The 59,567-nt window shown below is 41.5% G+C and overlaps 3 protein-coding genes across 3 annotated transcripts; 2 read left to right on the forward strand and 1 right to left on the reverse strand.

The window, feature by feature from the left end:
- Positions 1–839: 839 nt before the first annotated feature.
- On the reverse strand, positions 840–20,286 carry LOC120044682 (Usher syndrome type-1G protein homolog). The gene is made up of 3 exons (XM_038989357.1): positions 20,123–20,286; positions 4,552–5,008; positions 840–1,673 (listed from the first exon to the last, which is right to left on the reverse strand). Exons 1-3 carry the CDS (start codon positions 20,284–20,286, stop codon positions 840–842), a joined length of 1,455 nt encoding a protein of 484 aa, XP_038845285.1.
- A 4,263-nt stretch (positions 20,287–24,549) lies between these two features.
- On the forward strand, positions 24,550–27,682 carry LOC120044088 (proton channel OTOP2-like). Its single transcript, XM_038988677.1, has 6 exons — positions 24,550–24,940; positions 25,269–25,405; positions 25,531–25,589; positions 25,829–25,956; positions 26,225–27,087; positions 27,512–27,682. The coding sequence occupies exons 1-6, from the start codon at positions 24,550–24,552 to the stop codon at positions 27,680–27,682; spliced, it is 1,749 nt and encodes a 582-aa protein (XP_038844605.1).
- Positions 27,683–50,667: 22,985 nt separating this feature from the next.
- Positions 50,668–54,905, forward strand: LOC120044089 (proton channel OTOP2-like). The gene is made up of 6 exons (XM_038988678.1): positions 50,668–51,052; positions 51,734–51,870; positions 51,996–52,054; positions 52,260–52,387; positions 52,683–53,554; positions 54,735–54,905. The coding sequence occupies exons 1-6, from the start codon at positions 50,668–50,670 to the stop codon at positions 54,903–54,905; spliced, it is 1,752 nt and encodes a 583-aa protein (XP_038844606.1).
- Positions 54,906–59,567: the final 4,662 nt, after the last annotated feature.

Raw genomic sequence — 59,567 nt, forward strand, 5'->3', positions numbered from 1 at the left:
TTTACTCTGTAGGTTAGGTTTACTCTGTAGGTTAGGTTTACTCTGTAGGTTAGGTTTACTCTGTAGTGTAGGTTTACTCTGTAGTGTAGGTTTACTCTGTAGTGTAGGTTTAGTCTGTAGTGTAGGTTTACTCTGTAGTGTAGGTTTACTCTGTAGGTTAGGTTGACTCTGTAGTGTAGGTTTACTCTGTAGTGTAGGTTTACTCTGTAGGTTAGGTTTACTCTGTAGTGTAGGTTTACTCTGTAGTGTAGGTTTACTCTGTAGTGTAGGTTTAGTCTGTAGTGTAGGTTTACTCTGTAGTGTAGGTTTACTCTGTAGGTTAGGTTTACTCTGTAGTGTAGGTTTACTCTGTAGTGTAGGTTTACTCTGTAGTGTAGGTTTAGTCTGTAGTGTAGGTTTACTCTGTAGTACAGGTTTACTCTGTAGTACAGGTTTACTCTGTAGGTTAGGTTTAGTCTGTAGTGTAGGTTTACTCTGTAGTACAGGTTTACTCTGTAGTACAGGTTTACTCTGTAGTACAGGTTTACTCTGTAGGTTAGGTTTAGTCTGTAGTGTAGGTTTACTCTGTAGTACAGGTTTACTCTGTAGTACAGGTTTACTCTGTAGGTTAGGTTTAGTCTGTAGTGTAGGTTTACTCTGTAGTACAGGTTTACTCTGTAGTACAGGTTTACTCTGTAGTGTAGGTTTACTCTGTAGTGTAGGTTTACTCTGTAGTGTAGGTTTACTCTGTAGGTTAGGTTTACTCTGTAGTGTAGGTTTACTCTGTAGGTGAACATCACAGTAGTATAGGCATACAGTATCTACACAGCATCTTCAGATCCAAAAGTGTCAGTCACCATTCACAGCAGGGTGTCCTCGATGTAGTCAGGGTCCTCAAGGGTCTCCAGACGTCTCTTGCAGGCATCCAGGATTTTCTTCCTGGGCCCCAGGGGGATGTGGATGCTCTTGAGGTCCTGGTCCGAGCACAGCAGCAGCGCCTCCAGGTCAATCTTCTCCCGCCTGAAGACAGTGAGGAACTCGCCCATGGTCTGCGCAGCCAAGAACACCTCCAACGGGCTGGTGACGGCCTCGCAGTCATCATCCAGCCCCAGCTCCACCTCGTCCCAGGGAAGATCCTGGCGGTTCCTTTCCTGGAGGCTGCGGGCACTGCCGATGCTGTCCCCCCCATCGTCCAGGCTGGGCGAACGCCGCAGCCGGCTGCGCAGCCGCACGTTGGCGCTGCCAGCCCGTTCGGTTCCTCCGCTGAGGCTCCCCTCGTCGCGCCCGCCGATGCCGAACAGGCCGCCGCTGATATAGTTGCGTCGGAACACCATGGTTCCCAGACCGGGCCGGTTGAAGAGAGAGTCGTGGCCCGAGTCGGTGCTGACCTCAGAGTATTCCATGTTGGGCCGGTAAGACAAGTCCGGCTCGCTGATGGCACGAGAGATGGCGTCGTCGTTGGCGTCTCCGTGGAATATGTCTCGGAGGTTTCCGCGGCGCCCTGCGCGGTCCCGAGGGCCGACATAGGTTCCCTGTTTAAGGAACATGACATCGTTGCCCAGCTGGAGGCCCGAGAGGGAGCGCACGCTCTTCCTGCCGTCCTCGTAGATCTTGAAGGTCCCGTCCCCTTGCTTCCTCTTCTCCAACCTCTTCTGGATCTTGGTCTTGCCTCGGGTTGTGGCGTGAAGAGTAGCCTGCAGGGACAAAGAGCAACACAGGCTTCAACCACTAATTATAGCGGAGCACACATCTCAAATTTAACAGATGAAAAATGATTAATGTTGGAGTGTAATGTCCCTTTCATTTTCAACATGGTGTACATAATTATAGACTACAAATAACTGTCATTGTATCCTCTCCTTTCTCCACTGATGGGAGATGTTGCTGTTCCAACTGTTGTGCATGTGAAACTCCCCATCTGTTATGTCTGCTGCTGTATCATTTCACATGCACAACAGTTGGAACAGCAACATCTCCCATCAGTGGAGAAAGGAGAGGATACAATGACAGTTATTTGCAGTCTATAATTATGTACACCATGTTGAAAATGAAAGGGACATTACACTCCAACATGAATCATTTGTCATCTGTTAAACTTGAGATAAGTCCACATCCCAGGTCATTCATTTTATAGATGCAGCTTTGTACTACAATCCTAAATGAAGGAAAAGAGAAGCACCATATTATCTCCAGATGTGCTGTGTTCATCTTTCCCATGTTTTCATTTAGCTTGAGGCATCATATAGCTGGAGCTACACAACCACTCATCTTGACATTGGACTATTTTTACGGTCTGAAAACATCTGACAAACGTTGGTTTTGGAGTGGAATGTCCCTTTAAATAAATATTCAAAAGGCATACATGGCTGGATGAGGCTGTACTGTACTGACCTAAGAGTATGGCACACTGTCACACCCTGATCTGTTTCTCCTGTCTTGTGCTTGTCTCCACCCCCCTCCAGGTGTCTCCCATTTTCCCCATTATCCCCTGTGCATTTATACCTGAGTTTTCTGTTTGTCTGTTGCCCGTTTGTCTTGTCCCGTTAAGTCCTACCAGAGTGTTCCTGTGGTCTAGTTTGTCTTAGCCTTCCCAGTTCTGACCTTTCTGCCTGTCCTGAGCCTGCCTGCCTCTGATTTGGGAGAAAATGGGAGACATCTGGAGGGGAGTGGAGACAAGCACAAGACAGGTGAAATTGATCAGGGTGTGACACACACTGACAGTGGTGTTTAGGTGGGGCAGCTTGTACTGACCTGAGAGTATGGCACACTGACAGTGTTTAGGTGGGGCAGCTTGTACTGACCTGAGAGTATGGCACACTGACAGTGGTGGTGTTTAGGTGGTGCAGCTTGTACTGACCTGAGAGTATGGCACACTGACAGTGTTTAGGTGAGGCAGCTTGTACTGACCTGAGAGTATGACACACTGACAGTGGTGGTGTTTAGGTGGGGCAGCTTGTACTGACCTGAGAGTATGGCACACTGACAGTGTTTAGGTAGGGCAGCTTGTACTGACCTGAGAGTATGGCACACTGACAGTGTTTAGGTAGGGCAGCTTGTACTGACCTGAGAGTATGGCACACTGACAGTGTTTAGGTGAGGCAGCTTGTACTGACCTGAGAGTATGGCACACTGACAGTGGTGGTGTTTAGGTGGGGCAACTTGTACTGACCTGAGAGTATGGCACACTGACAGTGTTTAGGTGGGGCAGCTTGTACTGACCAGAGAGTATGGCACACTGACAGTGGTGTTTAGGTGGTGCAGCTTGTACTGACCTGAGAGTATGACACACTGACAGTGTTTAGGTGGGGCAGCTTGTACTGACCTGAGAGTATGGCACACTGACAGTGTTTAGGTGAGGCAGCTTGTACTGACCTGAGAGTATGGCACACTGACAGTGTTTAGGTGGGGCAGCTTGTACTGACCTGAGAGTATGGCACACTGACAGTGTTTAGGTGGGGCAGCTTGTACTGACCTGAGAGTATGACACACTGACAGTGTTTAGGTGGGGCAGCTTGTACTGACCTGAGAGTATGGCACACTGACAGTGTTTAGGTGGGGCAGCTTGTACTGACCTGAGAGTATGGCACACTGACAGTGTTTAGGTGGGGCAGCTTGTACTGACCTGAGAGTATGGCACACTGACAGTGTTTAGGTGGGGCAGCTTGTACTGACCTGAGAGTATGGCACACTGACAGTGTTTAGGTGGGGCAGCTTGTACTGACCTGAGAGTATGGCACACTGACAGTGTTTAGGTGAGGCAGCTTGTACTGACCTGAGAGTATGGCACACTGACAGTGTTTAGGTGAGGCAGCTTGTACTGACCTGAGAGTATGGCACACTGACAGTGTTTAGGTGAGGCAGCTTGTACTGACCTGAGAGTATGGCACACTGACAGTGTTTAGGTGGGGCAGCTTGTACTGACCTGAGAGTATGGCACACTGACAGTGTTTAGGTGAGGCAGCTTGTAATGACCTGAGAGTATGGCACACTGACAGTGTTTAGGTGGGGCAGCTTGTACTGACTTGAGAGTATGGCACACTGACAGTGTTTAGGTGAGGCAGCTTGTACTGACCTGAGAGTATGGCACACTGACAGTGTTTAGGTGGGGCAGCTTGTACTGACCTGAGAGTATGGCACACTGACAGTGTTTAGGTGAGGCAGCTTGTACTGACCTGAGAGTATGGCACACTGACAGTGTTTAGGTGAGGCAGCTTGTACTGACCTGAGAGTATGGCACACTGACAGTGTTTAGGTGAGGCAGCTTGTACTGACCTGAGAGTATGGCACACTGACAGTGTTTAGGTGAGGCAGCTTGTAATGACCTGAGAGTATGGCACACTGACAGTGTTTAGGTGAGGCAGCTTGTACTGACCTGAGAGTATGGCACACTGACAGTGTTTAGGTGGGGCAGCTTGTACTGACCTGAGAGTATGGCACACTGACAGTGTTTAGGTGGGGCAGCTTGTACTGACCTGAGAGTATGGCACACTGACAGTGTTTAGGTGAGGCAGCTTGTACTGACCTGAGAGTATGGCACACTGACAGTGTTTAGGTGAGGCAGCTTGTACTGACCTGAGAGTATGGCACACTGACAGTGGTGGTGTTTAGGTGGTGCAGCTTGCGGCTCACTGAGCTGCTTGTGTAGCTGGAGAAGCTCATGGCGTCTGACATGGACTGCTCCGACGCCGCCTCTTTGTGGAACTTGCGCTCCATGCGCTTGTGGTGTTTCCGCTGCAGCTTCACACACTCCTTAATCCTCCTCTCGGCCTCGCGGAAAGCCCGCTCCTTCAGCTTCCCCACCAGCTTGGGGTTAAGGGCCGACTGCTTGGCGGCAATCGAGTCCAGGTAGCGGACACAGTCCATGTGGCTTTTGGTGGCGGCCATGTCCAGGGGCGTGTGGTAGTCGTTGTCCAGGCACCACATGTTGGCACCGAAGGACACCAGGAAGGACAGGCAGTTGTGGTGGCCGTTGGCGGCTGCCAGGTGGAGAGGTGTGTTCCCCCATATGTCACACTTATCAGGGTTGCCTCTGCAGAACAAGAGGAAGTACAGACATCAGCTAGAGTTTTGATCCAGAGAGGCTGTAGGAAGCAACGGGCATATAGCACACACATGGCGCCCATATTAGGAAGTCTTCATCCTACTATGGATGTTGTACACATAGACCTGGGACGAACATAGGACTATGTAAAAGTATTTCAAATACTTGAACTGTGCCTGATTTCGTTTTTTCCCCCCAGAACCAATGGAGTAGTCCCAAATGTGAAAATATCAAGCTGAATCTAATGCACCACAAATACGTGCTCTTAGTAAACAAGATACTTTCTTTTTTTCACTCTTACCTGAACTTGAAACATACATTTTGCAACGATGTCAAGATCATCCCCAACTATTTACAGTGCCAACGAAGACCCGTGCCAAGACAGAGGTGATGATGCTGTTAGAACAGCATGACTTGTTGTGTTCCAAAGGCATTCAGTAAGTGCTATCTGTGAGTAATATGAACCAGGAGAAGGATAACCCACTCTCAGATACTCCTAAACATAGCAGGTACCTTGTGATAAAGCCCAAGATCTTTTAAATCATGATTTCAGCACTGAGATCTCATCCATGGGCTGTTCATCGAATCTTCATAAATCATGTTTAACCTTACATCACAGTACCCTTTAGCACTGGTAAATCTCCGCACCAACAACAACACAGTAAAGTAATTCTTAATGACACCAAACAGATGGCAGATACACAAGTTATGAGATGAACAATACCACTGTTTGGACCTGCTGTCATTACGTGTAGAGGATTTCTCTGTCTTCTCCATGCTTTCCATTCCCCTACCATCAGCCTACCATGACCCCATGGGCACCTCAGCCTCCACTAGGACCAACACCTCTACACTACAGTCGGCCTGTAACACAACACACCGGCTTGTCAACACCACTACACTAACCAGTGTCTTGTTTCACGGGAGGCCCGGGCCGGTCGGGCTGCCCCTGACTCAGGAGCGTACTACCGGGGCGTGCATACCTGGTGACGTCATGCTCAATTCCTTCAGTCGCGCAGCATTGGCGCTGAATTTTCCCAATGTAGTGACAGTGCAGATGACTTAACATCACTAATATTTGTTTAGGGTGGAGGGCAGATTTGAGTTCTAATGGGTTCCATAAAACATTGATAACATATCACAACGTGATTCGTATTTCAGTTCTATTCCCAGGAAAAGGGAATTCTTTACAGGAATTACATCAAAGGTGAACTCCTGTTTACCGCCAGATTGTACTTCAATTTATCCTTTCAGAGGTTTAAATATTAACAGGAAGTTCCTCTTTATTTAGAGGCAGTGTATAAACAGCTGTCAGATTTGGAATGGTTCCGGATGGTGGTACACTAACCCTATTGCTGATCTTAAAGGGGAAGTTCAGGATTTTACAACTTGATGTTAGATGGTTCCTCACCCTGAAAGTAGTCTATGGGCCTGGAGAAACTGTAATCCATGGTTCTTTTTTAAATGTATATATTTTATTTAACCTTTTATTTATCCAGGTGAGTCAGTTAAAATCCCTTACACTGGTGGGCATTGGCCTATAGGGCTAAATGAAATGTTTTCCTCTGAGGAAATATGGAAAGCATATACATAATCATGGTAGCAATTAAAAGGGAACAGTTTGGAGATTTATGGGACAATTATTAGACTAAAGGTGAGGACAACAGTTCACCTGACACACTTGATTTAATGTGACTTTTCTTTTTACATTTACAGCACTTTTTACTGCATTTGTTGATAACTAAATCAGAAAATACTCTGGATACATTCAGTAACATGATAAGAATATTCTTGGAAAATGTGGGCTAGGTGCAACATAAGACAAAAGAATGACAAGGGTTTGAGTGAGAGGTCTAACTGGTGTTTCCAAGTGGCCACACACCTCTCCAAAGTGTGCACAGTTCCTAAGTCATTTCAATGCACTTTTATGACTCAAAGAAGAGTCTTCAACTATAAGGTGTTTTTGTATGTTCTATAGCCAACATGAGAAGCTCAATTATAAAATATGACATTACAGTGTTAAGGCTTTAACAGGGCAATTCAGAGCAGCAGATGGTAATTATTTTGCACATAGAATGGAGTCATGAGTGCGTTCAGATGCGTGGTCCACGGCACATCTTTATCCCAATACAACAAACACTGTCTGATTGTGTTCAGAACAAACCCAAGGTATGACACCATGCCATCTTGTAACTGTACATCAGTGTTCATAAACGTTGACACTGTATATTACATGAGTTTTATGATATGGAAATGTGAAGTGCACATGTATACAGCCCCTGCCTTACAATATAGGCCCTTATCAGAGTTCAAAGCTGCCTGTAAAGGACTACAAACAAATTCTTATTTACAATGACGGCCTGGCCAGTGACGACTAGGAAGTGCGGTGCAATAAATCAAATAACAACAAAACATTGAAATCACAGGACAAGACAGACATGACAACACAGAAGGACAGGGACATGTGACAACACAGAAGGACAGGGGCATGTGACAACACAGAACAGGTTCACAGTCTAAATCTTCTAGGAACTGAGGGGTCACAGTCTCAATCTTCTAGGAACTGAGGGGTCACTGATGTACACAGAATAATAGAGAACAATGAAACAAATATACTTTATATTGGTTAGGGTCTGGTAGGGTTTTATTTATTATTGAACCTTAATTTAACTAGGCAAATCAGTTAAGAACAAATTCTTATTTTATAATGACGGCCTACCAAGCGCCGTCCTATGGGACTCCTGATCATGGCCGGTTGTGATACAGCCCGGGATCAAACCAGGGTATGTAGTGATGCCTCTAGCACTGAGATGCAGTGCCTTAGACCGCTGTGCCACTCGGTAGCCCATAAGGGGGTCAGGTTAGGGTCAGATAGGGTTAGGTAGAGTGTATTCTACTTGTACAGTAGAGGTTAGGTATTATTCAGCACTGTTCTATTGCTTGAGGATACGTTGACAGGCTGATTGGTGGAAATGTGAATGTGTGCTGTTTATCATAATCAGTGAGAGAGAGGTACAGTGCACATTTAGTGTAGTAAATGTTTTATAAGCTGTATACCGTGGGAATTCCTAGAACTAGGGTTGTTATCAGTTACTTTATCACCACACTGTCTAAGTGGACACGCCACTGTGTTACCTTGTGTACATTTACCCTGAACAAAATGGTGGAATGATGAAGCCCATCTTGCTTCTCTGGGGATCCCTTGCATGTTGAACTGTAGATGACATCCCCATAGTCAAGCATGGAAGATCATCTGTATTAGTGTCAACCGGGCAGAGGGGGTGAAAGAGGTCCTGTTACGACAGGGTCAATCCATTTGAATTCAATCACTTTTTGACAACTCCCCTTTTGATTTGAAGTAAACCTTCCATACATATTTTCCCATTGTAGAAGTGATCAGAAAGTGACTCTTTTGACTTGAATACCAAAACATTCAAGAGATAAAGGTGCTCAAAGTTGACCCATGTTGCATACCTACCATACCATGAGACATCATGTCTTCATCACTGGAAAAGATAAACGCTTGAGATTGATATCTTTTAAAAGCTTACAAACAGGGTTGTCAAACTATTTGATCATTTCTTGAAAAGAATCATGTTTTTTATAAAGTATAATTTTTAAACCTTAATGCATGTTGTGTCTCAACCGATGGCGGGCACAACACAACCTCAGATGATGTAAAGTAGGGTCTAAGTTACAACATATACGAATATAAAAAGAAACTTTTTATTTTTTACATTTAACGTTAAATTAAGACAAAAAAAATGACAACTGTTTGACAACTGCATTTCTCCATCCACTTCATCATTTCAGCCAATCACTTTTCCTGGCATGTTTTCCATCTGATCCTTTAGATTGCTGCTGCCTATTACTATGATAAATCACATGGCGAGGACGTTTGCTCTCAAGCTATTAATGTGCATAATATCTAACAAGTGGGGCAAGGCTAGTAGGGCTGACCCCAATTAGTCGATGGTTGATTGTTTGGTTGATAGGCTGTTGGTCAACCAAGATTATTTTAGTCGAGCAGTAGCAAATATATATACACACACTACCATTCAAAAGTTTTGGTCACTTAGAAATGTCCTTGTTTTTGAAGGAAAAGCAAAGAAATGTGTCCATTAAAATAACATCAATTGATCAGAAATACAGTGTAGACATTGTTAATGTTGTAAATGACTATTGTAGCTGGAAACGGCAGATTTTTATGGAATATCTACATAGGCGAACAGAGGCCCACTATCAGCAACCATCACTCCTGTGTTCCAATGGCACGTTGTGTTAGGTAATCCAAGTTTACCATTTTAAAAGGCTAATTGATCACTAGAAAACCCTTTTGCAATTATGTTAGCACAGAAAATTGTTAGCTAGCTAACCCTCTTTCCACAGCTAGCGAAATATTTCTTTCTCATATGATTTGAGAAACGAATCATCAGGAGTAGGCAGCGCCATAAGTGAGTAAACTGAGATGACTAAGTTAATCAGGGCAATTTGTCCATAAATAGACAGGTATTTACCTCCTTGGTTGCAGGATCTTGTCTATTTTTACAAGTTTTCTATTGAAATTCACTGTGGCGAGCTCATTTATATATTTTGTGATATGAATACCAAGTATGTCTACTTCATCGTAAGCCCATTTTAAAGGTAAACTGCAGGTTAATGTAAAAGTTTTGTTTTAAAGATCCAATACGTAATATTGTACACTTATCATAATTAGGTTTTAGTCCAGAGAGTCCAGAAGAGTTATCTAGATCTTCAATGAGACATTGCAGGGATCTAGCTTGTGGACTTAATATAAAACGTGAGTCATCGGCATACATGGACACCTTTGTTTTTAAGCCTTGGATTTCTAATGTATGGAAAGTGTTGTATAAATCTAAAGGGATGCTGTCAAAAAGTGGTTGAATTCAAATGGATTTACCTGATATAAAAACCCAAGTCTGTCATTTTCCAGTTTTCTTTGAAAATCCATTAGGACCTTCACTAACAATAGCCACAGCTAGCTAGCTAACAATCAATGGAAGTGATAGGGGCAACCGTAAACTGTTTTTAAAAAAAGTTCCAGATGACCTTAAAGCAATAATTGAGTTGATTTCAGTTGACTTTCCAACATAAATACTTGAACAGACAGGATTTGACCTCAGTCGTAGTATCCCTATATACTGTAGCATTAGTCCTCCAACAGGCTTGATCAATATTTGATGAGCTGCAGGTGCAGCTAGCATTGCACTGGTCACAGAGGCTAGGGATACATTATTGATGGACAAAGCTGCAAGGTTTTCACAGACAGCGGCGAAGCTGTGTGCTTGCCACGCTAGTCCCAACCAGAGCCAGGATTAGCACCTTTCACCAGCCTGACCTTGATTTCTTGTGTGACCGACCCGGGTCTCGCGCGCAACACAACAGTTTTAGCCCAGTGGAAAGGGTTTTACATGGAACCCAAAAGGGTTATAACTGGAACCAAAAGGGTTCTACCTGGAATCAAAAGGGGTTCTTCAGAGGGTTCCCCTATGGGGACAGCTGAAGAACCCTTTTTGGTCCTGCATAGCACCTTTTTTCTCAGAGTGCAGGGTTCTAACACATTACTGTGTTACTTAGCCTTCTGAGCTAAAGCCTCTGCATTAGCTCGGGGAGCCAAATTTATTACAATATCACCTGCCCAACCCTGGTTTCTCACTGTCTAGTGTTACCTACAAGGGTTCAAACTGGGTCTCCGGAATTTATTTGCTGTCTCCTCTCTAGTCTGCCAATTTTAGGGTCTTGTTTTGCATGTGTCGTCTTGTCTGGGACATAAGACAACGGTGGTCTGGGAAGTCTAAATCTTCTAAGAACTGAGGGGTCACGGTCTAAATCTTCTAGGAACTGAGGGGTCACGGTCTAAATCTTCTAGGGACTGAGGGGTCACACTCTAAATCTTCTAGGGACTGAGGGGTCACAGTCTAAATCTTCTAGGGACTGAGGGGTCACAGTCTAAATCTTCTAGGAACTGAGGGGTCACAGTCTAAATCTTCTAGGAACTGAGGGGTCACAGTCTAAATCTTCTAGGAACTGAGGGGTCACAGTCTAAATCTTCTAGGAACTGAGGGGTCACAGTCTAAATCTTCTAGGAACTGAGGGGTCACAGTCTAAATCTTCTAGGAACTGAGGGGTCACAGTCTAAATCTTCTAGGAACTGAGGGGTCACAGTCTAAATCTTCTAGGAACTGAGGGGTCACAGTCTAAATCTTCTAGGAACTGAGGGGTCACGGTCTAAATCTTTTAGGAACTGAGGGGTCACGGTCTAAATCTTCTAGGAACTGAGGGGTCACAGTCTAAATCTTCTAGGAACTGAGGGGTCACAGTCTAAATCTTCTAGGAACTGAGGGGTCACAGTCTAAATCTTCTAGGAACTGAGGGGTCACAGTCTAAATCTTTTAGGAACTGAGGGGTCACAGTCTAAATCTTCTAGGAACTGAGGGGTCACAGTCTAAATCTTCTAGGAACTGAGGGGTCACAGTCTAAATCTTCTAGGAACTGAGGGGTCACAGTCTAAATCTTCTAGGAACTGAGGGGTCACAGTCTAAATCTTCTAGGAACTGAGGGGTCAGTCTAAATCTTCTAGGAACTGAGGGGTCAGTCTAAATCTTCTAGGAACTGAGGGGTCACAGTCTAAATCTTCTAGGAACTGAGGGGTCACAGTCTAAATCTTCTAGGAACTGAGGGGTCACAGTCTAAATCTTCTAGGAACTGAGGGGTCACAGTCTAAATCTTCTAGGAACTGAGGGGTCACAGTCTAAATCTTCTAGGAACTGAGGGGTCACAGTCTAAATCTTCTAGGAACTGAGGGGTCACAGTCTAAATCTTCTAGGAACTGAGGGGTCACAGTCTAAATCTTCTAGGAACTGAGGGGTCACAGTCTAAATCTTCTAGGAACTGAGGGGTCACAGTCTAAATCTTCTAGGAACTGAGGGGTCACAGTCTAAATCTTCTAGGAACTGAGGGGTCACAGTCTAAATCTTCTAGGAACTGAGGGGTCACAGTCTAAATCTTCTAGGAACTGAGGGGTCACAGTCTAAATCTTCTAGGAACTGAGGGGTCACAGACGCATACAAAATAACAGAACAATTAAAAAGTATACTTTATATTGGTCTCTACTATTCTGTATACATGAAACATCCTTTGAATTCATCTGACCTGCTTATTCTACTGTACAGGTATGGTCAGGTTAGGTAGGGCGTATTGTCCGGTAGGGTTAGGTAGGGTTAGGGTCAGGTAGGGCTAGGTTTAGGATCAGGTAGGGCTAGGTTTAGGATCAGGTAGGGCTAGGTTTAGGATCAGGTAAGGCTAGGTTTAGGATCAGGTAAGGCTAGGTTTAGGATCAGGTAGGGCTAGGTTTAGGATCAGGTAGGGCTAGGTTCAGGTAGGGTTAGGGTCTGGTAGGGTTAGGTTTAGGATCAGGTAGGGTTAGTGTCAGTTAGGGCTAGAGGTAGGGTTAGGGTCAGTTAGGGCTAGAGGTAGGGTTAGGGCTAGGTTTAGGGTCAGTTAGGGCTAGGTTTAGGATCAGGTAGGGTCAGGTAGGGCTAGGTTTAGGATCAGGTAGGGTCAGGTAGGGCTAGGGTCAGGTAGGGCTAGGGTCGGTTAGGGTCAGGTAGGGCTAGGGTCAGGTAGGGTTAGGGTCCTTCTGTTCTATTAAAACCTCTTCGGGCTAGGGGGCACTATTTTCACATCCAGATGAAAAGCGTGCCCAAAGTAAACTGCCTGTTACTCAGGCCCAGAAGCTAGGATATGCATATAATTGGTAGATTTGGATAGAAAACACTCTAGAGTTTCTAAAACTGTTAAAATAATGTCTGAGTATAACAGAACTTATTTGGCAGGCGAAACCCCGAGGACAAACCATCTAGGATTTTTTGGTTGTTGTTGAGGTTACTGTGTTTTCAATTAGGTTTCTATGGGAAACTATATTTATGAGGCACCTGGTTACAGTTCCTATGGCTTCCACTAGATGTCAACAGTCTTTAGAAATTGGTTGATGTTTTTCTTTTGAGAAATGAAGAAGTACGGCTGTTCGTTGTGAGTGTCAAGCCAAGTGGACTCTATTGTTTGTTGCGCACGACCTGGAGCTCGCTCCACGTTAAATTTATTCGCTATTGAACACAGTATATTCCGTCTTAAATGTAATCGATTATTTATGTTTTAGGATAGCTAAGGTTGGATTAGGAAAGTTGTTTGGACCAAGTTTACAGGTAACTTATTAGATAATTTGTAGTCATGTTGGGCGAGTTGGAACCGGTGTATTTCTGAATCAAACGTGCCAAATAAATTGACATTTAGGGGATATAAAGAAGGAATTTATCAAACAAAAGGACCATTTGTGATGTTCCTGGCACTTTTTGGAGTGCCAACAGAAGAAGATCTTCAAAGGTAAGGCATAAATTATATCGTTATTTCCGTGTCGCACCTCCCTGGTTAAAATATGTTTGTCATGCATTTGTATGATGGGGCGCTGTCCTCAGATAATCGCATGGTTTGCTTTCGCCGTAAAGCCTTTTTGAAATCTGACAGCGGCTGGATTAACAAGGAGTTAAGCTTTATTTTGATGTATTGCACTTGTGATTTCATGAAAGTCTATTTATAGTAATTTGAATTTGGCGCTCTGCAATTTCACCGGATGTTGTCGAGGGGTTCCGCTAGCGGGACGTCTAGCCGTAACAGTTTAAGAATATGTATCACAGTTTAACTGAGTTACAAGAGTACTTTTCGTCATTAAATCTTTATTTGTCAAAATGCGAATAAAGATATATATTTTTCTCTCATTTTTGATTATCAGCGTCTTTTGGGGCTCCTTTTTTGTCCACTCTCCTGGTAAATGTTTTGGGGTGCAAATGTAAAGGGGACTCAAAGGGTCAAGCGCTTAAAGGACTGTGTCACAAATGCCCGGGCCTCTGGGTAGACGAATCTCAAATAAATCTAAATATCAGTGCTATTATATAATATCTGCCAATTACCAGACACTTTATCCAAAGCCACTTACATTGATGCATACATTTTATGTCTGGTCCCAGGAATCCAACTCACCATCATGGCATTGCACACATCATGCTCTACCAACTGAGCTACAGACGACCAGCTATTTGATGATACATAATGGCCGTTATGCAATTACAGCTCCAGTTGTTAGACATGACATGATTTTACACATCCCTCACTCTTCTATGGGCACCTTTTACTGCAGGTCATAGCCCAATAATAACACATGATAACCCCTGTTCACTTAACATATGATAAGAATGGAATGGAATTGAAAAGGACTCCACTGTCCTCAGTGTCCTGACTATGCTTGTTGTTACATCATAGAATGACAGATTGTTGCTCCCTACTGCTACTGTTTCACTATTCACTATAAATTCACTATAAATCCACTATAAATCCACTGTAAATCTGCCAGGTCTGTATTTCAGCAGCAAACCCAATAAAGTTGTCAGACATCATTGAAATGATCTCCCTGGATCTCAAGGGTGCTGCCGTCTAGTAGTCACTGGTGTTGTGAGAAACTATGGTGACTATGAAAGTATTTTTAGTACCAAATGTCACGCAGACTTCTTCATGGTGTTAGAATGGCTGTTTATCATAATCAGTGAGAGATGGGTACAGTGCACATTTAGTGTAGTAAATGTTTTATAAGCTGTATACCGTGGGAATTCCTAGAACTAGGGTTGTTATCAGTTACTTTATCACCACACTGTCTAAGTGGACACGCCACTGTGTTACCTTGTGTACATTTACCCTGAACAAAATGGTGGAATGCACAGAGGACTAATGAACCACATCAAACCTAATTTGGTGTTTGCTTACAGTATAATTGTGTTTCTGAAATGCACACAAGGCCCACTTAGTCTGTGTGAGCGAACGAGAGATCGGACTATGCCTGGCAAAAGCAGACACACTGACAGAGAGAGTGAGAAATGACAGAGAAGGGGAAAGAGAGAGGGAGACAGAGAGAGACAAAAAATTAAACCCAACACATTTGGCCCTTTCACTGCTGGAATACCTCGGTCACCTGACCTTTTCGGCAATGGGAGCTTATTGAGCACCCTCCACCTATACCCTGCCATGCTCTCAGCCCCCACAACCCCCTGCCACTGATGCCCCTTCACAACCGCTAAGCTCCTGATGTGCCTCACTTCCTTGACACTGAGGGTGTACAGTGCATTGCCCCCCACCTCCGCAAACTTCCCCAGGATCGGAGTGTTAAAAGTCAGTCCAGCCATCATCAGTGTGGTATAGTCTCTGTGCCACTGAGTCAGAAGCCTGCCACCCTGCTCTCCAGGTCCATGAGGCCTTGTCCCCCCTCCTGGACAGGCAGCAGACCGCCGGGGTCAATTTATGTCATAGGGACGATGCCACCAAGTTGTTGATGATCAGCACCCTCACTCTGTATGACACTTGGTAGAGGAGCCACCTCCACTTCGCCTGGCTTCGACACCACCACTTGTGACACTCCCTCCCAGTTCTTCCTGACCCACCCCTCCAAGCCCAGATACATCCCAAGAATATTGAGCCCTTCACAGACCCACTGCAACCCCCCCCTGGAAGCTGCCCTGTCCCTCCATGCCCCACATAACAGAGCCTCTCAAACTAGACCCCGTAGGTTCTGCTCATCCCTAATCATCTCTGAGACGTCAGCAGCGTATGCCGATACTGCTACACCTGTCCTCAACCCTGTCTGGCACACACACTGCCCACAGCCTCCTGTGTAGCAGGCCCAGAAGTTCCTCAATAGTAAGCGTGCATTGCTGCCCCGATAGAGGACATCCCTGGCAAATGTCCTGCCCTACCCAGACTGGCCTACCCAGACTGGCCTACTCAGCCCCCCCGCCCACCTTCACCATACATGAAGCCCCAGCATACATTTTAACACAGGCCACAAAATTCTCCCCACAACCAAAAGCAGACAACAGATTGAACAGATAGTCATGGTCCATCCTATCAAAGGCTTTCTAAGGAAGAAGGTCCAAAGATCACATTCTAAAGGCTTGACAGGCCCAGCATGTCCCTGGTTCTGAACAGATTGTCTGTGATTGAGCATCCTGGTACACAGTACATTTGGTCCTTGTTTACAATAGAGTCCCAGTTGGACTTCAGTCTGTTAGAGAGGACCTTGGCAAAGACCTTATAGTCCCCACAGAACAACGCTACAGGCCTCCAGTTCTTTAGGTCACTCAAGCCACCCACCAACTGCTTAGTTGCAACTCCTCTGACGCACTCACGCAACACATAAAACAAGTCCTGTCCAATTCACTTTTTATAAAAGTCCACAGGCAGACCATCGACCAGCGGGGGCAGTCAGGGGCCATCTTAGAGATGGCAGCCGAGAGTTTGTGAAACGTCCGGGGAAAATCAATGTAATTTCTCTGAGTTTGGGAACGTCCGTGAGCAGAACCTGAGAACACACAGGAGTTCCACACCCGTCAGGCTCCCTCATCTCCCCACAACAAATTACACCATCAGACAAACTCTGTTTTTTCAACCCAAAGCAGAAAGAGCTGGGAGCATCCATCCCTCTCAACATGGAACATGTAGCTCATACAAGTGCTCCTTTTGCTTTCATCTGAAAGAAAACACCCAGCGTAGTTCAGATGATCTAGCAGCCCGGCCCTACCTTGCCCCACCAGCTCAGCCTCCACCTCACTTATGAACCTCTCAAGCTCCCCAGTTCTCTCCTGGACTCTGAAAGCTGGATACTGCTGACAGAACGGCTGAATCTGGGCTTTCCCTATGTCCCACCACTGACTGAGAGACTCCCCTTTCCGCTGTCCCCACCTCTACCAAAAGCCTTGGACGCTTGAGAAAAGGTGGCATCTTGTAAGAGCTTTACGTGTCATTTCCAATAGGATGCCTGACAGGGCCCTGGTGAAACAGATAACTGAGCCATGGAAAGATAAGGGTCCGAAACCCCAGCCTATTGCTGGGGAGGAGGCCCTCACCAGCCTATTGCTCTGTCAGTTGATCGTATAAATACGATCCTCACCCTACCCCCAACCACCTTCACCCACCTATACTACTTTGTGGTGGGATACTTAGTTCTCAATGTGTCCACTGTCGTTACAATCTCCCCCCAACACAAGGTATGTGTGAAAGCCCCTGTCCTAAACACCCAAACAGGACCCCCCCCCCCCCCCCCTCCCAACCCATATTAGGTGCATACACATTTATGGAGAGAAAGAGAGACAGAAAGAGAGAGAAATAGAGATTAGAGAGAGAGAGAGAGAGAATCCCCCAAACTTTTGCCAATTAACTACTTTGCTAATGGGCTTCTTTCTCTGGACAGGAAGGGAAACCAGGTCAGCCAGAAACACGCTGAAGAGAGCTTTGTGTACTCCAGTTTACTGGTGCTTCCTAATCTAAAACGAACATACATTCAGGTCCAAAGTTATTGGCAATCCTTGATAAAGATAAGCAAAAAAGACTGTATAAAATAAATAATACAAATACTGAGTTGTTGTATGCTCAATCAAATATGATTTGATTGTACGCTCAATAAAATTGGGAAATGTTTACACATCTTTTTTATCACATGTTAAACACAATCTATTTCTCTGATCAATTGTATTAGTATATAAAATAATATAATTTTCCCTTTTTTTTTGCATACAATATATCTCAGTTGTATTATTTCATACAGTTTAAAAAAGTCTTTATCAAGGATGCCATAAGTTTTGAACCTGATGTTATCTAAACAGGCTCATTGGCCACTGGTCATTTGCACTGATTGTCCCAAATTAGATGTATTCATTTTTAATCCTGAATAGAATGTATGATCTGAATTAATTTATAGCTACTGACAAATGACATACATGGAAACGAAGTGACATTGTCTGTCTATAGAAATGCATTACACTTGACATGTTTTTACTGAAAGAAGAACTATCATGATGACATGTGTGATGAGTTGTCCATTGTTGCATCACATAACTCTGACCTGCACAATAACCAGTAAAGTAGCATTCTACATCTAGAATTCTAATCTCACCCTCTCTGATGCTCTGATGTTTTTTCAAGAAGCAATGTTAAGCTGAGGAGAGGATACAACAACAGCCTTAACTGATCATGCTAGACTTCCTTTTTTGGCAAACATTTATGTTGCTAGGATATGATTAGAGCATGATGACACTTTTTATGGTTAATTGAAAAACAGTGACATAATAACTAAGCAGTAGCTTGCTCATTGGTTAGTCTATAGTTGGAGCCAGTAGTCCCTCCACAAAAAAAGTAGGGAGAGGCCATATCAATCACTGCACATCATCACGTCAACAAAACATTTATCAGATCCATTGTGATATTTTGGGGGGGTATTTGGAAGTTTTATTGACAGATATAGAATATGAGATGAGTGATACAGTAGTGTACAGAGTGACTGGTAGAACGGGGGATTGAACCGCTGCCTCAGGGCCCCTGGCAGTGCCCTATGTGACTTTGTTCCAGACTTTGTGCCATTTAATCAACCTACTCAGTTAATAGTCTATCAATGGAAAGGTTCAAACTGGTCTACACAGCTAGGCTGTATCCTCGTGGCTGACCCTAGCTGTGCCAGTCAACATATGTCTGGGGGTATTTGTGGGGAAAAGGAGAAGGCAATTTTTGTTCTATCCAAATGAACAATAGATATATTATTTTCTATTCTATGATATTCTATTCCATGATATTCTATTCTGTTATATGATATTCTATTCTATGATATTCTATTCCATGATATTCTATTCCATGATATTCTATTATATTCCATGATATTCTATTCTATTCCATGATATTCTATTCTATTCCATGATATTCTATTCCATGATATTCTATTCCATGATATTCTATTCCGTGATATTCTGTTATATGATATTCTATTCTATGATGTGATATTCTATGATGTGATATTCTATTCTATGGTATTCGAAAACACAAAAGATATACTGTCCAATAAAACTACAGGAAATGTTCACAGTAGGTAGGCCTCTCTACAGTATACACTATTAGTGTGGTCAGTGTGGTGGTTGTATTGGTGACCTTTTACTTGTTTACCCCGAGCCAAAACAGTTCATTCCAATGGAACAAACATACATGACTTCAATAAATCCTGTTACTTTATTTATCCTGCATCCTGAATCAGTCAGTAGGCTACTGTTACTTTATTTATCCTGCATCAGTCAGTAGGCTACTGTTACTTTATTTATCCTGCATCAGTCAGTAGGCTACTGTTACTTTATTTATCCTGCATCGGCCAGTAGGCTACTGTTACTTTATTTATCCTGCATCAGTCAGTAGGCTACTGTTACTTTATTTATCCTGCATCAGTCAGTAGGCTACTGTTACTTTATTTATCCTGCATCAGTCAGTAGGCTACTGTTACTTTATTTATCCTGCATCCTGAATCAGTCAGTAGGCTACTGTTACTTTATTTATCCTGCATCCTGAATCAGTCAGTAGGCTATGACCTCCTCTTTCATGTGTTATTATGGCACACCCCTCTAGCACTACTGGTGCTGCACCTTGCTACTGACCTTACTAGCCCTACCTAATGTTACAGACCGTACCTAATGTTACAGACCTTACCTAATGTTACAGACCGTACCTAATGTTACAGACCTGACCTAATGTTACAAACCTTTAATACTAGCCCTACCTAATGTTACAGACCTGACCTAATGTTACAGACCTGACCTAATGTTACAGACCTGACCTAATGTTACAAACCTTTAATACTAGCCCTACCTAATGTTACAGACCTTACCTAACGCTACAGATCTTACTAGACCGGAACTAATTCCTACAGAGGTGTTGCGTTCCCTAGGAGAATATACATAAACTACACAGAGCACTGCATGAAGGGGTAGGCTAGCTAGTATAGGTTGGCTATAGAATAGACTAACTATTTTCCACAGGGGGAACTTTACCTATCGTATCTATCCATAATAAGAGTGCGCATTAATACTTCAATGTCTACCAAACACAATATTATTAACCACACGAGATATGGACACTATCTATCCTTAACTACTGCACGAGTTGAGCAAAGGAATACAAGATTCCACACGTGACGAAAAGTACATTTTCAGTTCTTAAAAGCCTACTTACCCTCTGCCCACGATAAGTCGTAGAGCCTCCAAGTTGCCATGATAAGCGGCCCATAACGTCGGTGTCATGCCATCTTCATCCGGCGCGTTCAAGTCCTTCCGCGTAGCCTCTTTCAGCAGGTCCAGGTAGCCATCCCGGGCCGCCTTGTGATACCTGTCATTCATGGTATCAACGGGCCCTCGACTCCATTGCTCTCGGTCGTCATCTACCCATCCCTCGGTCTAAATGGAAGGCACCACAGGCTAGAGTTCTACTGCCAGCCTCCACCTGTGTTTCATTGTAAGCAAGTGCGGTGCCTCTGGTCCGAAATGTTATTGTGGCGTACGCTGTTGCAGTGACGGCCGCGCGAGCCGAGAAGGAACGCGCATTTGGTATCCAGGGGCTATCGCGGCGGGGCTGTTATTAGTTTGTCTGGTCCCACAGTAATATAATTGTTCTGGTCTACATGATGTGCACAAAATGCACGGAGCCTAATATAAATGTGAATGAATATAGAGAAATAAAGAAAAAAGCTTGGAATATATAGGCCTTCTTTAAAAATAACTTCAAGTTCAATATTCATATTCTACAGATGCAGCCTATACACTCTTAGAAAAAGGGTTCCAAAAGGGTTCTTTGGCTGTCGCCATGGCAGAGCCCTTTTTGTGTCCCAGTAGAACAATTTTTGGTTCCAGGTAGAACCCTGTTGGGTTCCAGGTAGAACCCTTTTGGGTTCCATGTAGAACCCTCTGTGGAAAGGGTTCTACATGGAACCAAAAAGGGTTCTACATGGAACCAAAAAGGTTTCTACATGGAACCAAAAAGGGTTCTACATGGAACCAAAAAGGGTTCAACCTGGAACCAAAAAGGGTTCTTCGGAGGGTTCTCCTATTGGGACAGCCAAAGTACCATTTGGTGTTCTAGATAGTGCTTAGGAGTGTAGGTATTCATTTCCAATAGCCATTTAGAGTCCGTTGAAATGTTGATTCATGCATAGAACAACATAACATTCGATATGCTTTTAAACATTTCATACGCCATTATAAAGGCTCATGCACGCTTATAAGAAGTTATACCTCATTATAACAGCAGTCTGCCAGTGTTCCTGAACAGACCATCATATCCACTGACTCATCATTAAAGGTGTGATGGTATGATTTGAGTTTTGATGAGCACAACACAATATGATGAGCCATGTTGTGACAGTGAAATACTAAAATGTTAAAAGGTGTCTTTCTAAGCAGAAGCTTGTTATACGTCCACACATGAGTGTTCTTTTGATAAATAATTAAAAACACTCCCTGTGTGTGGACATATAACAAAGCATGTTGTTTCTCATAGATGTTTGACATTTATGACTGTCTGTACATTGGTGTTGTTGTCTGTAAATCAGGCTGTGGCTGGGGACGGCTATAAAAGCCATGAGGGACACGGCTCCCCCAGGCACTCTGAACCTGATCACACACACCTCACACAAGGTAAGCAGCTGCTCAGGCATCCTCATATTGATCATCAATGTATTGATCTATAGGTATAAGATTGACTGAATGAACTTAATCCTGAGTCTAATTAACTCTGATTTTTATGTTGTTCATTGAACTCAAAAACATGCTTTATCAAATCAAATTGTATTTGATACGAAATATGTAGACCTTACAGTGAAATGCTTACTTACAAGACCTTAACCAACAATGCAGTTTTGAGAATACCTAACTAAAAAAAAATATAATAATAAAAGTAACAAATAATTAAAGAGCAGCAGTAAAATAACAATAGCAAGGCTATATACAGGGGGGTACCGGTTGAGTCAATGTGCGCGGGCACCGGTTAGTCAAGGTAATTGAGGTAATATGTACATGTAGGTAGAGTTATTAAAGTGACTATGCAATAACAGAGAGTAGCAGCAGCATAAAATGGGGGGGGGCAATGCAAATAGTCTGGGTAGGCATTTGATTAGATGTTCAGGAGTCTTATGGCTTGGGGGTAGAAGCTGTTTAGAAGCCTCTTAGACCTAGACATGACGCTCTGGTAACCGCTTGCCGTGCGGTAGCAGAAAGAACAGTCTATGACTAGGGTGGCTGGAGTCTTTGACAATTTTTAGGGCCTTCCTCTGACACTGCCTGGTATCGAGGTCCTGGATGGCAGGAAGCTTGGCCCCAGTGATGTACTGGGCCGTACGCACTGCCCTCTGTAGTGCCTTGTGGTCGGAGGCCGAGCAGTTGCCATACCAGGCAGTGATGCAACCCGTCAGGATGCTCTCGATGGTGCAGCTGTAGAACCTTTTGAGGATCTGAGGACCCATGCCATATCTTTTCAGTCTCCTGAGGGGGAATAGGTTTTGTTGTGCCCTCTTCACGACTGTCTTGGTGTGCTTGGACCGTGTTAGTTTGTTGGTGATGTGGACACCAAGGAACTTGAAGCTCTCAACCTGCTCCACTCCAGCCCCGTCGATGAGAATGGGGGCGTACTCGGTCCTCCTTTTCCTGTAGTCCACAATCATCTCCTTTGTCTTGGATATTTATTTTTCATTTGTGTGTACTTAATGAGTTACTGAGTTACTTCATTTATGTCTGGCACTCTTATTGACCTGTTAGATAAATAATTCTGTCAAGTTCAGGAAACCAATTGCTTTTGATAAACTGAGCAAATAATACTGGGCACTGCAGCCTTTTTCCACCATTAGTGTGTTTACCAGACTGCCACTCTAATGCGTTTGTATTGAGATTGTGTGGATGGCTGTAATCAAATCATAGAATGTCAAACTGACCAATTGGAACCCCATTCATAAGCATCCAATTAAATTGATACTATCACAAGTAACCTAGTAGTCTGAGTCCCAGACTACTAGGTTACACAATCTCAACGTTCGCTGGATTTATGGTGGAGTTGCTCATTGGTTGTTGGAAATAACATTCATATTTTCCATGACAACACGTGGTGCCTTGGAAATAGTCAAAAACCAACATTTAGCTGTTAGCTAGGTAAGTTGTTGTATTTCGACATTTTGTGGCTGGAATTGCAGTATGTATTTAGTATGAGAATTTAGACTTCAGCTAGCAACTTTGAACATACTGTTTTAGTCTGGACAAATAAAAAACGGTTGCTATACCAACATGTTCTGTGGAGTTACAATATTTGCATAATCATTGTGATTGGAGGATAGCTGTGAGGTTGAACGAATCAGGATCAAATCCTCTCATTATTGATAGAAGGTCTGAATTTGAAGTTGGAAGAAAGGCCAGTCTCTTGTACATGACATGGAGTACAAGGAGTGGATTAGCTAAAGAGACGTGTACCCACAAAATCCATAAAATGTTACATTTTCCACAACAATGTATATGCTAATACATCCATCAATGCATTATAATAAGTACACCCAACTAATTACAGTTTCATCTTAAAAGTACAGAGAACTAGGCTATATCAAGTCCTGTCAACACATTGTAAAAGAAAGTATTGTGATAAATAAATACAAAATACTATTTAAACTGGACTTTTCTCAGCATTTACAGTTGGGCTGATTAAAAATAAATGTTTATGAACTGCAAAGTGGATGTAATAACTACACCGTCATGTGAAATATTTCAGAAATGTCATCCACATATTTCATTTCATTACATTGGCTAGGTTATTGTTAGATTGCAAACAAACTTGCCGCTGCGAGACAGTTTGTCAGTGCTGCATCACAGGCATTTTGAAAAACCACTTTTGAACCAGCTCACCTGTGTAATGATTAATATATTATGAGGAAATTCGGGGATCCAGTATGGTATTTCCAGTTTACATTATGATTCACTGTGTTTTCAGACCTCAGTTTTGGCGTTGGGAGTAGCCTACTGTTGTTCTAAGGAACAGTCAGTGCTGCTGTAGAAACAGTCTTATTAGACAGAAACTGAAAATCTACAATTTTTTATAAAAAAATAATAAGTTGGTTTCCAAGAAACAAAACATACCTGACCTCATGTAGATAAAATACCAATGTGTGTTCGTAAATATGAACTGTGAGGATTTCTTTGTTAATTTCAATTTAATCAAACACTGGCATTGACCCGAATCAAGCAAGATAAACTCATATTCGTTGAAGCATGGTAGACTGGCCCTGCTTCTGATGATAAACAGGGAAATGATAAGAAACCTTTATATTGTCATATCACTGATGGGGTTGACATTGATGATGAAATGAGGTTAGAAGCTGGGTTACGGGTAGGAGGGACCTCCTTATACAGGCAGAGCCTTTGAGTGGACGGTTAGGTGTTCACACAACTCTGATCAGTACAGACATACTTTCTGAACTCATTAGATCTTCTACCTTTTGGATAGGATATGACATTTTGAACAGAGCGAGCTTGGATTGTAATAAACCACAAACAAACTGTGGACTAGCTCTTTACAGAATGAGAAACATCATTCACTTGACCTTTGGCTTCTTTTCATGTGAATCCAGCAAGATGACATCTGAAGCTGAGATGGAGGTTGAGGAGGGCTACATATCCCCCCCGCCCACCCTCCCCTCCACCCGGTGTTCCGTCCAGGCGGGGAGTATGAGGAGGGGGAGCGACGTCCTCTCGACCAGCAGGGGCACGGTGAGGGAGAGGGGCCGTAACCGTAGCTGGCTACTCTCTAGCATCATCACGGTCAACGTCCTGATCCTAGGTATTGCTCTGGTCAGTGGCAGTGTCTTCAACAACGTCAAGATCAACACCATCAATCTGCAGATCTTCCTCATCGTCCTCCTCATCCTCACCACTGCCTGGATGCTGTACTACACCATCTACACATCCAGGGAAGATCACGCCGTGCTCTACAAGGATAGCCATGCCGGGCCTGTGTGGCTCAGGGGTAAGAGAAGACACTTTTCTGATCTTCTGGGTCTACAGCTGCTAAATTCCATAGTTCCCAGGTGTTTGTTTTTATCCCTGAATCTGGGAAGTTTGTGGAATTTTGCAACCTTACCCTGTAGGATTCACTGTCTGTTAATACCACTGTATATGAATAATCTCTCTTTTGATTGGGGAAGAGTTCTATTCCAGTAGGATATAATTTACTATAACTAGACAAAGTTTTACATTCACCCATTGTCTTTAATGAGTGTGATTATTGAATGAGTGTGAGTGATTGAATGAGTGTGATTATTCCTAATTGGATTTCATTGTGTTTTTCTCTCTAGGTGGACTGGTGCTGTTTGGTTTATGCAGTCTGATTATGGACGTGTTTAAGATTGCTAACTACGTAGGCTACCTGCACTGTGACTCTGCTGTGAAGATAGTGTTCCCTGTCCTACAAGCTGTGTTCATACTTGTCCAGGTAAGAACACAAGTTCAGACATCTCAAATGGAGCTTCCATTAGGTGATATGACATTAAGGAAACCACTGTGGGATTTGGCTGGTGAGAAAAATGCAAGTATAGGTGATCATTGTATCTTTTTCAGACATACTTCCTCTGGCTCCACGCTAAAGACTGTGTACAGCTACAACGGAACATAACTCGGTGAGCGTCACTAACTGCTACTGTGTCACTGATGATTTATTTATTGATGTTGTAAATTGATGTTTGATTGATGGTTGGACATTTAAACATTGCCGGTTGACCTTAAATTTTGTAGACCTTAAGTCTACTCTATTCTATTAAATTCTGTTCTGTTCTCTTCTATTCTTACAGAATTAAATAGTATTTAAAAATAGTTAGTATTTTATTCTGTTCTGAACTCCTGTGTTTCCCTCTTGAAGCTGTGGGCTGATGTTGACTCTGTCTACCAATCTGATGTTGTGGATGGCAGCAGTCACAGAGGAGTCCCTACACCAGACTGTTGTTCCACCAGAGGACGGCAACAGCACACATTCCTATGACATCAGAGGTAGTGAATATTGGGTTGTCAAATCTTCTCTCTAGAAAATCTAATGAAAAATGGTTAGGGTCAATTCCATTTCAATTCAGTATGTAAACTGAAATGGGAATTCCTTGTTTAAATGAAGGATCAATAAAATAAAATACATTTTCAGTTTACTTTCTGAATTTACTGTATTTAAATAGAATTGCCCCCGACTATGAAATACAACCAACCAACATAACAAAACATCACCTCACAAGTCAAACAATAAAGCTCATCTTTCATTTAATTTCAGCCTCTGGCGGATACAGCAGCTGTAACTGCAGCCACTCTGCCTGTGCCGTCTTAGAGAAGGCCTATTACTACCTGTACCCCTTCAACATCGAGTACAGCCTGTTTGCCTCGGCCATGGCCTACGTCATGTGGAAGAACGTGGGCCGCCTGGTAGACGAGCACAACCACCACTCGCTCCATTTCCGCTTGAAGGACGTGCTGGTGGGGCCTGCGGTCGGGCTGGTCATGCTGGTGGCGGGCCTGGGAACCTTTGTCATCTACGAGGTGGACGTGGAGAAGGGGGACCTGGGGAAACGTGACACGGTGCTGATGATACACTACGTGATGAACACGGTGGCTGTGACGCTCATGTCCGTCTCGACCGTGGCTGGTTGCGCCATCTACCGGCTGGACCAGAGGGACCACGTGTCGGGGAAGAACCCCACACGGAGCCTGGATGTAGGCTTGCTGATCGGCGCCTCAATCGGACAGTTCACCATCTGTTATTTCACCATCGTGGCTGTGGTGGCAACGGGGGCCGAGGGCCACCTCAACGCTCTCAACCTGGCTGTCTCCCTGCTCACTGTGATCCAGCTCTGCCTGCAGAACATCTTCATCATCGAGGGCCTGCATCGCGAGCCCTTCCACGAAGACATGCACCAGGCCTCTGTATTCACAAACCCATACGTCCTTCAAGCCCAAGCCCATAGAGACATACACAACTTACCAGGGACATTCATGGAGACCAAGATGTCCCCGGCCCTCACAGTTCACAGTATGCATGTTGCTCCTTCTGGTTCCCCCCTGCCTCAACGCCATAGGCTGACATGGAAAAGGAGGGCCCTGAAGGAGATCTGTGCATTTCTGCTGCTCTGCAACATCCTTGTGAGTAGCCTACTGAGTACCCACCACTGTCATTTTCAAAATGGCTCTTTTAAAGGGCTTGTTAACCTAGGATGTTGTCCTTTCATCCAAAACCGTTTGTATTAAGTTTGGATGAAACGCCCTACCCACAGGGCACTCACTGGTTGAATCAACATTGTTTCAATGAAATTACATTGAACCAACATGAAATAGATGTTGAATTGACGTCTGTGCCAGTGGGTAGGTACAGTAGGTCGAAAATAAACGGAAATTACTGAACCATCCTTTTAAATTCACTTTTTTCCCTGTTTGCCTAACTTGCTCATGAGCCAAAAGGCTCCCTAGGATTTGTGCAGTACACTACATCATAGTAGAGTATGATGGTAACTTGTATGTTTAAGGTGAAAGATTGGACTGAATATCTTTACTCTGTTTCCATTGACAGCTCTGGATCATGCCGGCGTTTGGCGCCCGCCCTCAGTTTGACAACACGATTGGAGCAGAGTTTTACGAGTTCACCATGTGGGCGGCTGTTGTGAATATCGGACTTCCTTTCGGAATCTTTTACCGTATGCACTCAGTCGCCAGCCTCTTTGAGGTCTTCCTAACCTCCTAAGCAGGCGAATTACAGAAACAATTCTGAAAATGTATAAAGATTATTTTTTTTACAATCTATTTTCTTATTGTTTTACTTTGTTCTGTCCTGAGCACTGAAACATATATAAAGGATAACATTATATAATACAATTTCATTTTTAATGAAATATGTCAATATCAGTGAGCTATTAAACTGTATCTAGTAAACTGTATAAATAGTTGTATATTAAATTATAATTGATGATGACTTTGTAATAAATTGCACATACATTTTCTGGGATATGAGTCATTCTTCTTTGTGGCACACTGTAATACAACACAGACCAATCACTGGCACTACTTATTTTAACTATCTCATGAGTTTACAACAACTGTCTTACCTACCACACAACATATAACCTTTTATTACCCCATTGATTACAAACATGGTTAAAACTATCATTTTAGTCTGATGGATGCATATTTCTCCACCCCCGTCCCTCAAGTGTTTAGCAAAGCAAGTGGGGGAACGACCGCGTTCTTGTTTGAATCCCAGGTTGCCCCTTTAATATTATGTACAGTACACCCAAAACAATATTTAACCAGTACACCCAAAACAATATTTAACCAGTACACCCAAAACAATATTTAACCAGTACACCCAAAACAATATTTAACCAGTACACCCAAAACAATATTTAACCAGTACACCCAAAACAATATTTAACCAGTACACCCAAAACAATATTTAACCAGTACAACCAAAACAATATTTAACCAGTGCACCCAAAACAATATTTAACCAGTGTTCCCAAAACAGTATTTAACCAGTACACCCAAAACAATATTTAACCAGTGTTCCCAAAACAGTATTTAACCAGTACACCCAAAACAATATTTAACCAGTACACCCAAAACAATATTTAACCAGTGCACCCAAAACAATATTTAACCAGTGTTCCCAAAACAGTATTTAACCAGTACACCCAAAACAATATTTAACCAGTACACCCAAAACAATATTTAACCAGTACACCCAAAACAATATTTAACCAGTACACCCAAAACAATATTTAACCAGTACACCCAAAACAATATTTAACCAGTACACCCAAAACAATATTTAACCAGTGTTCCCAAAACAATATTTAACCAGTACACCCAAAACAATATTTAACCAGTACACCCAAAACAATATTTAACCAGTACACCCAAAACAATATTTAACCAGTACACCCAAAACAATATTTAACCAGTACACCCAAAACAATATTTAACCAGTACACCCAAAACAGTATTTAACCAGTACACCCAAAACAGTATTTAACCAGTACACCCAAAACAATATTTAACCAGTGTTCCCAAAACAGTATTTAACCAGTACACCCAAAACAGTATTTAACCAGTACACCCAAAACAATATTTAACCAGTGCACCCAAAACAATATTTAACCAGTACACCCAAAACAATATTTAACCAGTACACCCAAAACAATATTTAACCAGTGCACCCAAAACAATATTTAACCAGTGCACCCAAAACAATATTTAACCAGTGCACCCAAAACAATATTTAACCAGTACACCCAAAACAATATTTAACCAGTGTTCCCAAAACAGTATTTAACCAGTACACCCAAAACAATATTTAACCAGTGCACCCAAAACAATATTTAACCAGTACACCCAAAACAATATTTAACCAGTGCACCCAAAACAATATTTAACCAGTGCACCCAAAACAATATTTAACCAGTGTTCCCAAAACAGTATTTAACCAGTACACCCAAAACAGTATTTAACCAGTGCACCCAAAACAATATTTAACCAGTACACCCAAAACAATATTTAACCAGTGCACCCAAAACAATATTTAACCAGTACACCCAAAACAATATTTAACCAGTGCACCCAAAACAATATTTAACCAGTACACCCAAAACAATATTTAACCAGTGTTCCCAAAACAGTATTTAACCAGTACACCCAAAACAATATTTAACCAGTACACCCAAAACAATATTTAACCAGTGTTCCCAAAACAATATTTAACCAGTGTTCCCAAAACAATATTTAACCAGTGCACCCAAAACAATATTTAACCAGTGCACCCAAAACAATATTTAACCAGTACACCCAAAACAATATTTAACCAGTGCACCCAAAACAATATTTAACCAGTACACCCAAAACAGTATTTAACCAGTGCACCCAAAACAATATTTAACCAGTACACCCAAAACAGTATTTAACCAGTGTTCCCAAAACAATATTTAACCAGTACACCCAAAACAATATTTAACCAGTACACCCAAAACAATATTTAACCAGTACACCCAAAACAATATTTAACCAGTGTTCCCAAAACAATATTTAACCAGTACACCCAAAACAGTATTTAACCAGTACACCCAAAACAATATTTAACCAGTGCACCCAAAACAATATTTAACCAGTGCACCCAAAACAATATTTAACCAGTACACCCAAAACAGTATTTAACCAGTACACCCAAAACAATATTTAACCAGTACACCCAAAACAATATTTAACCAGTACACCCAAAACAATATTTAACCAGTACACCCAAAACAATATTTAACCAGTACACCCAAAACAATATTTAACCAGTACACCCAAAACAATATTTAACCAGTACACCCAAAACAATATTTAACCAGTACACCCAAAACAATATTTAACCAGTGCACCCAAAACAATATTTAACCAGTGTTCCCAAAACAGTATTTAACCAGTACACCCAAAACAATATTTAACCAGTGTTCCCAAAACAGTATTTAACCAGTACACCCAAAACAATATTTAACCAGTACACCCAAAACAATATTTAACCAGTGCACCCAAAACAATATTTAACCAGTGTTCCCAAAACAGTATTTAACCAGTACACCCAAAACAATATTTAACCAGTGTTCCCAAAACAATATTTAACCAGTACACCCAAAACAATATTTAACCAGTACACCCAAAACAATATTTAACCAGTACACCCAAAACAATATTTAACCAGTACACCCAAAACAATATTTAACCAGTACACCCAAAACAGTATTTAACCAGTACACCCAAAACAATATTTAACCAGTACACCCAAAACAATATTTAACCAGTGTTCCCAAAACAATATTTAACCAGTGTTCCCAAAACAATATTTAACCAGTGCACCCAAAACAATATTTAACCAGTGCACCCAAAACAATATTTAACCAGTACACCCAAAACAATATTTAACCAGTGCACCCAAAACAATATTTAACCAGTACACCCAAAACAGTATTTAACCAGTGTTCCCAAAACAATATTTAACCAGTACACCCAAAACAATATTTAACCAGTACACCCAAAACAATATTTAACCAGTACACCCAAAACAATATTTAACCAGTGTTCCCAAAACAATATTTAACCAGTACACCCAAAACAGTATTTAACCAGTACACCCAAAACAATATTTAACCAGTGCACCCAAAACAATATTTAACCAGTGCACCCAAAACAATATTTAACCAGTACACCCAAAACAGTATTTAACCAGTACACCCAAAACAATATTTAACCAGTACACCCAAAACAATATTTAACCAGTACACCCAAAACAATATTTAACCAGTACACCCAAAACAATATTTAACCAGTACACCCAAAACAATATTTAACCAGTACACCCAAAACAATATTAACCAGTACACCCAAAACAATATTTAACCAGTACACCCAAAACAATATTTAACCAGTGCACCCAAAACAATATTTAACCAGTGTTCCCAAAACAGTATTTAACCAGTACACCCAAAACAATATTTAACCAGTGTTCCCAAAACAGTATTTAACCAGTACACCCAAAACAATATTTAACCAGTACACCCAAAACAATATTTAACCAGTGCACCCAAAACAATATTTAACCAGTGTTCCCAAAACAGTATTTAACCAGTACACCCAAAACAATATTTAACCAGTGTTCCCAAAACAATATTTAACCAGTACACCCAAAAAAACAATATTTAACCAGTACACCCAAAACAATATTTAACCAGTACACCCAAAACAATATTTAACCAGTACACCCAAAACAATATTTAACCAGTACACCCAAAACAGTATTTAACCAGTACACCCAAAACAGTATTTAACCAGTACACCCAAAACAGTATTTAACCAGTACACCCAAAACAATATTTAACCAGTGTTCCCAAAACAGTATTTAACCAGTACACCCCAAACAGTATTTAACCAGTACACCCAAAACAATATTTAACCAGTGCACCCAAAACAATATTTAACCAGTACACCCAAAACAATATTTAACCAGTACACCCAAAACAATATTTAACCAGTACACCCAAAACAATATTTAACCAGTACACCCAAAACAATATTTAACCAGTACACCCAAAACAATATTTAACCAGTACACCCAAAACAATATTTAACCAGTACACCCAAAACAATATTTAACCAGTACACCCAAAACAATATTTAACCAGTACACCCAAAACAATATTTAACCAGTACACCCAAAACAATATTTAACCAGTGTTCCCAAAACAATATTTAACCAGTACACCCAAAACAATATTTAACCAGTACACCCAAAACAATATTTAACCAGTACACCCAAAACAATATTTAACCAGTACACCCAAAACAATATTTAACCAGTACACCCAAAACAATATTTAACCAGTACACCCAAAACAATATTTAACCAGTACACCCAAAACAGTATTTAACCAGTACACCCAAAACAGTATTTAACCAGTACACCCAAAACAGTATTTAACCAGTACACCCAAAACAATATTTAACCAGTGTACCCAAAACAGTATTTAACCAGTACACCCAAAACAGTATTTAACCAGTACACCCAAAACAATATTTAACCAGTGCACCCAAAACAATATTTAACCAGTACACCCAAAACAATATTTAACCAGTACACCCAAAACAATATTTAACCAGTGCACCCAAAACAATATTTAACCAGTGCACCCAAAACAATATTTAACCAGTGCACCCAAAACAATATTTAACCAGTACACCCAAAACAGTATTTAACCAGTACACCCAAAACAATATTTAACCAGTGCACCCAAAACAATATTTAACCAGTGCACCCAAAACAATATTTAACCAGTACACCCAAAACAGTATTTAACCAGTACACCCAAAACAATATTTAACCAGTACACCCAAAACAATATTTAACCAGTACACCCAAAACAATATTTAACCAGTACACCCAAACAATATTTAACCAGTACACCCAAAACAATATTTAACCAGTACACCCAAAACAATATTTAACCAGTACACCCAAAACAATATTTAACCAGTGCACCCAAAACAATATTTAACCAGTGTTCCCAAAACAGTATTTAACCAGTACACCCAAAACAATATTTAACCAGTGTTCCCAAAACAGTATTTAACCAGTACACCCAAAACAATATTTAACCAGTACACCCAAAACAATATTTAACCAGTGCACCCAAAACAATATTTAACCAGTGTTCCCAAAACAGTATTTAACCAGTACACCCAAAACAATATTTAACCAGTGTTCCCAAAACAATATTTAACCAGTACACCCAAAACAATATTTAACCAGTACACCCAAAACAATATTTAACCAGTACACCCAAAACAATATTTAACCAGTACACCCAAAACAATATTTAACCAGTACACCCAAAACAATATTTAACCAGTACACCCAAAACAATATTTAACCAGTACACCCAAAACAGTATTTAACCAGTACACCCAAAACAGTATTTAACCAGTACACCCAAAACAATATTTAACCAGTGTTCCCAAAACAGTATTTAACCAGTACACCCAAAACAGTATTTAACCAGTACACCCAAAACAATATTTAACCAGTGCACCCAAAACAATATTTAACCAGTACACCCAAAACAATATTTAACCAGTACACCCAAAACAATATTTAACCAGTGCACCCAAAACAATATTTAACCAGTGCACCCAAAACAATATTTAACCAGTGCACCCAAAACAATATTTAACCAGTACACCCAAAACAATATTTAACCAGTGTTCCCAAAACAGTATTTAACCAGTACACCCAAAACAATATTTAACCAGTGCACCCAAAACAATATTTAACCAGTACACCCAAAACAATATTTAACCAGTGCACCCAAAACAATATTTAACCAGTGCACCCAAAACAATATTTAACCAGTGTTCCCAAAACAGTATTTAACCAGTACACCCAAAACAATATTTAACCAGTGCACCCAAAACAATATTTAACCAGTACACCCAAAACAATATTTAACCAGTGCACCCAAAACAATATTTAACCAGTACACCCAAAACAATATTTAACCAGTGCACCCAAAACAATATTTAACCAGTACACCCAAAACAATATTTAACCAGTGTTCCCAAAACAGTATTTAACCAGTACACCCAAAACAATATTTAACCAGTACACCCAAAACAATATTTAACCAGTGTTCCCAAAACAATATTTAACCAGTGTTCCCAAAACAATATTTAACCAGTGCACCCAAAACAATATTTAACCAGTGCACCCAAAACAATATTTAACCAGTACACCCAAAACAATATTTAACCAGTGTTCCCAAAACAATATTTAACCAGTACACCCAAAACAGTATTTAACCAGTACACCCAAAACAATATTTAACCAGTGCACCCAAAACAATATTTAACCAGTGCACCCAAAACAATATTTAACCAGTACACCCAAAACAGTATTTAACCAGTACACCCAAAACAATATTTAACCAGTACACCCAAAACAATATTTAACCAGTACACCCAAAACAATATTTAACCAGTACACCCAAAACAATATTTAACCAGTACACCCAAAACAATATTTAACCAGTACACCCAAAACAATATTTAACCAGTACACCCAAAACAATATTTAACCAGTACACCCAAAACAATATTTAACCAGTGCACCCAAAACAATATTTAACCAGTGTTCCCAAAACAGTATTTAACCAGTACACCCAAAACAGTATTTAACCAGTACACCCAAAACAATATTTAACCAGTGCACCCAAAACAATATTTAACCAGTACACCCAAAACAATATTTAACCAGTACACCCAAAACAATATTTAACCAGTACACCCAAAACAATATTTAACCAGTACACCCAAAACAATATTTAACCAGTACACCCAAAACAATATTTAACCAGTACACCCCAAACAGTATTTAACCAGTACACCCAAAACAATATTTAACCAGTGCACCCAAAACAATATTTAACCAGTACACCCAAAACAATATTTAACCAGTACACCCAAAACAATATTTAACCAGTACACCCAAAACAATATTTAACCAGTACACCCAAAACAATATTTAACCAGTACACCCAAAACAATATTTAACCAGTACACCCAAAACAATATTTAACCAGTACACCCAAAACAATATTTAACCAGTACACCCAAAACAATATTTAACCAGTACACCCAAAACAATATTTAACCAGTACACCCAAAACAATATTTAACCAGTGTTCCCAAAACAATATTTAACCAGTACACCCAAAACAATATTTAACCAGTACACCCAAAACAATATTTAACCAGTACACCCAAAACAATATTTAACCAGTACACCCAAAACAATATTTAACCAGTACACCCAAAACAATATTTAACCAGTACACCCAAAACAATATTTAACCAGTACACCCAAAACAGTATTTAACCAGTACACCCAAAACAGTATTTAACCAGTACACCCAAAACAGTATTTAACCAGTACACCCAAAACAATATTTAACCAGTGCACCCAAAACAATATTTAACCAGTACACCCAAAACAATATTTAACCAGTACACCCAAAACAATATTTAACCAGTGCACCCAAAACAATATTTAACCAGTGCACCCAAAACAATATTTAACCAGTGCACCCAAAACAATATTTAACCAGTACACCCAAAACAGTATTTAACCAGTACACCCAAAACAATATTTAACCAGTGCACCCAAAACAATATTTAACCAGTGCACCCAAAACAATATTTAACCAGTACACCCAAAACAGTATTTAACCAGTACACCCAAAACAATATTTAACCAGTACACCCAAAACAATATTTAACCAGTACACCCAAAACAATATTTAACCAGTACACCCAAAACAATATTTAACCAGTACACCCAAAACAATATTTAACCAGTACACCCAAAACAATATTTAACCAGTACACCCAAAACAATATTTAACCAGTGCACCCAAAACAATATTTAACCAGTGTTCCCAAAACAGTATTTAACCAGTACACCCAAAACAATATTTAACCAGTGTTCCCAAAACAGTATTTAACCAGTACACCCAAAACAATATTTAACCAGTACACCCAAAACAATATTTAACCAGTGCACCCAAAACAATATTTAACCAGTGTTCCCAAAACAGTATTTAACCAGTACACCCAAAACAATATTTAACCAGTGTTCCCAAAACAATATTTAACCAGTACACCCAAAACAATATTTAACCAGTACACCCAAAACAATATTTAACCAGTACACCCAAAACAATATTTAACCAGTACACCCAAAACAATATTTAACCAGTACACCCAAAACAATATTTAACCAGTACACCCAAAACAGTATTTAACCAGTACACCCAAAACAGTATTTAACCAGTACACCCAAAACAATATTTAACCAGTGTTCCCAAAACAGTATTTAACCAGTACACCCAAAACAGTATTTAACCAGTACACCCAAAACAATATTTAACCAGTGCACCCAAAACAATATTTAACCAGTACACCCAAAACAATATTTAACCAGTACACCCAAAACAATATTTAACCAGTGCACCCAAAACAATATTTAACCAGTGCACCCAAAACAATATTTAACCAGTGCACCCAAAACAATATTTAACCAGTACACCCAAAACAATATTTAACCAGTGTTCCCAAAACAGTATTTAACCAGTACACCCAAAACAATATTTAACCAGTGCACCCAAAACAATATTTAACCAGTACACCCAAAACAATATTTAACCAGTGCACCCAAAACAATATTTAACCAGTGCACCCAAAACAATATTTAACCAGTGTTCCCAAAACAGTATTTAACCAGTACACCCAAAACAATATTTAACCAGTGCACCCAAAACAATATTTAACCAGTACACCCAAAACAATATTTAACCAGTGCACCCAAAACAATATTTAACCAGTACACCCAAAACAATATTTAACCAGTGCACCCAAAACAATATTTAACCAGTACACCCAAAACAATATTTAACCAGTGTTCCCAAAACAGTATTTAACCAGTACACCCAAAACAATATTTAACCAGTACACCCAAAACAATATTTAACCAGTGTTCCCAAAACAATATTTAACCAGTGTTCCCAAAACAATATTTAACCAGTGCACCCAAAACAATATTTAACCAGTGCACCCAAAACAATATTTAACCAGTACACCCAAAACAATATTTAACCAGTGCACCCAAAACAATATTTAACCAGTACACCCAAAACAGTATTTAACCAGTGTTCCCAAAACAATATTTAACCAGTACACCCAAAACAATATTTAACCAGTACACCCAAAACAATATTTAACCAGTACACCCAAAACAATATTTAACCAGTGTTCCCAAAACAATATTTAACCAGTACACCCAAAACAGTATTTAACCAGTACACCCAAAACAATATTTAACCAGTGCACCCAAAACAATATTTAACCAGTGCACCCAAAACAATATTTAACCAGTACACCCAAAACAGTATTTAACCAGTACACCCAAAACAATATTTAACCAGTACACCCAAAACAATATTTAACCAGTACACCCAAAACAATATTTAACCAGTACACCCAAAACAATATTTAACCAGTACACCCAAAACAATATTTAACCAGTACACCCAAAACAATATTTAACCAGTACACCCAAAACAATATTTAACCAGTACACCCAAAACAATATTTAACCAGTGCACCCAAAACAATATTTAACCAGTGTTCCCAAAACAGTATTTAACCAGTACACCCAAAACAGTATTTAACCAGTACACCCAAAACAATATTTAACCAGTGCACCCAAAACAATATTTAACCAGTACACCCAAAACAATATTTAACCAGTACACCCAAAACAATATTTAACCAGTACACCCAAAACAATATTTAACCAGTACACCCAAAACAATATTTAACCAGTACACCCAAAACAATATTTAACCAGTACACCCAAAACAATATTTAACCAGTACACCCAAAACAATATTTAACCAGTACACCCAAAACAATATTTAACCAGTACACCCAAACAATATTTAACCAGTGCACCCAAAACAATATTTAACCAGTGTTCCCAAAACAGTATTTAACCAGTACACCCAAAACAATATTTAACCAGTGTTCCCAAAACAGTATTTAACCAGTACACCCAAAACAATATTTAACCAGTACACCCAAAACAATATTTAACCAGTGCACCCAAAACAATATTTAACCAGTGTTCCCAAAACAGTATTTAACCAGTACACCCAAAACAATATTTAACCAGTACACCCAAAACAATATTTAACCAGTACACCCAAAACAATATTTAACCAGTACACCCAAAACAATATTTAACCAGTACACCCAAAACAATATTTAACCAGTACACCCAAAACAATATTTAACCAGTGTTCCCAAAACAATATTTAACCAGTACACCCAAAACAATATTTAACCAGTACACCCAAAACAATATTTAACCAGTACACCCAAAACAATATTTAACCAGTACACCCAAAACAATATTTAACCAGTACACCCAAAACAATATTTAACCAGTACACCCAAAACAGTATTTAACCAGTACACCCAAAACAGTATTTAACCAGTACACCCAAAACAATATTTAACCAGTGTTCCCAAAACAGTATTTAACCAGTACACCCAAAACAGTATTTAACCAGTACACCCAAAACAATATTTAACCAGTGCACCCAAAACAATATTTAACCAGTACACCCAAAACAATATTTAACCAGTACACCCAAAACAATATTTAACCAGTGCACCCAAAACAATATTTAACCAGTGCACCCAAAACAATATTTAACCAGTGCACCCAAAACAATATTTAACCAGTACACCCAAAACAATATTTAACCAGTGTTCCCAAAACAGTATTTAACCAGTACACCCAAAACAATATTTAACCAGTGCACCCAAAACAATATTTAACCAGTACACCCAAAACAATATTTAACCAGTGCACCCAAAACAATATTTAACCAGTGCACCCAAAACAATATTTAACCAGTGTTCCCAAAACAGTATTTAACCAGTACACCCAAAACAATATTTAACCAGTGCACCCAAAACAATATTTAACCAGTACACCCAAAACAATATTTAACCAGTGCACCCAAAACAATATTTAACCAGTACACCCAAAACAATATTTAACCAGTGCACCCAAAACAATATTTAACCAGTACACCCAAAACAATATTTAACCAGTGTTCCCAAAACAGTATTTAACCAGTACACCCAAAACAATATTTAACCAGTACACCCAAAACAATATTTAACCAGTGTTCCCAAAACAATATTTAACCAGTGTTCCCAAAACAATATTTAACCAGTGCACCCAAAACAATATTTAACCAGTGCACCCAAAACAATATTTAACCAGTACACCCAAAACAATATTTAACCAGTGCACCCAAAACAATATTTAACCAGTACACCCAAAACAGTATTTAACCAGTGTTCCCAAAACAATATTTAACCAGTACACCCAAAACAATATTTAACCAGTACACCCAAAACAATATTTAACCAGTACACCCAAAACAATATTTAACCAGTGTTCCCAAAACAATATTTAACCAGTACACCCAAAACAGTATTTAACCAGTACACCCAAAACAATATTTAACCAGTGCACCCAAAACAATATTTAACCAGTGCACCCAAAACAATATTTAACCAGTACACCCAAAACAGTATTTAACCAGTACACCCAAAACAATATTTAACCAGTACACCCAAAACAATATTTAACCAGTACACCCAAAACAATATTTAACCAGTACACCCAAAACAATATTTAACCAGTACACCCAAAACAATATTTAACCAGTACACCCAAAACAATATTTAACCAGTACACCCAAAACAATATTTAACCAGTGCACCCAAAACAATATTTAACCAGTGTTCCCAAAACAGTATTTAACCAGTACACCCAAAACAATATTTAACCAGTGTTCCCAAAACAGTATTTAACCAGTACACCCAAACAATATTTAACCAGTACACCCAAAACAATATTTAACCAGTGCACCCAAAACAATATTTAACCAGTGTTCCCAAAACAGTATTTAACCAGTACACCCAAAACAATATTTAACCAGTGTTCCCAAAACAATATTTAACCAGTACACCCAAAACAATATTTAACCAGTACACCCAAAACAATATTTAACCAGTACACCCAAAACAATATTTAACCAGTACACCCAAAACAATATTTAACCAGTACACCCAAAACAATATTTAACCAGTACACCCAAAACAATATTTAACCAGTACACCCAAAACAGTATTTAACCAGTACACCCAAAACAGTATTTAACCAGTACACCCAAAACAATATTTAACCAGTGTTCCCAAAACAGTATTTAACCAGTACACCCAAAACAGTATTTAACCAGTACACCCAAAACAATATTTAACCAGTGCACCCAAAACAATATTTAACCAGTACACCCAAAACAATATTTAACCAGTACACCCAAAACAATATTTAACCAGTGCACCCAAAACAATATTTAACCAGTGCACCCAAAACAATATTTAACCAGTGCACCCAAAACAATATTTAACCAGTACACCCAAAACAATATTTAACCAGTGTTCCCAAAACAGTATTTAACCAGTACACCCAAAACAATATTTAACCAGTGCACCCAAAACAATATTTAACCAGTACACCCAAAACAATATTTAACCAGTGCACCCAAAACAATATTTAACCAGTGCACCCAAAACAATATTTAACCAGTGTTCCCAAAACAGTATTTAACCAGTACACCCAAAACAATATTTAACCAGTGCACCCAAAACAATATTTAACCAGTACACCCAAAACAATATTTAACCAGTGCACCCAAAACAATATTTAACCAGTACACCCAAAACAATATTTAACCAGTGCACCCAAAACAATATTTAACCAGTACACCCAAAACAATATTTAACCAGTGTTCCCAAAACAGTATTTAACCAGTACACCCAAAACAATATTTAACCAGTACACCCAAAACAATATTTAACCAGTGTTCCCAAAACAATATTTAACCAGTGTTCCCAAAACAATATTTAACCAGTGCACCCAAAACAATATTTAACCAGTGCACCCAAAACAATATTTAACCAGTACACCCAAAACAATATTTAACCAGTGCACCCAAAACAATATTTAACCAGTACACCCAAAACAGTATTTAACCAGTGTTCCCAAAACAATATTTAACCAGTACACCCAAAACAATATTTAACCAGTACACCCAAAACAATATTTAACCAGTACACCCAAAACAATATTTAACCAGTGTTCCCAAAACAATATTTAACCAGTACACCCAAAACAGTATTTAACCAGTACACCCAAAACAATATTTAACCAGTGCACCCAAAACAATATTTAACCAGTACACCCAAAACAATATTTAACCAGTACACCCAAAACAGTATTTAACCAGTACACCCAAAACAATATTTAACCAGTACACCCAAAACAATATTTAACCAGTGCACCCAAAACAATATTTAACCAGTACACCCAAAACAATATTTAACCACTACACCCAAAACAATATTTAACCAGTACACCCAAAACAATATTTAACCAGTGCACCCAAAACAATATTTAACCAGTACACCCAAAACAATATTTAACCAGTACACCCAAAACAGTATTTAACCAGTACACCCAAAACAATATTTAACCAGTACACCCAAAACAATATTTAACCAGTGCACCCAAAACAATATTTAACCAGTACACCCAAAACAATATTTAACCACTACACCCAAAACAATATTTAACCAGTACACCCAAAACAATATTTAACCAGTGTTCCCAAAACAGTATTTAACCAGTACACCCAAAACAATATTTAACCAGTGTTCCCTTGTCTGTATTATCAAAGTTATTCTGGTCTGGCTTCCTCTTTCTGTTCTGTCTACTCCAGATTCCACTGTGTTACATAGCTCAACTTGCCTGGTCCCAGATCTGTTTGGGTTATATAGCTCAACTTGCCTGGTCCCAGATCTGTTTGGGTTATATAGCTCAACTTGCCTGGTCCCAGATCTGTTTGGGTTATATAGCTCAACTTGCCTGGTCCCAGATCTGTTTGGGTTATATAGCTCAACTAGCTTGGTCCCAGATCTGTTTGGGTTATATAGCTCAACTAGCCTGGTCTCAGATCTGTTTGGGTTATATAGCTCAACTAGCTTGGTCCCAGATCTGTTTGGGTTATATAGCTCAACTAGCTTGGTCCCAGATCTGTTTGGGTTATATAGCTCAACTAGCCTGGTCTCAGATCTGTTTGGGTTATATAGCTCAACTAGCTTGGTCCCAGATCTGTTTGGGTTATATAGCTCAACTAGCCTGGTCTCAGATCTGTTTGGGTTATATAGCTCAACTAGCCTGGTCCCAGATCTGTTTGGGATATATAGCTCAACTTGCCTGGTCCCAGATCTGTTTGGGTTATATAGCTCAACTAGCCTGGTCACAGATCTGTTTGGGTTATATAGCTCAACTAGCCTGGTCCCAGATCTGTTTGGGTTATATATCTCAACTAGCCTGGTCCCAGATCTGTTTGGGTTATATAGCTCAACTAGCCTGGTCCCAGATCTGTTTGGGTTATATAGCTCAACTAGCCTGGTCCCAGATCTTGTCAAAGTTAGTGGCAAAGCGGCAGATAGACAATTCACACAGCTTTGCCAAGTTGGCAACTATCTTCTCAACTATCTGCACCAGACATCAACCTGCATTAGTTCCTCCTCTCAACTATCTGCACCAGACATCAACCTGCATTAGTTCCTCCTCTCAACTATCTGCACCAGACATCAACCTGCATTAGTTCCTCTTCTCAACTATCTGCACCAGACATCAACCTGCATTAGTTCCTCCTCTCAACTATCTGCACCAGACATCAACCTGCATTAGTTCCTCCTCTCAACTATCTGCACCAGACAACAACCTGCATCAGTTCCTCTTCTCAACTATCTGCACCAGACAACAACCTGCATTAGTTCCTCTTCTCAACTATCTGCACCAGACAACAACCTGCATTAGTTCCTCTTCTCAACTATCTGCACCAGACATCAACCTGCATTAGTTCCTCTTCTCAACTATCTGCACCAGACATCAACCTGCATTAGTTCCTCTTCTCAACTATCTGCACCAGACAACAACCTGCATTAGTTCCTCTTCTCAACTATCTGCACCAGACAACAACCTGCATTAGTTCCTCTTCTCAACTATCTGCACTGTAGAAGCTCTGTAGAAGCCTGGGTCTGTACTTTGTCAATGGTAGGTTACGGGGGGACTCTTTGGGGAGATTCACCTACTGCTCACCTCTTGGCCATAGTACAGTAGACTATATGATCACAGACATTGACCCCTTCTCTCTCAGCTCATTCACTGTCAAGCCACTAACACCTCTGTCTGATCACAGCCAAATTACGTTGTTCCTCAAAAGAACAGACATGGAAACAACCACACATTTACAGCCCAGTAAGCTGTACAACATCAGAAATTCATACAGATGGGCCCAAAACAGCACAGAAGAATACCAGAAAGCAACTTGAAATTGGAAAAAACTAAAAAAAATCTAAACAAGAGGAATTAGCGATACAAAATGGTGACATATGGACAACCCATTTTAAAACACTCTACAACACCGTTCAAATTGACACAAACGCAGAACAACGCCAAATTCATGAGAAGTTGAATGGATTAGAAAAAGCTATAAAGGACAATCAAAATCCATTGGACTCCCCAATTACTGACCAGGAGCTCTATAAGAAACTTCAGGCTCTCAAATTTAAAAAGCATGCGGACCTGACAGCATCCTAAATGAGATGCTCAAACTCACTAGTGCAAAATTTCAATTGGCTATATTAAAACTGTTTAATTTGATCCTGAGTGTAGGTTATTTCCCTGACATCTGGAATCAAGGACTCATAACCCCAATCTTTAAAAACGGAGACAAATTTGACCTTAACAATTACAGAGGCATTTGTGTGAACAGTAACCCAGTGGAGGTTTTCTGTAGTATTATAAATCTAAGAGTTCTAAACTTCCTTAATAAGCACAATGTCTTGAGTAAAAGCCAAATTGGATTTATACCAAAACATCACACAACTGATCATATTTACACCCTACACACCCTGATAGATAAACATGTCCACCAAAATAATACCAAAATATATGCTTGCTTTATCGACTTCCAAAAAGCATTTGATTCTATTTGGCATACAGGACTGTTCTACAAAGTTATTGAAAGTGGTGTAGGGGGTAAAACATATGACATAATTAAATAAATGTATACTGGCAATACGTGCAGCATTAAAATTGGCAAGAAAATAACATAATTCTTTAACCAGGGGCGGGGCCTTCGTCAGGATTGTAATCTGAGCCCTGCACTCTTCAATATTTACATCAACGAATTGTCCACTATTCTAGAAAAATCTTCAGCCCCTGGTGTTAGTCTCCACAATTCAGAGGTTAAATGCCTACTCTTCGCAGATGACCTATGCCTGCTGTCACCCACAGCACATGGCCTACAGCAGAGCCTGGACCTGCTAGACCAGTACTGCCAGACCTGGGCCCTGGCAGTAAACCCCAAAAAGACTAAAATAATGATTTTCCAGAGAAGATCCAGATCTCAGGGAATTAGACCAAAGTTCTCAATTGGTACAAAATATATAGAGTACTGCACACACTACAATTACTTAGGTTTAAAAATAAGCTAAACTGGACACCTTAATGAGGCAGTGAATGAACTGAGAGAGAAAGCACGCAGGGCATTCTACGCCATTAAAAAGCTAATTCAAATTGGAATACCTATTAAAATTTGGCTTAAACTAATTGAATATGTCATTGAACCAATTGCACTTTTGGCAGCGAGGTGTGGGGTCCACTTGCAAAACAAGATTTCATCAAATGCGACAAACACCCCATTGAAACCCTGCATGCAGAGTTCTGTAAGATTATCCTACATGTCCAGAGGAAAACTACAAACAATGCATGCAGGGCAGAATTAGGCCAATATCCACTAATAATAAAAACTCAAAAAAGAGCAATTAAGTTTTGGAAACATCTAAAATACAGTGACCCCCTCTCATATCGCTACCAAGACCTGCAATGCCAAGAGCTGAGCAAAGAAAATAGTCCCCTCATCCAGCTGGTCCTGGGGCTCACAAACCTGTTCTACTAACACACTGAAGCCTCAGGACCAGAACATCCAATCAATCAGGATAAACCAAATTACAACACAGTCAAAACAAAACTACATTGCTTATTGGGAAACACAAGCACAAACACAAAGCAAAATGCAGTGCTATCTGGCCCTAAATCGACAGTACACTGTGGCTAAATATTTGACCATGGTTACTGATCAAAACCTTAGAAAAACCTTGACAAAGTACAGGCTCAGTGAGCACAGCCTTGCCATTGAGAAGGGTAGACACAGGAAAACCTGGCTCCCTGTAGAGGAAAGGCTGTGCAACCACTGCACAACAGCAGAACCTGAGATGGAGATGCATCTTCTGACAAAATGTCAAAAATATAAAACAATTAGAGAGTGACATTTCCCCAAATTTGAAACCCCTATTCAAGGTTTCAAAGACCTCTCTGATGAGAGTAGGCTACCAGTCCTGTTGGGGGAGGACGCAGAGAGCTGTGGGTTGGCAGCGCACTACATTGCTGCCTGCCATAAGTTGAGGGACAGTGTCTGACAAACCAATCACCCTGTACTCTACTGTATGCTTATTGTTATTGTTGAATGTATGGTTATTTTGACACTTGGTTATTGTTGTTACTGTTGTCCCGTTGACAATTTTGATTCTCATTTTTATTTTTACATTGTAAATATCCAAAATAAGCTTTGGCAAGATGTACATTGTTACGTCATGCCAATAAAGCGAATTGAATTGAGAAAAATATATATAGAGAGAGAGAGAGCTCTTCCTAACCTAACTGGACTGGGAGGTCCAGCTTGCACTCTTGTGCCAGTCAGTTGGTTAGGGAATGCCTTACAGGTGTCCCGATTAGTAATCCTGCACAGCGGTGTTGGGTGTGCAGAGTTTTGGCGTGGTCTTCGGCTAGCTTGGTGCTGAAGGTAGTGCAGCCTTCCACAGTGCGGAACTGAGTGCCGCTGTCCACAGTGCTGCAGCCAGTGTCTCTGTCCATGGTGCTGAAGTGAGTGGACCTGTCTACTATGCTGAGGTGGGTGGCTCTGTCCATGGTGCTGCACTGGGAGTCCTTCAGCCACACCTATGCCCATGCCTCTCACGGTGCCATAGGGCCCTCAAGCATAGTACGGTGTTGTTATTGTCGAAGCGTGCATGAAATGCATTGAGATTGTCTGGAAGAGAGGCATCATTGGGTAGGACATGGCTGGGTCTTTATTTGTAATTTGTAATGGACTGTAGCCCCTGCCAAACGCGGTGGGCATCGGAGCCTGTGTAGTATGATTCCACCTTAAACCTATATTTTTATTTTGTTTGTTTAATGACTCTGTGGAGGTCGTAGCGGGACTTCTTGTTCCTGTCCTCAGCCGTAGCCTCAGGGTTGCCTGCGAAAGCCGCAGTAGCCCTGTCCTTTAGCTTAGCGCCAACCTCAGAGTTAATACAAGGCTTCTGATCGGGGAAGCAACAAACCTTCACAATGGGAACATTGTGTGTCGCAGATGCATTTCCTTATGAAGCCGGTGACGGAGGAGCTCGTCGATGTTGTCGGCGTGCAAACAAAGCAGTCCTGTAGCATAATCTCTGATTCTGATTACCATTTCTCAACGGTGCGAGTCACAGGTACTTCCTGTTTGAGCTTCTGCTTGAAAACAGGAAGCAGGAGTACGGAGTAATGATCTGATTTGACGAATGGCGGACAAGGAAGGGCCTTGTATGCTTGCTAGTTGGTAGAGTAACAGCGGTCTAGGAGATGTGTTGATGGAAGTTGAGCATAACGTGTCATAGTGACACTGAATTAAATCACCGGCGACAAGGAAGGCAGCCTCCGGATGTACGTTATCCTGCTTGTTTATAGCCTAGTACAGTTTGTTAAGTGCCATCTTGTTATATTTCCTATCCTGAGGTGGAATGTTTACAACAGTCATGATAACAGCTGAAAACCCATTCAGGAGGTGGAAGGGTTGGCATTTGACCATCAGGTATTCCAAGACAAGTGAGAAATGAGTCGAGACTACCCCTGCACATGAGTCAGCACATCATTTGTTGTTGATGAAGAGGCAAACTCCTCCCCCTCTCGATTCCCTGACTCTACTGTCTTATAAGCTCGTTGAATGGATAATCCATCGAGTTGGATAGCCATGGCAGGTATCTTTTCCGAAAGCCATGTTTCAGAAAAGCATTGCATATTTCAGTTACGAAAGTCCCGTTGGTAGCAAATCCACGTATAGAGGTCATACATCTTATTATCAAGTGACTGTACATTGGGCAATAAAATGGAGGGAGGAGGTGGCCGGTTTTACCTTCACCTTGATCTCGTCAGGAATCCCCCTCTCCTGCCTCTATTGCGCTGGTGTTTATTTTGGGTTGGAATTACAGAAAGAGCCCAGGGCAGATGAGTCGAAGTCGAAGTTAAAGTTGAAGCCAGAATTGAGGTAAGTAACTACAGATCTGATGTTCAGAAGTTCTTGTCGGTTATAACAAATGATAGTGTATACATTTTGTGAAAATAAATTAAGATAAATGCCAAAAGAAACACAAAATAGCAGAGTTGGGTCGGAGTTCGCTAAACAGCAGCAACAGCTCCATCTTTATTTCAGAAGCCACCCGTAAGGCTCTGTGAAATAGTGAAATATCTATGTGCTATTATTAACAGCAACAATTGAGTTGATTCCCATGTTTTTCACCTTTCCAGTCATGTTTCGTCAGTGATTACTTCAAGGAAGGGAGGACTTGCTCATCATACTTGCACATCATCATCTGCACGTCTATCACTCCAGTGTTAATCTGCTAAATTGTAATTACTTCGCTACTACGGCCTATTTATTGCCTTACCTCCTCACGCCATTTGCACACACTGTATATCGACTTTCTTTTTCCTCTATTGTGTTATTGACTGTACGCTTGTTAATTCCATGTGTAACTCTGTGCTGTTGTTTGTGTCACACTGCTTTGCTTTATCTTGGCCAGGTCGCAGTTGTAAATGAGAACTTGTTCTCAACTGGCCTACCTGGTTAAATACAGGTGTTCTCAACTGGCCTACCTGGTTAAATACAGGTGTTCTCAACTGGCCTACCTGGTTAAATACAGGTGTTCTCAACTGGCCTACCTGGTTAAATACAGGTGTTCTCAACTGGCCTACCTGGTTAAATCCAGGTGAAATAAGGTAAAGGAGGATGCACGTTTAAGGAACATGATTGGGGCAGATGGTTAGACAGCACTGCCATCTATGGTCCAAATGAAGAACAGAGAAAAGAAAGTACAACTACGCTCTGGATCAGAAAATGATTCTTCTGGTCCTTTCAAATGCAGTATGACTGTACTGAAATAAAGGAATTAAACGGCTTTACCGGTTTGCTTTATGAAACATTTATAATATAGTATTATACAGTATAATTCAAGAAAAAAATACTACTTTAGACATCAAGCACAGTATTTCCAGTGGACAATGCTGATTGCAGAATAATATGCAGACAAATATAACATGTACATGTAAGATATAGCCGTTGACTTTTACACAGTAACATAAAGTCAGTTTGGATATTTGTTTCTTTCAGTCTGGAACAGACAATAGTGTCCTTTTCAAGTTCCTGAAGAGATACAGTACCTTGTCACATTGCCACTTTACAAAGAACCCAGCAGTAAGGTCTCGTTGGAAGAGTGCAATTTCACAACATGAAATACAAATACAAACATGAAATACAATTCATGTTAAATAGCAATGCCATCCAATAATATTTTAGGCTGCTGTCTAAAAGTGTAATTTTGATGTCTCTGCAACATGTTATAGTAACTTTCATGAATAAGCAACAGTAAACAATTTATAAGTATACTCTAAAAATGATGGGTTCAACAAGGGTTCTTCTAAGATCCTCAAAGTTCTTTGAAGAACCCTATAGGAGGTGGGGTTCATCGAGGAACCTCCTTAGTTGGTGAGGGTTCTTGCAGGAACCTGACCTAAATGTTGATGATGTGGTTGTTACTGACAAGGAGCACATGGCTGAGCTCTTTATTCACCACTTCATTCATTTTAAGATGATACCATCTATCTTTTCATATGTGTGCAAATCTTTCTAAAACAGAAAATAGACACAATTCAATGGATATCAATCAACAAGGAGGTAAGAATATGTAGGCTATGAGAACATGTTGAAGGCTAGCTGTATTGGGTGCAGATGTCACGGCCGTTGGTGGAAGAAGGTGAAGACCAAAGCGCAGCGTAGTACGTGTTCGTCATGTTTATTCCAAACTGAACACTAAAATGCAAAAACAACAAAGAGACAACCGAAACAGCTCCATCAGGTGCAACACACACTAAACAGAAATTAACTACCCACACCACCCAGGTGGGAACAGGCTACCTAAGTATGGTTCTCAATCAGAGACAACGATAAACAGCTACCTCTGATTGGGAACCATACCAGGCCAAACACATAGAAATGGAAAACATAGAAAAACAACATAGAATGGCCACCCCAACTCACGCCCTGACCAAACCAAAATAAAGACATAAAAAAGGAACTAAGGTCAGAACGTGACAGCAGATGACTGAACTGCCCACTTTTTATTTGTTTGTTTTATTTAACTAGGCAAGTCAGTTAACAACCAAGTCTTATTTACGATGACGGCCTATCCCGGCCAAACCTGGACGACACTGGGCCAATTGTGCGCCACCCTATGGGACTCCCAATCACAGAAGGATGTGACAGCCTGGATTCAAACCAGGGACTGTAGTTACACCTCTTGCACTGAGATGCAGTGCTTTAGACCACTGCACCACTCAGGATCATTCATTTAACGGGTGTGGCCGTGCCTCGCAAAAACTTGATCTGACGTCTCTAAACAAGTTATGTAATTTATAGGGATAATCAAGGTGGTCAGCTGATTTGCCTAAGGTGTCTGTCTTAGATTTCCTGTCAACCTCAGGGCCATTCAAAGTCGTAAAGAAAGGGGGTGAACAGATGAGCTATTGTCCCTAGCGGCCTTTATGGCCCCATCATATAATGAAGCCGACATTCCAGCTCTGTTAAACCACTCCAGGACAGGAAGGGTGATGCTGGTTCCTGTGTTAATGTGTAATTGGAAATTACCCCCCATTGTGGTCTATCGTTCGTATCCCTCGTGGTCTATCGTTACAGCAGGAGCATGATGGGCGGGCACTGCTTCTGATGATAAACAATGTCATATCACTGATGGGGTTGACATTGATGATGAAATGAGGTTAGAAGCTGGGTTACGGGAAGGAGGGACCTCCTTATACAGGCAGAGCCTTTGAGTGGACGGTTAGGTGTTCACACAACTCTGATCAGTACAGACATACTTTCTGAACTCATTTGATCTTCTATCTTTTGGATAGGATATGACATTTTGAACAGAGCGAGCTTGGATTGTAATAAACCACAAACAAACTGTGGACTAGCTCTTTACAGAATGAGAAACATCATTCACTTGACCTTTGGCTTCTTTTCATGTGAATCCAGCAAGATGACATCTGAAGCTGAGATGGCGGTTGAGGAGGGCTACATATCCCCCCCGCCCACCCTCCCCTCCACCCGGTGTTCCATCCACTTGGGAGTCCAGGCGGGGAGTATGAGGAGGGGGAGCGACGTCCTCTCGACCAGCAGGGGCACGGTGAGGGAGAGGGGCCGTAACCGTAGCTGGCTACTCTCTAGCATCATCACGGTCAACGTCCTGATCCTAGGTATTGCTCTGGTCAGTGGCAGTGTCTTCAACAACGTCAAGATCAACACCATCAATCTGCAGATCTTCCTCATCGTCCTCCTCATCCTCACCACTGCCTGGATGCTGTACTACACCATCTACACATCCAGGGAAGATCACGCCGTGCTCTACAAGGATAGCCATGCCGGGCCTGTGTGGCTCAGGGGTAAGAGAAGACACATGTTTTTCTGATCTTCTGGTTCTACAGCTGCTAAATTTTCACAGTTTTAGTTTTTTCCCTGAAAATCACTGGAAATTAATAATCTCTCTTTCTGTTAAAATCACTGGACATGGTATCCAAGAGTTCATCTGACTCCGGGGAAGTAGTTGGCCCTGGCCTGCTGCTTTCATGGCCATGTACTCTTATAATCTCCACCCAGCACAGCCAGAAGAGGACTGGCCACCCCTCAGAGCCTGGTTCCACTCCAGATTTCTTCCTAGGTTCCTGCCTTTCTAGGGAGTTTTCCTAGCCACCGTGCTTCTACATCTGCATTACTTGCTGTTTGGGGTTTTAGACTGGTTTTCTGTTCAGCACTTTGTGATATCTGCTGATGTAAAGAGGGCTTTATAAATACATGTGATTGATTGATTGAAGTAGATAAAGGGCCTCATTGCCAAAATGCCGGAGTATCCATTTAATAATATGTCTTTCTGTTAAAGTCATGGACATAAATCATCTCTCTTTTGATTGGGGAAGAGTTCTATTCCAGTAGGATATAATTTACTATAACTAGACAAAGTTTTACATTCACCCATTGTCTTTAATGAGTGTGATTATTGAATGAGTGTGAGTGATTGAATGAGTGTGATTATTTCTAATTGGATTTCATTGTGTTTTTCTCTCTAGGTGGACTGGTGCTGTTTGGCTTATGCAGTCTGATTATGGACGTGTTTAAGATTGCCAACTACGTAGGCTACCTGCACTGTGACTCTGCTGTGAAGATAGTGTTCCCTGTCCTACAAGCTGTGTTCATACTTGTCCAGGTAAGAACACAAGTTCAGACATCTCAAATGGAGCTTCCATTAGGTGATATGACATTAAGGAAACCACTGAGGGATTTGGCTGGTGAGAAAAATGCAAGTATAGGTGATCATTGTATCTTTTTCAGACATACTTCCTCTGGCTCCATGCTAAAGACTGTGTACAGCTACAACGGAACATAACTCGGTGAGTGTCACTAACTGCTACTGTATAACTGAATTTATTACGATTTAATTATGTAAATTGATGGTTGAACATTTAACATTCCCCTTGGAAAGCATAAAGTCTATTCTATTATATTCTGTTATATTCTATTCTTACAGAATTAAGTAGGATATAAAAATAGAAAGTATTCTATTCTGTTCTGAACTCCTGTGTTTCCCTCTTGAAGCTGTGGGCTGATGTTGACTCTGTCTACCAATCTGATGTTGTGGATGGCAGCAGTCACAGAGGAGTCCCTACACCAGACTGTTGTTCCACCAGAGGACGGCAACAGCACACATTCCTATGACATCAGAGGTGGAGAATATTGTGTTGTTGAATCTTCTCTCTAGAAAATCGAATGAAAATACTGCAGGGTTGGGTTCAATTCCATTTCAATTCAGTATGTAAAGTGAAATGGGAATTCCTTGTTTAAATGAAGGTTCACAAAAATAAAATACATAGAAATGTACAGTTTACTTTCTGAATTTACTGAATTGAAATAGAATTGCCCCCAACCATGAAATACTGTAAGAACAAAACAAACAAACCAACATAATAAAACATCACCTCACAAGTCAAACAATAAAGCTCATCTTTCATTTAATTTCAGCCTCTGGCGGATACAGCAGCTGTAACTGCAGCCACTCTGCCTGTGCCGTCTTAGAGAAGGCCTATTACTACCTGTACCCCTTCAACATCGAGTACAGCCTGTTTGCCTCGGCCATGGCCTACGTCATGTGGAAGAACGTGGGCCGCTTGATAGACGAGCACAACCACCACTCGCTCCATTTCCGCTTGAAGGACGTGCTGGTGGGGCCTGCGGTCGGGCTGGTCATGCTGGGGGCGGGCCTGGGAACCTTCATCTTCTACGAGGTGGACGTGGAGAAGGGGGACCCGGAGAAACGTGACATGGTGCTGATGATACACTACGTGATGAACACGGTGGCTGTGACGCTCATGTCCGTCTCGACCGTGGCTGGTTGCGCCATCTACCGGCTGGACCAGAGGGACCACGTGTCGGGGAAGAACCCCACACGGAGCCTGGATGTAGGCTTGCTGATCGGCGCCTCAATCGGACAGTTCACCATCTGTTATTTCACCATCGTGGCTGTGGTGGCAACGGGGGCCGAGGGCCACCTCAACGCTCTCAACCTGGCTGTCTCCCTGCTCACTGTGATCCAGCTCTGCCTGCAGAACATCTTCATCATCGAGGGCCTGCATCGCGAGCCCTTCCACGAAGACATGCACCAGGCCTCTGTATTCACAAACCCATACGTCCTTCAAGCCCAAGCCCATAGAGACATACACAACTTCCCAGGGACATTCATGGAGACCAAGATGTCCCCGGCCCTCACAGTTCACAGTATGCATGTTGCTCCTTCTGCTCCTTCTGGTTCCCCCCTGCCTCAACGCCATAGGCTGACATGGAAGAGGAGGGCCCTGAAGGAGATCTGTGCATTTCTGCTGCTCTGCAACATCCTTGTGAGTAGCCTACTGAGTACCCACCAATGTCCTTTTCAAAATGGCTCTTTTAAAGGGCTTGTTAACCTAGGATGTTGTCCTTTCATCCAAAACAGTTTTTATTAAGTTTGGATAAACTAGGGCCTCCTGAGGGGCGCAGTGATCTAAGTCACTGCATCACAGTGCTAGCTGTGCTACTAGAGATCCTGGTTTGTGTCCAGGCTCTGTGGCAGCTGGCCGCGACCAGGAGACTAATAGGGCTGCGCACAATTGGCCCAGCGTTGTCTGGGTTTGGCCGGCAGGGAGCTCTTGTCCCATCGCGCACTAGCGACTCCTGTGGCGGGCTGGGTGCAGTGCACGCTGACACGGTCGCCAGGTGTACGGTGTTTCCTCCGACACATTGGTGCGGCTGGCTTCCGGGTTAAGCGGGCGTTGTGTCAAGAGGCAGTGTTGCTTGGCTGGGTTGTGTTTTGGAGGACGTACGTGTAATGCCCGGGGTGTAGTGGAGGAAGGAGGCAGACGCAGGAGACAGAGAGTTCAGAGTAGCGTACTAATTTAATCACACATAGGTGAACACGACGCCACTCCAAGTAAATGCTCCAACACATTAACGAGAACAAAATAATCCAAAAGACAACGTACACTATCCGTGACACACAAGCATGTACAACCTGTACACAAAACAATCCCGCACACCCAGCAGGCAGGGCTGCTGGGTAATAAAGCCCCACTAATCACCCTAACCACAAACAGGTGTAACCACTAAACAAATAAGGAGGGCGAGGAAAAAGTCAGTAGCAGCTAGTAGGCCGGTGACAACGACCGCCGAGCGCCACCCGAACAGGAAGGGGAGCCACCTTCGGTAGGAGTCGTGACAGTACGGCTCTCGTTCTTCGCCTCTCCCGAGTCCGCACGGGAGTTGCAGCGATGGGACAAGACTGGAACTGCCAATTGGATACCACGAAATTGGGGAGAAACATTTGGATAAAACTTCAACACCCTAGGTACGTCGAAAATAAGATGAAACTGCTGAATCATCATTTAAAGTAAAACAAATATATGTTTTCATAACTTGCTCATGAGCCAAACAGGGTTACTGGTTATTTGTGCAGTACAATACATCATAGTAGAGTATGATGGTAACTTGTATGTTTAAGGTGAAAGATTGGACTGAATATCTTTACTCTGTTTCCATTGACAGCTCTGGATCATGCCGGCGTTTGGCGCCCGCCCTCAGTTTGACAACACGATTGGAGCAGAGTTTTACGAGTTCACCATGTGGGCGGCTGTTGTGAATATCGGACTTCCTTTCGGAATCTTTTACCGTATGCACTCAGTCGCCAGCCTCTTTGAGGTCTTCCTAACCTCCTAAGCAGGTGAATTACAGGAACAATTCTGAACTATTTTTTGTATAATATTTTTTATTAAATATGATTAAAAAATAGATTTTATTCCCACAACAAATACAAACGTATACATATGAACAACCATTTACAGACGCACACAAACAACAACTACATCTCACCTGCCCAGACCTGCATGCTCACATGCCCATCCCTAGAACACCAGCTACATCTCATCTGCTCAGACCTGCATGCTCACATGCCCATCCCTAGAACAACAGCTACATCTCCTCTACCAGACCTGCATGCTCACATGCCCATCCCTAGAACACCAGCTACATCTCCTCTGCCAGACCTGCATGCTCACATGCCCATCCCTAGAACAACAGCTACATCTCATCTGCTCAGACCTGCATGCTCACATGCCCATCCCTAGAACACCAGCTACATCTCCTCTGCCAGACCTGCATGCTCACATGCCCATCCCTAGAACAACAGCTATATCTCATCTGCTCAGACCTGCATGCTCACATGCCCATCCCTAGAACAACAGCTACATCTCCTCTGCTCAGACCTGCATGCTCACATGCCCATCCCTAGAACAACAGCTACATCTCATCTGCCCAGACCTGCATGCTCACATGCCCATCCCTAGAACAACAGCTACATCTCATCTGCTCAGACCTGCATGCTCACACCTCCATCCCTAGAACAACAGCTACATCTCCTCTACCAGACCTGCATGCTCACATGCCCATCCCTAGAACAACAGCTACATCTCATCTGCTCAGACCTGCATGCTCACACCTCCATCCCTAGAACAACAGCTACATCTCCTCTGCTCAGACCTGCATGCTCACATGCCCATCCCTAGAACAACAGCTACATCTCATCTGCCCAGACCTGCATGCTCACATGCCCATCCCTAGAACAACAGCTACATCTCACATGCCCAGACCTGCATGCTCACATGCCCATCCCTAGAACAACAGCTACATCTCATCTGCCCAGACCTGCATGCTCACATGCCCATCCCTAGAACACCAGCTACATCTCATCTGCCCAGACTTGCATGCTCACATGCCCATCCCTAGAACACCAGCTACATCTCATCTGCCCAGACCTGCATGCTCACATGCCCATCCCTAGAACACCAGCTACATCTCATCTGCCCAGACCTGCATGCTCACATGCCCATCCCTAGAACACCAGCTACATCTCATCTGCCCAGACCTGCATGCTCACATGCCCATCCCTAGAACAACAGCTACATCTCACATGCCCAGACCTGCATGCTCACATGCCCATCCCTAGAACAACAGCTACATCTCATCTGCCCAGACCTGCATGCTCACATGCCCATCCCTAGAACACCAGCTACATCTCATCTGCCCAGACTTGCATGCTCACCTCCCCATCCCTAGAACACCAGCTACATCTCATCTGCCCAGACCTGCATGCTCATCTCCCCATCCCTAGTGCCTGCATTATTGTTTGCTACTCTGCCTTAAATTGTACCAATTTGTTTTTCTCGGTAGCCCATGCTATTTCAACATTTCAATAATACATCATTAGATGTTTCCATTGTGTTAGTGATGGCGGATTGATTTCCAAGTTTTTAGTATACATATTTTCAAGATGAGTGATGAGAAGAGAATCTTCCAGCCCATTGGGTATCTCACTACCTTCACATATGCCATGTCTTGAAATGTCCAGACAGATGGATTAAAAGTAAGTTTACATTGTAATACTTCTGACAGCCAATTGTCTTGCTCTGCCCACAACTTTTGGACATTATAGCATTCCCAGAAAGCATGGATTATTGAGTTATTATTAATTTTACACTTAAGACATGACTCTGCCCTTGTGCTGAAGAATTTGTGAATTCTGTCTCTTGTATCAAAAATATCTATACGTTAATTTGTACTGGATTAAGCATCATTTCGTTAGCTATGCTCCAACTTTCCCTCCTTCTTGTGTGAACATCAATTCTTTTTAAGTCTTGGTTCCTAGAGCTTATATCTTTATTCTAAGAGATAGTCAGTTGGATAGGCTCTCTGCAAGTTTTTGTATATCTTTCCTATCATATGAACATCATTTTCTGAATAAATAAAAAAAAAAAAAAAAGGTTGCTCTGATGTCCAAACGATTTCAAATTGCATTTTTTTTATACACTGCTCAAAAAAATAAAGGGAACACTTAAACAACACAATGTAACTCCAAGTCAATCACACTTCTGTGAAATCAAACCGTCCACTTAGGAAGCAACACTGATTGACAATACATTTCACATGCTGTTGTGCAAATGGAATAGACAAAAGGTGGAAATTATAGGCAATTAGCAAGACACCCCCAAAAAAGGAGTGATTCTGCAGGTGGTGACCACAGACCACTTCTCAGTTCCTATGCTTCCTGGCTGATGTTTTGGTCACTTTTGAATGCTGGCGGTGCTCTCACTCTAGTGGTAGCATGAGACGGAGTCTACAACCCACACAAGTGGCTCAGGTAGTGCAGTTCATCCAGGATGGCACATCAATGCGAGCTGTGGCAAAAAGGTTTGCTGTGTCTGTCAGCGTAGTGTCCAGAGCATGGAGGCGCTACCAGGAGACAGGCCAGTACATCAGGAGACGTGGAGGAGGCCGTAGGAGGGCAACAACCCAGCAGCAGGACCGCTACCTCCGCCTTTGTGCAAGGAGGTGCACTGCCAGCGCCCTGCAAAATGACCTCCAGCAGGCCACAAATCTGCATGTGTCTGCTCAAACGGTCATAAACAGACTCCATGAGGGTGGTATGAGGGCCCGACGTCCACAGGTGGGGGTTGTGCTTACAGCCCAACACCGTGCAGGACGTTTGGCATTTGCCAGAGAACACCAAGATTGGCAAATTCGCCACTGGCGCCCTGTGCTCTTCACAGATGAAAGCAGGTTCACACTGAGCACATGAGCACATGTGACAGACGTGACAGAGTCTGGAGACGCTATGGAGAACGTTCTGCTGCCTGCAACATCCTCCAGCATGACCGGTTTGGCGATGGGTCAGTCATGGTGTGGGGTGGCATTTCTTTGTGGGGCCGCACAGCCCTCCATGTGCTCGCCAGAGGTAGCCTGACTGCCATTAGGTACCCAGATGAGATCCTCAGACCCCTTGTGAGACCATATGCTGACACATGCACATTTGTGGCCTGCTGGAGGTCATTTTGCAGGGCTCTGGCAGTGCACCTCCTTGCACAAAGGCGGAGGTAGCGGTCCTGCTGCTGGGTTGTTGCCCTCCTACGGCCTCCTCCACGTCTCCTGATGTACTGGCCTGTCTCCTGGTAGCGCCTCCATGCTCTGGACACTACGCTGACAGACACAGCAAACCTTTTTGCCACAGCTCGCATTGATGTGCCATCCTGGATGAACTGCACTACCTGAGCCACTTGTGTGGGTTGTAGACTCCGTCTCATGCTACCACTAGAGTGAGAGCACCGCCAGCATTCAAAAGTGACCAAAACATCAGCCAGGAAGCATAGGAACTGAGAAGTGGTCTGTGGTCACCACCTGCAGAATCACTCCTTTTTTGGGGGTGTCTTGCTAATTGCCTATAATTTCCACCTTTTGTCTATTCCATTTGCACAACAGCATGTGAAATGTATTGTCAATCAGTGTTGCTTCCTAAATGGACAGTTTGATTTCACAGAAGTGTGATTGACTTGGAGTTACATTGTGTTGTTTAAGTGTTCCCTTTATTTTTTTGAGCAGTGTATGTAACTTTTAAGTCATTTATTTCCTGTTACCAAGTCATTTACAGTTTCTATGCCTTTAGTTTTCCATGTGTACCAATTTATCAGTTAATTGTGAAAAGCTATCCAAGGATTGTTCCATAAGGTTGTGTTTTTAGGGAGTGATGTTGGTTCTTGTAGAATACGTTACATTTTCTTCCATATCTTTATAATGTTCTTATCTATGAAGTTGTTAATGCTCTTATCTTTATCCTTTGAAAATAAACATGTAGAAAGATTTTGGGGATGAGCATGCGCATCTTCAATATTTACCCATTATTCACCTTTAGTGTATTTAACTATATGTCGCAAGTAAAAGCCTTGGGTAGCGAGTCGATACAATTCCATGTCTGAAAGGTTAAAACCACCCTCAGACTTAGGAAGATGTAAAACGTTCCTTTTTATTCTATGAATTTTATTTGCCCATAAAGTCTGTAATGACCGAGTATAGTTAAAAAAATATGTATTCGCCACGGTAATTGGTATTACCAAAAATAAATACAAAAACTTTGGGAGCCATGGCATTTTGAAGAGGTTTATTCTACCTGTAAACTGTATGGGAAGATTGTTCCATTTAATTAGATCTGCTTTCATATTGTTGAGTAATGGAATAAAGTTATCTTTATACATTTGTTGTTCGTTGTCACTTATTAAGCAGCCTAAGTAAAAAAAACTGTCATCCACTTAAATAATTGCTGTAGATCAGGAGTTATTATTTTTCCTATTGCCATTATTACATTTTTTCCCAGATGTTTTTGAGATTTTAAAGTATTCTGAAAATATTTTTTGAAAAGGGGGCATTGAGTTTTTAATATTGGTATTATAACCTTTGTTATTATTTTATTGTCACAATTTATTAAACTTCTGGGTTTTTAATTAGCAGGGGACTCTTCAGATTTTCCAGTAATGTTTTCATGGTTTCCAATTGGTA

This window comes from Salvelinus namaycush, chromosome 3 (genome assembly GCF_016432855.1).
Source record: "Salvelinus namaycush isolate Seneca chromosome 3, SaNama_1.0, whole genome shotgun sequence".
NCBI lineage: Eukaryota > Metazoa > Chordata > Actinopteri > Salmoniformes > Salmonidae > Salvelinus > Salvelinus namaycush.

Bases quoted from the DNA above. Each gene is read 5' to 3' on its own strand.
- LOC120044682 (XM_038989357.1), bottom strand. From the start codon at position 20,286: ATGAATGACAGGTATCACAAGGCGGCCCGGGATGGCTACCTGGACCTG. The intron at 5,009-20,122 runs GTAAGTAGGCTT...CTTGTTCTGCAG, and splicing joins CGACTTATCGTGGGCAGAGG to AGGCAACCCTGATAAGTGTG. The intron at 1,674-4,551 runs GTCAGTACAAGC...TTGTCCCTGCAG, and splicing joins TCAGTGTGCCATACTCTCAG to GCTACTCTTCACGCCACAAC.
- LOC120044089 (XM_038988678.1), top strand. From the start codon at position 50,668: ATGGCGGTTGAGGAGGGCTACATATCCCCCCCGCCCACCCTCCCCTCC. The intron at 51,053-51,733 runs GTAAGAGAAGAC...TTTTCTCTCTAG, and splicing joins CGGGCCTGTGTGGCTCAGGG to GTGGACTGGTGCTGTTTGGC. The intron at 53,555-54,734 runs GTGAGTAGCCTA...TTCCATTGACAG, and splicing joins TGCTGCTCTGCAACATCCTT to CTCTGGATCATGCCGGCGTT.
- LOC120044088 (XM_038988677.1), top strand. From the start codon at position 24,550: ATGACATCTGAAGCTGAGATGGAGGTTGAGGAGGGCTACATATCCCCC. The intron at 24,941-25,268 runs GTAAGAGAAGAC...TTTTCTCTCTAG, and splicing joins CGGGCCTGTGTGGCTCAGGG to GTGGACTGGTGCTGTTTGGT. The intron at 25,957-26,224 runs GTAGTGAATATT...ATTTAATTTCAG, and splicing joins ACATTCCTATGACATCAGAG to CCTCTGGCGGATACAGCAGC.